We start from the raw sequence: 72,089 nt of genomic DNA, 5'->3' as shown, positions 1-72,089 counted from the left end.
AGTCGAGAACGGATATCGTATGATAAAGTTATGAATTTTTAACGGACTTTAACAGTTTAAGCCTATTAAAAATATAACTTTAAAAATAAAGTCAAAATTAGCCGACAGAATCTAAATAAAAGTTGTAGATCTCGTCGATAGCTATACGTGGATATAAAACCCGTCAAAACAGATCTCATATGAGCAAGTTATGAATTTTCTAAGAAAATATGAAATTTCGCGTGCAGCCGCACGCACAGAAAAGATGCACGACACGTATTTGACATCCACCCAAATCTTGACACGTGGCACCACTCAGAGAACGACATGTCAGCACCCCGACCATTTGCGTTGCGCGACCCGATAGAGTGTATGACAACCCGAAAATTTCTACCTTGTAAGTCAATCCAATCAACCAAAAGTCAGACTCATTTATATTGCCTTTTAGCCTTGTTAAGCGTCATTCTAATGAGTTCTAAGCCTAGTACATTCAAGAATTGGGTGTTAGGAAGTATCTACTAGAGCTCATTGTATAGCATTCAAGCCGCAAAACTCCATCACAAGGAGTTTACGGCCGCAAACTAGTGTTTACGACCGTAAACTCTTGTTTAGCCGTGAACTCTACTCCTTAAGTATGATTTTCCTTCATTTTTCATCACTTCTCACATCTTCAAGTCAAGAACACTCATTTCTCTCTCAAGTATCATCAAGAACACTTCCATTTCTCTTCACATTTGTAAGTGATTCTTTCATTTATTAGTTGATATCCTTCTTGATCTAGTAAAACCCTATGATTTCATCCATGAATTCATCTCTTTTGGGGGTTAGATCTTCAAATCACCAAGAACACACACTAGTTCTTGGGCGGTAAACACCCCTTCAAGCTTCCAAATCATAAGTATCCTTTCCATATACTTGTTATCCATTAGAAGCACATGATTAACATCCAAGAATCAACCATTTTAGCATGAACATCAAGAGTTTACGGCCGTAAACTCTTCATATGGCCGTAAACCCTTCATGTCATGGCCGTGAACTCCCTTTAGTCAATCATATGTGATTGTAACACTTCATTTCAAGTGTTTCCTAGTCCCTAAGGTTGTTTCCCTTCATATTAGTGGTGTTAAACACTAATAATATACATATATGAATCGATATATGTCAATTAGGACTCGTTTGTGCCTCGGGACTTCATTCGTGGAACTTCTCATCCTTACGCGAATCTTCAATTGAATCACCCACATAAGGTGAGTTCATACCCCTATAATCAATCTTTTAAATGTTATTAAACACTTTTAGGGGGGGGGGGGAATACAAGTTGAACACAATGATATTGTGTAAATATTTACCTGTGATAACCATCACATTCAAGGACTTCTTATGCTCTTGTAAGAGATCAAATCTATTCAACAACTCTTTTAAAAAGATGTTAGTTTATTGTTTATAAAACTCCGTTTTAAGGTACATGTTTAACTCAGTAGATAATTGAGTCTTTTCTTCAAGTCGGTAACAGTTCAAGTAAACATACTAGTAAACTATAATAGGTATAGTTTAGGGGTTCAGTTCATACTATAACTAATACAGGGAGGAGCATACTATAACTAGTACAGGGAGGAGCATACTATAACTAGTACAGGGAGGAACATACTATAACTATAACAGAAGAACAAATCATGATTTACATACTTATACTATATATTTCCAGTAACCAAGGAAGGAAACATATCATTAACTCATTGTTCTACACAAAAGATGATAATAAACATGGTATAAGGATATATATATATATATATATATATATATATATATATATATATATATATATATATATATATATATATATATATATATATATATATATATATATATATGGTGCATCTACCAAGTGCTAGGATTTATATATATGGGGTACATCTACAAAGTACCGGAGTTATATATGGGGTACATCTATAAAGTACCGGATTTATTTAAAAAGGGTAGATCTACAAAGTACCGGAAAATAATAAATAAAACATGTTAATATATACAAAACTCACAACAATATCGACTGAGGCGTTAAGAGTGCATGATTTCATTACTTCTAGTAGTCATCCTAACAATAGAACAACGCCACATAACTTACTCGTAACATGAACATTCAGTTAGAAGGGGGGCTATAATGCTAACTTTATGATTCCTTGGTAGATACATCAGGGATATGTAGTAATCGGATCTGACAGGCAGTAGGATGTGTGCTTTTCGCTTCATTTCCTGTTCCTTGTTTGGTTGTGGGTTTAGAGCAGATTCACCCTGTCTACTATCTATTCGATCTTAGCTATAATATATATATATATATATATATATATATATATATATATATATATATATATATATATCCCGTATACACCAAGTAATCATAAGGAGTATCAGGTATGGGTCAGGTCGTAGCATACAAATTCATTATACCGTTTTCTAGTACAAAAACATACTTTTCAGATGGAACATTTACTAGACTAAACTAGAAACTTATCAGTAAAAGGGTTTAATTCATTTTATTAAACCAGTATAACTTAAAAGACCTTTAGTGGTTAATTCTATAATACCTTAGTTTATACATCAGTGTTATATATAATTAATATCCGATGGGTAGTTGGATGTGTGCTTTCCGCCTTACTTCCTGTTCCTTGTTTGGTTGTGGACTTAGGGCAGATTCATACAATTAACTATCCGTTCGATATTAGATTATATATAGCTAGTATAAACTAAGTGATTACAGAAGGAACTATTGTGGTTACCATTTTTACTAAAGGAAATATATGATTTTCTTAAAGAATGTTTTCTTCAAATATAAAGAACTATTACAGTTAACTCCGTAAGTAACAAATGAATACGCCAGGGTTATATACACTGAAGATCTAACAAACAATGGAATGTGTGACTTCCGCCCCATTCCATGTTCCTTGTTTGGTTGTGGGCTTAGGGCAGATTCACACAATCGATTGTCTGTTTACTCTAAATTGTATATAACTTGTATCCATTTAGTACTCATAGAAGGAATTGTAGAGTCATTTTTACTTTCATTCATCATATCAGAAAATAAAGGATTTTCTGGAGGAACAGGCGAACTTTTCTAAAAAGAACTTACAACTTACTTTACATCACTAAAATACTTATGAACTCACCAGCTTAAATGTTGATCTACTCTTTCAAAATAACTTGTATTCTCTAGAGACTAGTAGACAGGTACGCGCGCTGGGATTTAGAAGATAGAGCATAGTAGCTTCATGTCTTGTTTTGTTATTTACTTTTGAAGTCAATCTTTTGTGAATCACATACCTTGTAAACACCTTAATATTAATACAATGGTTGTTTGTTACTTTGATTACTATGATGCATGTGTTGTGATACTAAACATGACGTCCTCCGCCCCCGAACGTTCCCGCCATTCCGGTTTGGGGGTGTGACAGATTGGTATCAGAGCATTGTTTATAGTGAACTAAGTATATCAGCCTATAAAATATATACAACTATAAATGCAATGGGGTCGAAGTGCTCTGACTAAAAGTATATTTTAAAAATATAACAATGCTTTATAAAAGTATACATACATGCTTATACATATATACGTACTAGAACAAGTATCACAAGAAGAACAGAACATAAGTATTTAAAGGTTGAAAACTGCGGTCAAACCTGGACAGTTATGTAATCATATCTTGGATAAATATAGCCTGATCAACTATATTCATTTGAGATATAATCGGCATGTGTTTGGGAGTGATGTGGTGTTGCAACAGTCTTAAAACTTACCTAACTCTATACACAAGGTATTTCTAGATCATAACATAAAGTTAAAATACTATAGGAGTATTTTATGATACTATAAGACAACAACAAGTTTAAAACATACCAAGTTCATTACATTAAAATACTATAGGAGTATTTTAGGCACTATAAATAACTTATGTGAGAATTTAAAAGACCCTTGCGGGTAGGTCTATAATTCTGGAGTGTGTACTTCCAAGGTTTTATATAATTGAGATTTTATAGACTTAGAATTTGTGATCTATGCTCTACTTCCTGTTCCTTGTTTGGTTGTGGTTTTAGAGTAGGATCACTTATTCGAAGGTCTATTTAATCTTAAATTATATACAACTTGTATACATTGCGCAATTATAGGAGGACCCGGTAAGGATCACCCCACGATGTTTCACTTAATCTCATAGATTCATTAGACACTCCCATTCTCGCACGACAAACCCAGATAGATGTAACCACTCCATCATAGCAGTCAGCAGAGGAGTCGTGGAGGAACAATAAGAGGTTCATAAAGAGTTTTCCAATAAGGAATCAGCCGAGGAAACCAAAACGTCTTATGTGTTAGGATTATTCCTTTTTCATGCAACCAGTAATAGTTATTCAATCCCCAGGAATTCATTCGAGGATAGCTACTTCTGATTCATAAAGTTTATTCTATATAGACTCCCATTATGAATTGTTTTTCAGAACCCTATGAAAGTCAGAACCAGATACACTAGGAAACAAGGATAACTTAGTTTAAATATCACTCGTACAATACCTACTTCTACTTACTATCATGGACATATCTCAGAAATGTTGACGAAAACATTGAGAGTAGTCCAGCAAAGCGTGAAATTGTTTAATACATTTAAGTTGATGGAATACAACTAGCAACGACCATCATTACTCACAAGATCATTCTTTTCCATGCAACAGGATCATGTCTTCACACGGAGGAAACCAACCAACATGCAAGGTGTCTATTCTGCAGATAGACTCCGCTACTTTTCAGGCTGCGGTCACAGCTGTTGTGACAACCGTCATGGCACAGTTCAATGTTAATAACGCCAGCGGAAGCGGTGCCAGTTATGCTAATCGTAGTAACAATCAAGGGATCCAACGAGTGTCTGTTGACAAGGACACCCCAGACCACAAACCTAAGAACAAGAAAAGAAAGTTCTGGGATAAAAAGGGGAAAAAGTCGTCTCAAGGTTCTACCAAGAGACGACAGCCTGTGGCTACCCCTGCGGTCACAACAGTAGTCACAACATCTGGCACTTCATCTGCCACTACAACCCCCGTCAAACGATATGCTGGAAATCTTCCAAGGTGCGACAAATGCACCTACCATCACAACGGAGCTTGCCTAGAGATGCAGTGTACGAATTGCAGTAGGAAGGGGCACACTTCCCGATTCTGCAGGGCGCCGGCACGGCCAATCTCCCAAGTAAAACAGGTTTGTTTCAAGTGCGGCGAATCTGGACACTTCAGGAAGGAATGTCCAACGGAGAGAAATAACGAAGGAGTTCGCTTCTGTAGAACTCCGACTCAGCACATCACTTCAACCACCGATGCTGGTATAGTTCAGGTATGTCATGCATGTGGTGAAATGGGACATGCCAAGAGAGACTGCCCAACAGAGAGGTGACGGAGGAGAAGGAGGAATCTAACGACAAGACATAAGGGAGCAACGAGGAACCCCACTTTTGAAATTTTTGGTATGTCTCCTAAATAAAATTACTTAAAGATTTAATTTATATTTATATAAGATTAAAACTTGGGGAAATTTAAAAGTAATTATAAAAATAATTAACTCGTCTGAACAAGTCACATCATTCATAAAAGAACTAAAGATCCGTTCAGGTAAGCTATGATGGCTTAATATTTACATCAGGGTTGTGCATAGTTGGGATTTTGCAGACTAAGAGTGAGTGATTCCGCCTTACTTCTTGTTCCTTGTTTGGTGTGGACCAGGGGCAGATTCACACATCCGACCGTCTTACTAATCTTAATTATATACGACTTGTATACACGAGGTGATGATAGATGGACCAGGTATGAATCTTATCATGAGCGCCAGGTCAGGGTTGCCCAGGTCTACGAGTGAGTATTCTTCCATTCAGAGGAGCACAAACCCAGGAGTACTGCTAGGAAAGCTAATTTAGGGCGAAATTCCATCTAACGAGGGGATCATGTGACAACCCGAAAATTTCTACCTTGTAAGTCAATCCAATCAACCAAAAGTCAGACTCGTTTCTATTTCCTTTTAGCCTTGTTAAGGGTCATTCTAATGAGTTCTAAGCCTAGTACATTCAAGAATTGGGTGTTAGGAAGTATCTACTAGAGTTCATTATATAGCATTCAAGCCGGAAAACTCCATCATAAGGAGTTTACGGCCGCAAACTAGAGTTTACGGCCATAAACTCTTGTTTACCCATGAACTCTACTCCTTAAGTATGATTTTCCTTCATTTTTCTTCACTTCTCACATCTTCAAGTCAAGAACACTCATTTCTCTCTCAAGTATCATCAAGAACACTTCCATTTCTCTTCACATTTGTAAGTGATTTTTTCATTTATTAGTTGATATCCTTCTTGATCTAGTAAAACCCTATGATTTCATCCGTGAATTCATCTCTTTTTGGGGTTACATCTTCAAATCACCAAGAACACCAAGAACACACACTAGTTCTTTGGGCCGTAAACACCCCTTCAAGCTTCCAAATCGTAAGTATCCTTTCCATATACTTGTTATCCATTAGAAGCACATGATTAGCATCCAAGAATCAACCATTTTAGCATGAACATCAAGAGTTTACGGCCGTAAACTCTTCATATGGCCGTAAACCCTTCATGTCATGGCCGTGAACACCCCTTTGGCCGTAAACACACCTTTGTGTGGCCGTGAACTCCCTTTAGTCAATCACATGTGATTGTAACACTTCATTTCAAGTGTTTCCTAGTCCCTAAGGTTGTTTCCCTTCATATTAGTGGTGTTAAACACTAATAATATACATATATGAATCGATGTATGTCAATTAGGACTCGTTTGTGCCTCGGGACTTTATTCGTGAAACTTCTCATCCTTACGCGAATCTTCAATTGAATCACCCACATAAGGTGAGTTCATACCCCTATAATCAATCTTTTAAATGTTTTTAAACGCTTTTAGGGGGGGGAATACAAGTTAAACACAATGATATTGTGTAAATATTTACCTGTGATAACCATCACATTCAAGGATTTCTTATGCTCTTGTAAGAGATCAAATCTATTCAACAACTCTTTTAAAAAGATGTTATTTTATTGTTTATAAAACTCCGTTTTAAGGTACATGTTTAACTCAGTAGATAATTGAGTCTTTTCTTCAAGTCAGTAACAGTTCAAGTAAACATACTAGTAAACTATAATGGGTATAGTTTAGGGGTTCAGTTCATACTATAACTAATACAGGGAGGAGCATACTATAACTAGTACAGGGAGGAGCATACTATAACTAGTAAAGGGAGGAACATACTATAACTATAACAGAAGAACAAATCATGATTTACATACTTATACTATATATTTCCAGTAACCTAGGAAGGAAACATATCATTAACTCATTTTTCTAAACAAAAGATGATAATAAACATGGTATAAGGTTATATATATATATATATATATATATATATATATATATATATATATATATATATATATATATATATGGTGCATCTACAAAGTGTCAGGATTTATATATATTGGGTACATCTACAAAGTACCGGAGTTATATATGGGGTACATCTACAAAGTACCGGATTTATTTAAAAAAGGTACATCTACAAAGTACCGGAAAATAATAAATAAAACATGTTAATATATACAAAACTCACAACAGTATCGACTGAGGCGTTAAGAGTGCATGATTTCATTACTTCTAGTAGTCGTCCTAACAATAGAACAACGCCACATAACTTACTCGTAACATGAACATTCAGTTAGAAGGGGGCCTATAATGCTAACTTTATGATTCCTCGGTAGATACATCAGGGATATGTATTGATCGGATCTGATAGGCAGTAGGATGTGTGCTTTCCGCTTCATTTCATGTTCCTTGTTTGGTTGTGGGCTTAGAGCAGTTTCACCCAGTCTACTATCTATTCGATCTTAGCTATATATATATCACGTATACACCAAGTAATCATAAGGAGTATCAGGTATGGGTCAAGTCGTAGCATACAAATTCATTATACCGTTTTCTAGTACAAAAACATACTTTTCAGATGGAACATTTAGTAGACTAAACTAGAAACTTATCAGTAAAAGGATTTAATTCATTTTATTAAACCAGTATAACTTAAAAGACCTTTAGTGGTTAATTCTATAATACCTTAGTTTATACATCAGGGTTATATATAATTAATATCTGATGGGTAGTTGGATGTGTGCTTTCCGCCTTACTTCATGTTCCTTGTTTGGTTGTGGACTTAGGTCAGATTCATACAATTAACTATCCGTTCGATATTAGATTATATATAGCTAGTATAAACTAAGTGATTACAGAAGGAACTATTGTGGTTACCATTTTTACTAAAGGAAATATATGATTTTCTTAAAGAATGTTTTCTTCAAATATAAAGAACTATTACAGTTAACTCCGTAAGTAACAAATGAATACGCCAGGGTTATATACACTGAAGATCTAACAAACAATGGAATGTGTGACTTCTGCCTCATTCCATGTTCCTTGTTTGGTTGTGGGTTTAAGGCAGATTCACACAATCGATTGTTTGTTTACTCTAAATTGTATATAACTTGTATCCATTTAGTACTCATAGAAGGAATTGTAGAGTCATTTTTACTTTCATTCATCATATCAGAAAATAAAGGATTTTCTGGAGGAACAGACGAACTTTTCTAAAAAGAACTTACAACTTACTTTACATCACTAAAATACTTATGAACTCACCAGCTTAAATGTTGATCTACTCTTTCAAAATAACTTGTATTCTCAGGAGACTAGTAGACAGGTACGCGCGCTGGGATTCAGAAGATGGAGCATAGTAGCTTCATGTCTTGTTTTGTTATTTACTTTTGAAGTCAATCTTTTGTGAATCACATACCTTGTAAACACCTTAATATTAATACAATGGTTGTTTGTTACTTTGATTACTATGATGCATGTGTTGTGATACTAAACATAACGTCCTCCGCCCCCGAATGTTTCCGCCGTTCCGGTTTGGGGGTGTGACAGAGTGTGTGGCACACATATCTTTTTTCGATTATAAGTACCCGCCTCTGTATATGCTCCTCATATCCCACCCCTATAGCTCAATCCCTCGAGTTCTTTATGCATTAGATCCAAATTTCCTTATTTTCTAGTATACCGGTGAATCCCTACGACCCCTGAGTGCCCGACAAGTAGTAGCCTTCGAGTAGAAGCTATGTCCGTGCAATTTTCGAACTTTTGTCTAGGGAATCTCTGTAAGTTAAATTACACTCTATATTATTTTAGTGTAATTTATATTCAAATTCATAGTTGTTGTTATGAATTTATAAATAATATTTGTCAGTAAATCCAACATCATATTACCCATTGATCTACTTACAGGGATGATGTCTAGGCTGGATTTAGTGAGGTGTTTAAAGTGAGATTGTCAAATAGTATATTATGTATACCAAACGGTCCCTACCTCCGATATGATCCTACCTGGTTGTTCCTTACTTGATAGATCTGGTTGTAGACATTGGGATTAGTGGGGAATCTAGACTATCATTAGTCGCCAGAAATATTAGACTAAAACTTATTGACATTCATATCTAGGTCACGTTAGAGGATAAGTCAAGGAGTTTGGCAAAGCGCTGCCGAATTTTCCAGTCACCTACCTAAGTCAGGTGAGTACAATCTTAACCTAGTTCCAATTAAGATTGAAAGCCTCTTGAAAATGACGCGGCCGTTTAGATCGAATGAAGTACAATCTTAACCTACATTCGTATCCAGGTCACGAAGCCTGTTAGATCGAATGAAGTACAATCTTAACCTACATTCGTATCCAGGTCACGAAGCCTGTTAGATCGAATGAAGTACAATCTTAACCTAGTTCCAATTAAGAGTGAGGGGGAATGTAAACAGAAGAGTCGTCCGATAGTTTCAAATATATAATAGATAATGTATTAGTTGTATTTATCTCTTATTCTGTTGTATCAAATCCTATTCTATAGGATCTAGAGAACGTAGCTAATATATATATATATATATATATATATATATATATATATATATATATATATACATAAGAGAGATTCAAGTCAAAATATTGTTTTCAACTAATACTAGGCTAAGTATATAAATAGGTTAGGTAAACATACAACATAAATATGTATAATAATAAATATGTCTAACAACATCGTCTCATCAAATTTTCTTTTTAGAAAAATCAAAATAAATTTGTTTTGATTAATTTAGCAAGTAATCTTGTCATCTTGTGTTTACAAGAGAAAATACCATAGCTCATTGCTGGCATATAGTCTAATTCGCAATTATGTTTTTAGTTTAAGTGATTTTAATATATATGAAAATAAATCAATTTAATCTAACTCAATTCACAAATTTATTTTGGAATTATAAAGACTAATCAAGATGACTTTTTCCTACACAACTAGCAAGTAGCAATCAATAATCATCAAAATCTATTGTGATTACAATTTCTTTGTTGGCGCACAGTTGGATTCAATTTCATATCTATCTTATCAATTTGAATTTTCAACAAAATAATAGTAAATAGAATAATTCATACATCTTGCATTTCTAATAGTCGCAAAAGTCGTTTACTTGGCCACATTTTGCATCAACAACCATTATTTGTGGTCTCTTTGTAGGCATATACTCTCATATATTTGTTGGCACATAGTCATATATTCATGATTATCTAGTTTTTGTATATTTATTAAAATGAACAGCAAGTTGAAATATCATATTTTGGATTTTAGAAATATGATGTATGAAGTTTGTTATAATTTAACTAAACGTTTAAAAAAAACATCATGCATTTATCCGAAATATTTATTATTGCTGTTTTCAACTAAATAACATCTTTTTGTATGAAATCTTTTCTTTACTTTTTTTTTTTTTTAGATTTTAGTAAAAATTGAAGAATATTCTTAGAATTTTTTTTGAGCCGTCAATATAAATATATAATCTACCCCTAAACTAACATGTAATTACACATATGTCCACGACGAGACTTGAACTTTCAACCTCAAGGAAATAGAGTATCATCTGATATCGTTAGGCTAGAAGCCCTTTGGTAATATTCTTAGAATTACGGATGTGTTCTTTGTATTTCCTATATATTTTCTTAGAAGTATGGACTCTGATTTTTTTTCTTTCCAAAATCATTTTTAGTCCAGAATATCATGTTTGAATTATAAATTTTTTATTCTGAAATGCAATTGCTAGACATTGAAGACATTTAAGCAAAATTAAAAAAAGGTTGAATCGTTTACAATAATTCTAAAAAATTATGCGGTAATTTTTGTTAGAAAAAAACGTGTTTCGATTGCTTAGAATACTGAGAGTCGTGATTGTACTTTCAGATTAAAGTATTTCGATGACGCAATCGAAATTTTCAATCAAATAAAATTCAGTAGAATTCAACAAAAAAGAATAAGAGAATTTATAATCTTGTTGTGTACCAGATTCATATGACCAATAAGATAGGAAATAACCATTTTATCTGAAAATTGTCAAAATTGTCATATGACAGTTTCGTAACCATCACTAAACCAAACCAGGTTCATAATTAGGGTTAAAAAATGGTTCAAAATCAAAAGAGTAAATTACATGAATGGTCCCTATGGTTTAGGGTAATTTGCGCGTTTGGTCCCTAACTTATTTTTTTAACTCGAAAGGTCCCTACTGTTTGTTTTTGTTACGTGCTTGGTCTCTGTCTTACCTAAAAAGACTATTTGGCCCTTGACTTTTTAATTTATTTAAATAAATACAACCCCAACCCCACCCTCTCACCTTACCTTACCTACCCCACCATTTTTCTCTCTTTAAATAATAGTCTTTTTTGGTAATACAGGACCAAGCGCGTAACAAAAAAAACAATAGGGACCACGCACGTAACAAAAACAAACAATAGGGACCAATCGCGTAACAAAAACAAACAGTAGGGATCTTCCGAGTTATAAAAATAAGTTAGGGACCAAGTGCGCAAATTACCCCAAACCATAGGGACAATTCGTGTAATTTACTCAAATCAAAAATTTGAATTTTCATGCATTTTCTATAAAACAATATTAACCCAGATAACATGCATTTTCAAAAATCGGGCTCTGTCCCTTGGACCCTGCTAGGGTTTGCCACCCCTCGGACCCCACTATAAGGGGCGCTGCCCCCGGACCCCTGTGGTTCAGGGCTTCGCCCCAAAATAACAATTTAACTTAAATATTAATAAACTCAAACAAGTGTGGATTCCACACCATCCCTTACTTGTTTAAATTTATTAAGATCACATTAGTCAACAAGTTAATTCATTATACTTAAATAACATTGATAACAATAAAATTATCAACGGTTTTTTATGGCTATTCTTAAAATTACATACTAAACGTTTTTTTAAGTATTTATAAGTTTTGTGTTCTTTTGGATAAGATGTGATGGTATTACCATCTAAATTTTATAGTTTTCTAATTATATACAAGAAAAATGTGATAAAGGATATACTTTATTTATTTAAATTCCTAAGGTTGTATGGAGTGTAGCGGGTAAGACGCACGGGAAACGAACCTGCACCTCGGAACACTACACCGAGGGTGCGTGAAGGGGGTGAGGGGAATGCTCCCTGCATTCTCTCTCCTGCTCTGATTGGTTAGACTTTTTTTTATTTTTTTGTTTTTTAATATTTATTAAATTATATACCTACAAAAAAAATATATCACAATTCATAATTTTTAATTTCTTACAAAATGAGTACAATATTTGTATAAAATATATTTTTTTAAAAAATTAAAAATTAAAATATAGTGAAAGGTAGTGAAAGATGACTATTTTCTGTATTTTGTTAAGGGAAAGAAGAATAGGGGAAAAACTGACATGATACTCAATAAATGAAAGATGTTTCCTATACACACCATCGGGTCTAATTTTGTGTTTTAACACACCAAATGGTGATAGTCCCCTTGTTGGCATGTGGATAACTACTTTATTTTGTTCTAACAATAAGCTATCTTTAAAGTTGAAATATATAAGATTTGAATTTCGAATCTTTCACTCGATGGTACTTCAAACATTATTCTATTAATTTTAATATTCAAAGACATTTATAAATTAACTTAGGGCATTGTTTAGTAAAATTAGACAGAAGTTAAAAGTTATAACTTTATTTGTATATGGGTTTTCGATATAATTAATATGCATCTTTTAAAATATGTAAAATTACATAAAACGATAAAAAACCATGTGTAACGAACCGAATTTCAAAAGAAAATTTTCATTTTTAATTTGCCAAACTATATATCATCAATCATGTAATCCCAATACAATTGTTTTCAAAACTCATGTCAATTACAATTTTATTTCAAAATGTCAGAGTGTCCCATAAAAATGCCCGAGTGAGAGTGCATGTCGCGCCATCATGCATTGCCCTTGCCCTTGCCCTTGGGCTCAGATGTACCTGAAACAAATCCACAAATTTTAAGTTAATGCTTAGTGAGTTCCCCAGAGCATACCCACACACAAACCACATAACACATATCATATTAGCTATAACAGCTACTCATATCATATAAGCCATGCATACAACATATAGGGATGTCGTGGGCTCGTCCCCAGGGTCATACTCCAGGATGCCATGGGCTCCCCACATGGTCTTACACCTAAGTGTCATGGGCTCTCCCATGGTCTTTGATAGGAAAGCCATGGGCTATCCACATGGTCTTACATCCAAGTGTCATGGGCTCTCCCATGGTCTTCCATACAAACATACCAACTAAACCACTAGTATACTTCCTAGCTTATACCAACTAACATGCCACGTAATACAATCTCAGTTAGGATACCACATATCATAAAATGGGTCGGCCTTGGTGCCTTAGACCCATTGGTATGGTGAGGAGACTCACCTTTGTCTGCTGAATCTGAAAGTTGCTCTCCTAACAGTCTGTAACCACCTGTGTTGAACAATAATAACATTACTCAAGGTTAGGACTGAACACAATCCAATTGAAGAGTCCAAACCCCAAGTCCTTTTACAAAGGCCCAAAAGTCTTCCTTTGCTATTGGGCCCAAAGTCTATGTCTAATTATCATTAATGGGCCTCATGACCCAATAAAGCCCAATCATAGAAACCATGACCCAAAACAGATAAGTTGGCCTACCAATCCAAAACATGACCATGCCCAATGACTAATCAAGGCCCAAAAGCTTACAAGCCCAAAACAAGTCCAAGTCCTTCTGATGTGCGTACGCCTTGCGTACCACCCTGGTACGCACAGCGTAGTGGGTCCCTGGTCCGTACGTGCTGCATACACTGAGTTACGCCCAACGTACTAATAGATTAAGCACTTTCTTCCATTAAGTGCTTAATACTCAATTTTCTAACGTCCAATAATCAGATATGAGCTCATTATTACGTCCTAGGGCATAAAGTTGGAAACTTTATGCCTTTGCATGTCCCATATGTTCCCAACAACCCATTAAGACCATTCCAAGGGTCTTAATCTATGCATGACGTCAAAACACCCATCAATACTTCATTTTTATGCTATGAATGAACCAAAGGACTTCAGATCTAACCATTCCAGCCTCTGGAGTTGCTCAACTCTCAAGAGGAGGTCCAAAACCAACTAAAGGGACAAAATAGAAAACCCTAGCTAGATCTAATGAATAAGATGCAAGATCAAAGCTTTATACCTCCAGAAGCTCCTCAATGTGAACTAGATGCAGATTCTTGAAGCCCAAAACCACTCCAAGCTTGCTTTAGCAACTCCTCCTTCTTAAATGGACACTAAAATGGCCACAAATGCACTCATTAAGCTCAAAACACACTCTCAAATGATTCTAGGGTTTTTAGGGACGTTTGAAGGTGAGGGAGGCTAGTTAGGGTGGAGCTCAAATGAGATAAGGATGCTTATATAGGTCTTAAGTCCAGAAATTAGGGTTTGCACACCCATCACGTACGCCCCGAGTACTTTTGGTACGCCCAGCATACGTGCTGGCCCTCCGCGTTCAATTATTCGTGGTACGCTAAGTGTAACACCCCGTTTATTTATTTAATAAATAAATAAACTAATGAACGAATAGTAGCCCTAAAATTTATAATTATATAGCAAGGTGTTGGTTTTGGGAAGCCTAATGCCATAAGTTGGATTACTCGAGGGTCAAAGTATGAGTTTCAGGATTTATTATGTAAAGATTTTTTAGAAGACAAGGGGTGCTTGGTATCATTCGGATTTAATTTGAAAAGGTTTTATAGGGGATGGGTCATTTGGTAACATAAGGACTTCAATTAGAAAGAATTTGGAAGGTTGAGGGCTAAATGGTAAATTCGGGACTCGAGTTGAAAGCAATTTTGTAAAGGAGGGGCCTTTGGTAACATTTGGACTTGAATTGTTAAAAAATATTGAATGCAGGGGGCTGTTGTGTAATTTTTTACCTAAGCTGAAATAAATCTAGGAGGGAGGGACTGAAAGTGAAAATCGGCAGAAGTTTGATTAGAAACGAGTTAAGACCCGTCACCCTCTCCATGTTTCTTCATTTGAGCCGCATCCTCTAAACCCTAACCCTAAAATGACCTTGCAGGCGCCACCTTTGTTTCTCTACCCCTCTAGCCGTCACTACCGCCTGCATTGAAGTCGTAATCACCGAGTCAATACCACCATCACTGTTGCTGACGTAAGAGGACACCGGCGAGTCTATGTCGTGGCTGTGAGAAGTCGGTGGAGCAGAACTCGTAGCCGCTTCTTGGCCATTGGGCGCCGCCGCCACTGAGCCGCTATCGGAGACGTGAGTGCAGCTCGCAAGACCACTGGAGGCCGTCGAATGGAACCTGTTCGCTGTTGGGTGGTCGTAAGCGATCGGGAATCTCTGGTTAAGGCTATCTACCATCGTTCTTTCTTCTCATTCGCTCTTCTCGATGAATAGAAGTCAGGAGCATGGATTTCTACCACCAGTGGCCCTGTGGCCGTCGTTCCTGTTTGTTCCAACCTCCTCAGCCACCTAGTCGGTGGTTGGGAGCTGTTGTCTCTTCTGCCGCCACCAGCCACCATACGGAGGTGGCTGTGTGCGTTATTTGCAGTGTGTATGACTATATTTTGGAAAGTTAACGTTGTGTAAATAATTGCTTAGCCAGGAAACGGAAGAAACCCATCACCGCCACCTGCTGCCGCCACCTGCTGCCGCCGCTCCGCCATTGTTAACCACCATCTCGGGTGGCTGTGGGCTTTCGGGTGAGTTTGGATGGATATTTGGAGTGCCTTGGGGGTTGTATTGGCCAAAGATCATAACCGCCACCACCGTGAGGTGGTGACTACCACCATGCGCCACCGTCGGCCACCGTTAGGTGGTTGTGTGTGTGTGATTAGCTTAGTGGGTGTGTGGATTAATTGATAATTTTATTGTAAGATGTAATTAGGAATTGAAATAATAAAAGAAATTGAAAACCACCACCTTAGGGTGGTGGCTGCTGCCTCCTGCCGCCACCGGTCGCCGTGTCGGGTGGCGGTGTGTCTTGTTGGATCGTGACTCGTTGGATGTTTGGATAATGGGCCAATAAGACCTTAATGGGCCCAATGAAGCCCTAATGGACCTAAAAGCCCAAACATGTGACTAATGGGCTTAGTGAAACCCTAATAGGTCTAATGAACCCTAATTGAGAAAAAGACCTAGCTATTGGGCCTATTGGGGCTAATATGGGTTGAAAACCCTAATTAGGGTTTGGAAAACCCTAATGCCATGAAACCCTAATTTGGGGAATTAATCGGGACACACGAGAATTATTTGATAACTTGGAATATTAAATAATAATCATTGGCAAAAATTAATCTAAGCAATATTTGACTTAATGGATTAAGTCCTTAGTGGATTAAGTCCTTAATGGGTTAAGTAGGAAACTTAACCCTAATCATCATTTTATGTGAAACCCTAATTTCACTTGGGTTAGTAATGGGACATCCAAGATTAAGCAAATAGACTAGAATAATTAATGGGCTTTGAGGTAAGGCCCATATAAGGAGTTGGGCCCAATTTGGAAAATTGGGCTATAGATGGGCCATAGTTTGGGCCTTTATGATTATGAGATATTGGGCCATTAGAATACCAAATGTTGGACTAGACTTTTTGGTTGGGCCTTTGAATAAGACATGTAAAGGCTTGGGCCCAATTTGGAAAATTGGGCCATATGTTGGGCTTTGAGCCATAGTGGGACTTTTGGGCCTTTGGATTGGGCCTCGGGCTTGAATCAAGCCAAGTTAGGGGTAGAGTAGTCTTTTACCCCCAAGCATGGACTTATAGTAATGTATTGGAACCCAATTATTAATTGGGTGTTATTTTGGTGTTGACAGTTCGGGAATCTGTCATCCAGCAGCTGGGGTTGAGTCTGCGGGATTTCAGCAGTGTGGGGTTGAGTCTACGGGACTTCATCAGTGTGAGGTGAGTTACTTTCCAGTAGAGGTGGGTCTACGACCATAATGTCGGCCCACCAGTAGGAGTTGTATGTTAGATGATTGTCTTTGTGATATTCATCTAGGTTTGCTACTACCTGATATGTTTATGTGCTAGCATGATATGTTATATGTGATAGTGGTAGTAGGGGGAGAATAGTCCCCAAGTTCGGTCGTTAGGACCGAAGGGTAGGTCAGGCACCACATAATTGCCTGACAGTATGCTTATGTTATGATATTATGTGGTAGTAGTAGGAGGTGAAATAGTCCTCGTATGTCGGTCATAAGGACCGACGGGTAAGTCAAGCACCCCAGAATGGCTTGACATGGGTAGTCAGGCACCCCAGAATTTCCTGGCAGTATATGTGTGTTATATGGTAGTGGTAGGGGGTGAAATAGTCCCCGGTAGTCGGGCGAAATAGACCGACGGGTAAGTCAAGCACCCCAGAATGGCTTGACCTGGGTAGTCAGGCACCCCAGAATTGTCTGACAGTATGTTATTGTATGGTGTGTGGTATGATGGGGGAACTCACTAAGCTTCGTGCTTACGGTTTACAGGTTTTGGTTTCAGGTACTCGTTTTCAAAGGAAAGGAGTCGGCTTGATCGCAACGCATCACACTATGGTTTTCCGCACATGAGATCTTTGGGATTATACTCTGATATTGTTTTATGATAACATGTTTTGATTATTTCTACTTTGGTTTTGGCATGCCATGATATTATGAATGTTTTATTATACTGTTGGTTTTATAATAACGTATTTAAAAATGAAATTTTTGGTCTGTATTTTTGGGACGTTACACTAAGCGTACTCATGAAGTACGCCCAGCGTACTTAAGGGTCTTAATATGCAATAGTTAATAACTTCAAGGGATTTTGTGGTAATACCTGAATTGGAGCGTTACAACTCTCCCCCACTTGGACTAGAATTCGTCCTTGAAGTCCGTAGACGCAAATAGATCGGGGTAATGCTCCCGCATCTCATCCTCCGGCTCCCATGTCCATTCGGAGCCCCTTTGGTGATGCCACTGCACCTTTACAATCTTCACTTCCTTGTTCCGTAGAGCCTTGGTCTTCCTATCCAAGATCACCTGAATGTCGTCCTGAGAAACGACCGCGGCCTCATCTGTGACACACTTCCGGAGCTCTGACACATGGAAAGTGATGTGAATCTGGCTAAGCTCATCCGACAGCTCCAAGCGATATGCTACCTTGCCCACCCGGGCCGTAATCCTGAAAGGGCCTATTATCGCGACCCTAACTTTCCCATCTTTCGAAACCTGATGACCCCCTTCCAGGGTGACACTTTCAATAGCACGGAATCCCCCACCTGGAACTTCAGATCCGATCGCCGCCGGTCAGCATTACTTTTCTGACGGCTCTGCGTGACTCGCAGCCAGTCGCGCACCTGCTGAATCAGCTTGGTAGTCTTGAGCACCACTTCAATGCTCCCCATGACTCGGTGTCCAACCTCGTCCCATCAAACCAGAGTCCTATATCTCCTTCCATACAACATCTTAAATGGAGGTCGGTCGATACTGACATGGTAACTGTTATTGTATGAAAACTCTGCCAGTGGGAGGTACGTATCCTAACTCCCTACAAAATCCAACACACATGCTCGCAGCATATCCTCCAGTTTCTGGATCGTCCTCTCGCTCTGGCCATCTGTCTGAGGGTGGTATGTTGTACTAAAATGCATCTGAGTGCCCAGTTCCTCGTGGAACTTCTTCCAGAACCTGCATGTAAACCGAACATCCCTGTCAAAGACTATCGATACTGGTACCCCGTGTCTAGCCACCACATCTCGCACATAAATATCCGCCAACTTCTCAGTGGATATACTCTCAGAGATCGGAATAAAATGGGCACTCTTCGTCAGACTGTATACGATCACCCATATGGCGTCCACACCCCTTGCCGTCCTCGGTAACTTCGTAATGAAGTCCATAGTGATATCTTCCCACTTCCACGTGGGAATGGGTAGCGGCTGAATCTTGTCATGAGGCCGTTGATGCTCAGCCTTGACCTTCCTGCAGGTCAAGCACTGCTCCACAAACCAGGCGATCTCCCGCTTCATGCAGGGCCACCAGTAACTCAGCCTCAAATTCCTATACATTTTTGTAGCCCCTGGATGTATAGAGAGTTTGGACTTGTGCGCCTCCTCCAATATCTTCTGCCTCACTCCTCCAGTCACCGGTACCCATACACGGCCACACTGTGTCGATACTGGTACCCCGTGTCTAGCCACCACATCTCGCACATAAATATCCGCCAACTTCTCAGTGGATATACTCTCAGAGATCGGAATAAAATGGGCACTCTTCGTCAGACTGTATACGATCACCCATATGGCGTCCACACCCCTTGCCGTCCTCGGTAACTTCGTAATGAAGTCCATAGTGATCTCTTCCCACTTCCACGTGGGAATGGGTAGCGGCTGAATCTTGTCATGAGGCCGTTGATGCTCAGCCTTGACCTTCCTGCAGGTCAAGCACTGCTCCACAAACCAGGCGATCTCCCGCTTCATGCAGGGCCACCAGTAACTCAGCCTCAAATTCCTATACATTTTTGTAGCCCCTGGATGTATAGAGAGTTTGGACTTGTGCGCCTCCTCCAATATCTTCTGCCTCACTCCTCCAGTCACCGGTACCCATACACGGCCACACTGTGTCAAAAGGCCACGACTATCCTTAACAAACAAAGGATACTGCCCCCGAATTCGCTCTATCTTCCAGTTCTCCTTCTTCACCCCCTCGACCTGAGCCTCCTTGATCATATCCAACAATGGAGAGATCACAGCCATCCTCAAACAAACGTTCCCAAGCGGGGAACCTGCCGCCTTGCGGCTTAAAGCATCGGCCACCACGTTGGCCTTCCCGGGATGGTATAAGATCTCACAATCATAGTCCTTCAGCACATCCAACCACCTCCTCTGTCGCATGTTGAGGTTCTGCTGATCCATTAAATACTTCAAACTCTTGTGATCAGTATAGCTGGTGCACCTCACTCCATACAAGTAGTGCCTCCAAATCTTGAGGGCAAACACCACTGCCCCCAATTCCAGGTCGTGAGTGGGGTAATTCGCCTCATGAGGCTTCAACTGCCTCGAGGCGTAAGCTAACACATGCCCCCTCTGGATCAGTAATTCACCTAACCCTAAAATCGATGCGTCATAGTACACCACCAAATCATCTAACCCCTCGGGTAGTACTAGAATCGGAGCCTCGCATAACCTTCGTCTCAAGGTCTCGAAAGCCAACTGCTGATCCGTACCCCATCGAAATGTCACATTCTTCTTGGTCAAGCGGGTCAAGGGAATAACAATCTTGGAGAAATCCTAGATGAATCTCCGATAATAGCCTGCTAGACCCAAGAAGCTACGGATCTCGGAAGCATTCTTCGGTACTTCCCACTGCATCACTGCCTCAACCTTAGCTGGATCAACCGAAATACCCTCCTGGTTGATGATGTGCCCCAAAAACTGTACCTCCCACAGCCAAAAATCACACTTGGAGAACTTGGCATATAGCCTCTCCGCCCTCAGGGTCTTCAATACCTCCCTCAGATGCTGCTCGTGCTGCTCTTTGGTCTTAGAGTAGATCCAACATCGGTCTATACACCCTGTTCATGAGATCCATGAACGCTGCTGGGGCATTAGTGAGCCCAAATGGCATCACCATAAACTCATAATGCCCATACCGAGTCCTGAAAGCTGTCTTCGGTATATCCTCATCCCGAATCCTCATCTGATGGTATCCCGACCGAAGATCAATCTTGGAAAACCAAGACGCACCCTGTAGCTGATCGAACAAATCATCAATCCTCGGTAGCGGATAAAGGTTCTTCGCCGTTAGTTTGTTCAGCTCTCGATAATCAATGCACATCCTGTGTGATCCATCCTTCTTTTTAACGAACAGGATCGGAGCTCCCCACGGGGAACTGCTCGGACGGATAAACCCCCAGTCTAGCAGCTCCTGAAGCTACGTAGATAGCTCCTGCATCTCGGGCGGTGCTACCGGTATTGTGCCTTCGCTATCGAAGCGGCACCCGACACCAAATCAATGCGAAACTCAACTTGTCTCTCCGGAGGCACTCCTGGTAACTCTTCGGGAAAAACATCCCGAAATTCCTGTACAACCGGCACACTGCCCACATTTATCGTGGTCTCAACCCTCGTATCTGAGATATAAGCTAGAAATCTCGTACATCCCTGCTGCAGAAATCTCCTTGCCCTCGCAGCCGAACAGAGGGTCGGCCCCTGCGAGGCCCTCTCACCATGTATAACCAGTTCTCCCCCACTTGGGTTTCAACCCTCACTAACTAGCGCTCACAATCGATCATGGCCCCATTGGCCCTCAACCAATCCATCCCAACAATCTTTTTCAGCCCTCGCAACGGTATTGGAACCAAGTCAACGCGAAACCTCTCTCCACGCACATTCAGGACATAGTCCTGATACACCCTCGCAGCACTCACAGTACGGTCGTCAGCAATCTCTACCTCAAGCGGGGAATCCAAAGTTCCCGACGCATCCCGAAACTTCTTGCTAAGTGCAAGAGACACGAACGATCGGGTAGCGCCTGAATCAAACAAAACATGAGACGGCATACCATTGACCAAAAAGGTCCCTATACATAAGCATAAAGCACATATAAGCAATACAAATAAATAGAGAGCAGAGAAGAATAAATACATACCGGCCACGACGTCTGGCTCTGCCCGAGCCTCCTCGGTAGTCAGCTGAAAGGCGCGGCTCCTCACCGCTGGAGCATCCGCCTTAGCAGGGCGGCCATCAATGATCCTCATTGTGGCGGGCGCGGGTGCCACCACTGCTCCTCCCCCTCTCTACAACTTCGGACAGTCGGCCCGTTTGTGGCCGGTGTGGTTACAGTGAAAACAAATCAAGCCCTTCTTGGGGAAATCCCTGATCACATGGCCCGATTGGCCACATGCATAGCATCCCGAGCCTGCCACCCTACAAGTCCCACTGTGCGGTTTACCGCACTTGGCACACCGGCCACGGCCCTGCTGGCCCCTGCTGGAAGTGTCTGAGGTCTTAGGCTTTTTAGCCTGAGCCACTTCTGCCTGTGCCTGCTCAGGCTTCCGCTTGGTGCGGAAGTCCAACTCTATTTCCCGCTCACGGGCCTTCTACACCATCTCATTCAGAGTTTTGCACCCTATAAAGCTCACAAAATCATGGATATCATCCCTCAGCATGGAATGATATCTCGTCCACCTCATATCCTCATCCGTAGCGTACTGTGGGATCAACAAATCTCGTTCCCGAAACTTGGCGGTGATCTTCGCCACAGTCTCAGTGGTCTGCTGAAGGTCATGAAACTTCCTCACAAGCCGTTGCACCTCAATAGGTGGTGCAAACTCCGCATCGAATCACCAAAAAAACTCGGCCCACGTCATCTCAGCCACACCGGCTGCTCCCACCTGACTGGTCACCTCTCCCCACCAATCTCGGGCTCTGTCTCTCAGCATACATGAAGCAAAACCCACATTTTCCGCATCAGGGCAAGAACTCGTGCGTTGGCCGTTCTCAATATCCGCCACCCAGCGTAGGCTAACAATGGGGTCCCTGACCCCGAAAAACTTCGGCGCTCCACACGCCTTGAACTCCTGAAACGAGGGAGTTCGGGCCCCGACCTGGCCCGCAGCAATCTCGGATCTGAATGACCTGAGCCTCTCCTCCATAATCTCCATCATCCCCTCCTTGACCGTCCCAAAGATCATTGCGGTAGCATCAAGGATGCCCTTCGTAACCTCGGCTGCAATGATCTCACGCAACCTCTCATCAATAGGCTCAGTACCGCTACCTGATCTGGATCCAGATCCCGATCTCGATCCTGATCCCCCTGTCCCGAATCGTGTCATCACCATGCTGAACTGAAATTTCATAAACCATAATAATTAGGACATCTATATAGGGGATCTTCCCACACCGGTCCTCCTTATAGCTGTCAGATCTAGCATTAGTTCGGGTACATGTCCTATGCTTTCAGTAGTACGGGCCCAATACTACCTTCCACACCTACCTGCACTTTTCCCCAAAGCTCTACCTGATAACTCCAATTCGCCTCAAAATAAACCATATCCCACAGAGTACCGCATATCTCAAATCCCAGGTTGTCCTAAGATTTGCTCTACCCACATCAAACAGATCAATCATAACAGGTTGCATTTATGCATGCAAATTATACACAGAAAAGGATCAAATAGACTTTCGAATAAGAGATTCTACCCTAGGACCACAACCAAACAAGAAACAGGAAATAAGGCCAAATCAATCATTCTTAGGCTATAACCTCCTAACCATATACAATCTTAAAAGCATACACATATCAAGTTCCATACGATTATCACAGCTCAAATATCAGTATAACATTGCTAACATATTGGGGAACTACTTACTTGGCTCGGCTGATCATGCGCGTTGCACTCTCTTATTTTCCAATCTCAAAAGTTTTTAACTTTTATTTTTGAAAACAATTCTTACCATTTCCATAGTTTGAGCCCTGACACACCCGAGAGTGTGCCCGAATCCCTCAAACCAAGGCTATGATACCAACTTGTAACGACCCAATTTTCAAAAGAAATTTTTCATTTTTAATTTGCCAAACTATATATCATCAATCATGTAATCCCAATACAATTGTTTTCAAAACTCATGTCAATTACAATTTTATTTCAAAATGTCAGAGTGTCCCATAAAAATGCCCTTGTGAGAGTGCACGCCGCACCATCATGCCTTGCCCTTGCCCTTTGGCTCAGATGTACCTGAAACAAATCCACAAATTGTAAGCTTATGCTTAGTGAGGTCCCCAGAGCATACCCACACACAAACCACATAACACATATCATATTAACTATAATAGCTACACGTATCACATAATCCATGCATACAACATATAGGGATGTCGTGAGCTCGTCCCCAGGGTCATACTCCAGGATGCCATGGGCTCCCCACATGGTCTTACACCTAAGTGTCATGGGCTCTCCCATGGTATTTGATAGGAAAGCCATAGGCTCTCCACATGGTCTTACATCCAAGTGTCATGGGCTCTCCCATGGTCTTCCATACAAACATACCACAAACAATTAGCATACTTCCTAGCTTATACCAACTAACATGCCACGTAATACAATCTAAACTAGGATACCACATATCATAAAAATGGGTCGGCCTTGGTGCCTTAGACCCATTGGTATGGTGAGGAGACTCACCTTTGTCTGCTGAATCTGAAAGTTGCTCTCCTAACAGTCCGTAACCACCCGTGCTGAACAATAATAACATTACTCAATGTTAGGACTGAACACAATCCAATTGAAGAGTCCAAACCCCAAGTCCTTTTACAATGGCCCAAAAGTCTTCCTTTGCTATTGGGCCCAAAGTCCATGTCTAATTATCATTAATGGGCCTCATGGCCCAATAAATCCCAATCATAGAAACCCTGGCCCAAAACAGATAAGTTGGCCTACCAATCCAAAACATGACCATGCCCAATGACTAATCAAGGCCCAAAAGCTTGTTGGATTAATGTCTAAGTCCATAACTATATTTGGTATGTACTTGACCCGACCCGGCATGGTCCATTTGGGTTGCACTTCACCGGCACAATTTATATGGATAGTCTTTTGAGAATAGTATATTTATGATTTATATTAATATATTATAAGTTCTAATATATTAATATGGAATCATATTATTTAATTAGTATTGATCAAGAATTAATTTAGAATTAATTAAGTGATCAAAAAGAACTAATTAAATATGGACTCTTATATATATGGAATGGGCCAAGTTCATTTAGGTTGGGCTAAGCTTTCATGGATGGTCCATGGAGCTTTTAACCCATGGATCCTATGTAAATGAAAGGTCATGGGTATTAGGGTTTACATGGATGTAACCCTAATCCTCCATAATATATAAAGGGGTCATTGGCTCACAAAATTGACACAAGTGTGTGAAAATAAGAGTGGGCCGATTTTAGTGTGCATACATATTCTCTCAAGTTCTTCCAAGGTGTTTTGGTGATTTGTGATTCCATTTGAGGCTTCCACACTATTGGGGCTAAGCTCTTAAAGCTTGAAGACATCAAGCTACATCAAAAGGTATGTCATCTAACTAGAACTTTGTAGTATAGGTGTTTCATAATATGCTAGTTAGGATGAAACCTTGGAATAGTTAATATTTGCATGTATAATAGAGAAAACATAGATCCAAGGTTTATAGGGTTGCATGTACACCATAGAAGTGTTAGAATGCTCAAAACCCAACAGTGGTATCAGAGCCATGGGTTGTTTTCTGTTATATTGATACACATGTTTTATTTTCAAGTTGAAAAAAAAGGAAAAAAAAAACATGACGTTTGTCAAATTTTAAGATAATTACTTGTTTTTGTGAAAAACTAATTATTTGTAAAATTTGAATCATTTGCTATATGAGTTGAATTAGGTCAAATTTAGTAAAAGATAAAATGATATGATTATTTTATTAGTTTTAAAAGTTTGATCTAAAGAGTTTTTTGAAACCTCCATAAGTTATGGATATGAAAAGTTTTTTAAAAAAATTGATTCAAAGTTTTTTATGGAGTTACAAAACTTGGTCCTAATGTTTTAAAGAATTCCATAACTTGTTCTTAAGTTATGGAACATGAAAAGTTTCATCATAAAACAAGTATTTAACTCAATAAGTTATGAAATCCAAAAGTTTTCAAGAGTTACAAAACTTGCCCTCAAGTTTTGGAATTTGGAAAAAGTTTTTTATGATAAAAAAAAAGAATTGAATTCTAAAACTCTTGGGTTTATAACTTAAACAATTAATTAAATGGTTTTAATTTTGAATTTAATAATTGGAATTATGATGTTTTTATTGAATAATTCAGTTAACTCTTATGGATTTTTTTTAAAAGATAATTAAAGTGTTTAATTAAAAGAGAATTAATAATTCCATAATGACATGGTTTAAATTTAATTAAATTAAGAGTATAGTTTAATTAATAGATTAAACCACCAAGTATTTTAAATGTCTAAAATACACCCTTATACTATTATAATATTAAAAGTTTAATATATTATATGTATAAGAGCAAGTCGTCTTACCATTAGTAGGCCTCATTCACGAAGCCGGTCTATAAGGGGGTATAAGGTTACTGCCTATAAAATGGCAGTTTAATGGGTGTCCACTCTCACCCACCGTTTCCTTGACTGGTGGAGGGTCGTTAGCCGAACAGGTAGGACAAGGACTATAATTCTCCCTTCATTATAAGTATAATGATAAATACTAAGTAACTAAACACTTATAAATTCCCAATCTTAGTTACTTAGGAAAATGTGAATAAGGTGTTAATCCATGAAATTACACTTTGCACTTTGTTTAAGCTGTTAGTGGAGCATGTGTGGTTAACCGGCACACTAACTTGGACTTAACAAGGTAGGCAAAGGGTAACTTAATGTTTAGCATAGTATCGTTGGAGCGTGTGTGGTTAACCGGCACATCGATTAAGGGGTAAATATTAAGGGTACCAAGTATATTTGCATGGTTACTTCACACCTTGTTTTGTGATCCTAGGCATCCCAGTCACAAAACCTGAAGGGCACACTCGAGATTGAAACATGCCATTGAAAAGTTCAATGAATCTCAAAAGAATCTAGGAGTTTCAAAACCAATTAAAACCTAATAATACATTTCGTTTATCTTGGTGGAAATTGGTGAATCGTCATTCACCTACCTTCAAATATTTTATAGCTTGGATTACGGCATCCCTCTTCCAAGTTATAAAATAGTTTGTTGGGTCCTAGCCTTAATATATCATGTTGGGTGTTATATTAAGGACTTAAATCAACTTTACGTGAATTTCTCCCATTATTGATGTCTGGTTTAGACAACAATGATCTTCCCAAACCAAGCTTTCCTAATGAATATGACTTCCCGAGTTTGGCTCATGGAAGTCATACTTCTCTTCCTCCACCTCCTCCAATTATTCTCCCTAACCCACAAGTTCAAGGTCACTCAAGCCCTAATGGCAAGCAAGGTCTATGTGTGATCACATCTTAGAGATGAAGTCACATATTGACAAGCCGGGAGAGTTGGGTGTCAAAGTCTTGAGAAAGTTGGATGTTCAATCACTTTCTAAGTCACATAGTGAGTTCCTTTGGGACTACTATGAAACAGACTATGACATGAACCTTAATGATCATATCTATTTGTTTGGTGCTGCTGAATCAGCAATGATTTGGAACGATAGTAAAGCAAATTTGATTAGAAGACCAACTACCCAAAAACTTTATGGACAGTGACAATGGTGACACTGGAAATCCAGAAAAAGCATTCTCTTCCCAATGGAAAGGGATTGGCCATAGTTAACCCGGTTGACCAAATGGTAAAGAGAAAGGCTAAGTCTGAGATAGTCCCATTACCAAAGGGTCCATATGTTTATTTTGCCAAAGGAAGGGGCATTGATTGCAAAGCTGCCAAATTTACCTAAGGATGTTAAAGTCAATAAGTTTGACTCTACATCAGGTAGAGCCCATTATCTAACTCTGTTAAGTTCTATTCTGAGATCCTCATTACATGATGTGACTGGGTCACATGTTGATGTTTTAAGAATCAAAGAATAGAGAGAAATCTTAAAGGAAGTATATGCTGATTCTGATCGCGAAGGTGGATTTCGATCGCATCAGAATTTTGAGCAGTTGCTTAAGAAGTTATGATATATTGCTAAGGAATAGATAACAACAATTTTCCATGTGGATTGTAAGGATAAGTTTTTCCGCAAAGTTTTAAAATAAAAGAAAATTGTTTAATTTTATTTATTTGAAGTATCCTTACAATGGCATTTGTGGAAAATTGTTGCTTATATGATTCCACTGACAGCAATATTGGAAAATGGATTTGATTCTTTCATTTGTGGTAGTGTCTAAATTTACCAAATTAGGAAAGTTACTCATCGCCCAAGTTTCAATTGGACCGAAACTTGGAATCATGCAAGTTGAATAGTATGATGAATGACAACTTTCAAGCATTGGAAAATCAAGACTAATTACTTGTTCACATGGATGTGTGAGTCAAGTGAAGGACTAAAGGGATCGAGTACACATTCTTGTGCACTGGTCATGTCCACAACAAAGCTCGTTAAGACTTTTTGATTTACTAAAGTTTAGTAAATATGGTTATACTTACAAGTTTAAGTATAATTCTGAAACATTGGAAAAGTCTCAATGTATGGCATAACGAATGGGAAGAATCAAATTAGGCAGAAAGATAAAAGTTTCTCAAATCTGAAAAGATGGGAGAGTACTTTAGTATCATGTTTGTGATCATCTAAATGATTTAGAAATCATATCACAATTAGTCCTCTAAAGGTCATCTTAATGCATTCCTATTACTAAGAAGAGGAGTCATGAATTGTTGAAATGGTTAGATCAGGAAGATGAGTCATACTTCGTTCCAAAACAATTCTTAGAGTCATACTCCAAGATTGTAACTTGAGTGACATATCTTAAAGAAAGGTTTAAAACACTTGTCAAATGTAAGAGTAAAACTGTCCTACTCTTGTACATTTGAAATTGGTAAGTTGTGATGTTTTGGATAAAACAAAGACCAACTAAGGCCAATTGTGTGAAGTGTTTGTCTTGATAAAGAATCCGTACTATCTCTTGAATATTTGGCAAGATAGTCTTATATGTCAAGAGGATAGTGGGAGTCTTAAAGATCCTAAAAAGAATTTCAAGAACTAATCAAGAATAAAACCTGAGGTTCTTCACTAGCACACGACTTGAGGTTTATAACCTATCGTGTTGACATATTCTGTGCCCATTCCAGTTAAAGTTGGCTTTGCATAGGAGTTCTGAAAGTTCTCAATTGGTTGCATAACAACTTGGAAGCAATGACAGGCCTTGTACTGCCAGGTGGCAAGAAGTTAAGATTGCATAAGTTCAGTCCACATGAGTTTGGATTTGTCATTATCCTTGTCTTGTGACTATGGTTTTGACGATTCACATGGATAAGAACACATACACCATAAAATCTAAGGGTCATAAGGTTTCTCTCTGATTCATGAAAATGATGGTGAGGAAACACTTCCACCAAGTAGATTTGAAGCAGATGGCAAAAGGTCTAAACAATTGAGACTATGATTACGGCATCCCTTTTCATAGTTCTGAAATTGTTTAGACACACATGCATGCTATCTAAGGAAAGGTGTATGATTTTGATAAAGTTTTATCAAAGCATCTCATATCAGAAATCTGAACTTTGGTAAGAAAGTCAATAAAGTATTGATTTCTAGAAGTCCAGCTGATTTCTGAGTACATGTCAAAGCTAGTAGGAGTATAAGTGTTATGCTAATAATCATCATGTTAGTGGGAGCATGATAATTATTGTTAGTGTTGCAAGTTAGCAATGTTAATTATAGAAAACAAAAGTTTCAATTCGTGAGGCTGCAGGGATTGAAAAAGTTGTTTTGCTATAATTAAGGGAGAGGATATACTTTATTTCAGTTCTAAAGGCTTAGATTGAGACCTTAATCATCTTTAGTCAAGAATATATATATGAATTTCATGTTGGATTGGTTCAACTTAAGGAAATTCTATATATTGCGTTCTCAAAATTCGATCATGATTACGGCATCCCTCTTCATAGTCAAATTTTGAAAACATGGCAAATAAAAATATTGTAGCAAAAGACTGGTCTAGAATCATGTCTTTATGTGAGACATTTGTTTTGGGTACAGGATCGATTGCATGTGCTATAATATTTGTCATTTCTAAATTTTCCAAATGCCCAGAGGCATTAAGAAGGGAAAAGGTCTAGAATTGGATATGACTAAAATGATTAAGCAATTGTCGAGGACAATCTGAGGTTTACCAAAGATTGGTTGCTCAGGGACAGTTGGAAGTATAGTGCTAATTTTGGAAGGACCATATTGACATATTCTGAAAAGAGGCATCTCTTATTCAGAAGTGATAGTCAAAATGAGAATATGGAGTTGTCTCCATAGGTGGAAGTTATCTGTGTAAGATTAAAAAACTTAATGCAAGAAGCATGTCCAAAGCAATGTACTTTGAATATGAGACTTAGTTTCCATGGAGTTGATCTCCATTGGAATACCTTATAATGACTGTTGACAAGTCTTTGTGACTTTGTACATATTCATTACAGGAGGGTCAGTGCATATAAGTTTAAAATCTAAACAGATTTCGATAAATGATAGGAATTTGAAATTCTCACATTTTTCGATAAGGATTTGGGAGTGTGAAATTAGAATCATTGAAATTATGTTCAATTGGTTTATTTCACAAAGTAAGGATCATAGACAAACATAGAGTGCATACTTGGTGTATGGCAAAGCTATTGTTTAAGAAAAACATAGTGTACATGCTTGGAGCATGGGACAACTAGTGTTTTTAATTCAAGTATAAAGTTGATAAAACCGAAACAATGAATAATGAGTAATCAGTATGGTGATAAATAAAAGTGTTTATTTATATTCATAGGGTTTGATACCATATTTGATTCATTTATTTTTGTGTTTCACTTTGCATGTTTTGACTTCCAGAATAACTAAGTCGCTCTTCCTGAATGATTAAGTTATTCAAACCATCCACAGTCGGTCATATGTTGGAAGTAGATATGAATCAAGACTGTCATGGGTTGGTTTGTAGAGGTCCAAGTTGGTGGACAAAGTGGTGCTACAACACTCATGAGTGCTCATAAGTTCTGAGTATTGGATTCAACCCGCGCTCATTTGAATCACTTCATGGATTTTATCACGAGTGATCATGAAACGATAATATCTTATATTCTTCAAACCTAGAGATATGAGTTGTTACTATGAGTTGGTTATACATTGATTGCACGAAAACGCATTTGGTAACTCGATGTTATAAAACGTGCCTTTGTGTATGATTCAACAAGTAGTAGAACAAGCCATATGAGTCGAAGTTTATCCATTCCTTTTACCTTCAGGATAAAAGCGATATCTGTGGGCCCCTCGATGATTTAGCGATGACACATGTGAGTGCTTGGCCAAGCCAGGACTGATTTGATTTGTTCAATCAGTCAGTCATCATAAATCGAAAATCGGGAAACAACAAATAGACAGAGAGAATGATTATAATCCATGTCTCAGTCCATATGATATCTAGAATGGAGGAATATATGATCCCTTATCTAATGGACAAGTCATTGACAAGGTCAGAGTTCGACAGCAGCTTTAAGAGCTACGATTGCCAGTTAGGTTTTGAAGTCATACTCAATAATAGTTTTAGACTTATCCAAGTGGGAGACTGTTGGATTAATGTCTAAGTCCATAACTATATTTGATATGTACTTGACCCGACCCGGCATGGTCCGTTTGGGTTGCACTTCACCGACACAATTTATATGGATAGTCTTTTGAGAATAGTATATTTATGATTTATATTAATATATTATAAGTTCTAATATATTAATATGGAATCATATTATTTAATTAGTATTGATCAAGAATTAATTTAGAATTAATTAAGTGATCAAAAAGAACTAATTAAATATGGACTCTTATATATATGGAATGGGCCAAGTTCATTTAGGTTGGGCTAAGCTTTCATGGATGGTCCATGGAGCTTTTAACCCATGGATCCTATGTAAATGAAAGGTCATGGGTATTAGGGTTTACATGGATGTAACCCTAATCCTCCATAATATATAAAGGGGTCCTTGGCTCACAAAATTGGCACAAGTGTGTGAAAATAAGAGTGAGCCGATTTTAGTGTGCATACATATTCTCTCAAGTTCTTCCAAGGTGTTTTGGTGATTTGTGATTCCATTTGAGGCTTCCACACTATTGGGGCTAAGCTCTTAAAGCTTGAAGACATCAAGCTACATCAAAAGGTATGTCATCTAACTAGAACTTTGTAGTATAGGTGCTTCATAATATGCTAGTTAGGATGAAACCTTGGAATAGTTAATATTTGCATGTATAATAGAGAAAACATAGATCCAAGGTTTATAGGGTTGCATGTACACCATAGGAGTGTTAGAATGCTCAAAACCCAACAAAGCTTACAAGCCCAAAACAAGTCCAAGTCCTTCTGCTGTGCGTACGCCTTGCGTATCACCCTGGTACGCGCAGCGTACTGGGTCCCTGGTCCGTACGCGCTGTGTACGCTGAGTTACGCCCAGCGTACTAACGAATTAAGCACTTTCTTCCATTAAGTGCTTAATACTTAATTTTCTAACGTCCAATAATCAGATCTGAGCTCATTATTACGTCCTAGGGCATAAAGTTGGCAACTTTATGCCTTTGCATGTCCCATATGTCCCAACAACCCATTAAGACCTTTCCAAGGGTCTTAATCCAAGCATGAGGTCAAAACACCCATCAAGACTTCTTTTTTATGCTATGAGTGGACCAAAGGACTTTAGATCTAACCATTCCAGCCTCTGGAGTTGCTCAACTCTCAAGAAGAGGTCCAAAACCAACTAAAGGGACAAAATAGAAAACCCTAGCTAGATCTAATGAATAAGATGGCAAGATCAAAGCTTTATACCTCCAGAAGCTCGTCAAGGTGAACTAGATGCAGATTCTTGAAGCCCAAAACCACTCCAAGCTTGCTTTAGCAACTCCTCCTTCTTGAGGACACTAAAATGGCCACAAATTCACTCTTTAAGCTCAAAACACACTCTCAAATGATTCTAGGGTTTTTATGGACGTTTGAAGGTGAGGAAGGCTGGTTGGGGTGGAGCTCAAATGACTTAAGGATGCTTATATAGGTCTCAAGTCCGGAAATTAGGGTTTGCACACCCGTCACGTACGGCCCGCGTACTTTTGGTACGCCCAACGTACGTGTTGGCCCTCCGCGTTCATTTATTCGTGGTACGCTAAGCGTACTCATGAAGTACGCCCAACGTACTCAAGGGGCTTAATATGCAATAGTTAATAACTTCAAGGGCTTTTTATGGTAATACCTGAATTGGAGCGTTACACCATGATTTGACCAATATTCAATAATGGTAATATAGTAAATTGATTATATATTTTTTTCGTAAACACAACTTAAACTAGCTTTGTAACACGTATGTTATCGTGTACGAGTTTTTATATTTTAATTTGAAATTTAAAAGGTTAAACTTTAGGAAAAAAACAAATACAAAAGTGTGACATCCCCATTTTCACGGCCAGAAAAGACCGATTTTTTTGTTTATGATTTATTTAAAAATCAGAGTATCCTTTTGAAGAAATGTGTTGCGGAATTTGTTCCCAGAAAAACATGATAAATACATTATCAAAGCATTTCCAAAGAAATGTATTTTTATTCATTTAAAAATATTTGGATGTCATCGTCAATACAGAAACATAAGCATAAACAGAACTTACATTCATTATCACTAGTGATTTATATCTCCTTAATCCCTCAATGTAATGTAACCTCATATCGACACCTGTGATACAAATAAACTGAGTGGGTCAGGTTGGGAAACCTGGTGAGTACATAGGGTTTTCAACCCACAATAATATAATTATTATGTTTAATCATCAAACAATTAACCCAATTACCCATACCCTTTATCTTCTTTACTCTTAAGGATTTACCCTAAGAATCAGCTATTCCTCGTTCATTCATTCCTAAGGATTATCCTAAGGAATAGGCACGAAGTCCATCGTTGCCAATGACACAACTGCCAATATTATCTATTAAGCACAACTGCCAATATATCGTTTAGGCACAGCTGCCCGAATTATGACATTCTCTATTAGGCGCAGCTGCCGATATTGTCCTTTGGGCGCAACTGCCAGGGTTATGATGCTCTTTATTAGGCACAGCTGCCGATACTATCCTTAGAGCGCAGCTGCTAGGATGTTTAGAGTAGATCAAAAACATCTACATATTGTGGCGCAACTGCCAATGCTCATCTATAAGGTACTAGGTCCATTGCTGCCAATGTTCACCTATAGGGCACTATGTCCATACTGCCAATGCTCATCTATAGGGTACTAGGTCCATTGCTGCCCATGTTTTACCCAACATATTTTGTACATATAAAATACATATACAGTTTAAATCATTTAAAACATGTATAAAATCGTTCATCCAGCATAGATAACAAGTATACATATAATATGCACACATAGCACGTAATTTATATAAAATACTTCATATCTATGTGTAAGATGAAAGTAACTATGCACTCACTTGTTAAAGTGATGATTCCAAACTCGGACAACACTTTGCTTCTTAACAATATAATTTCCTTCGACGAAACCTAGTATTATTACCACTAGATTTTAGTCTAATATTTACCGTGACTAATTATTAGTCTTATTATTATTATTATATAAGCGTTTAAACAATACTTTCCAACCACTATGTACAGACAGGGGCCAGACATAAAACACCGGAGGGCAGAACCATTTTGGCATATAACACTTCTGAAATCCACAACCCTATGCGGCCCTTTAAACCAGATTCCCCGTACCGCGAGTAGTTAAAAAGATATTATAACGACACTTATATAAGTCATAATAATAGCTCAAATATTTATTATAAGTTCATTATAACAATATTAATTTTAAATATAAGCTATATTAAAATAGGGTAAGCATAACTTACTTACAAGGGGGTTTTAGCTAGGAGTCGGGCTCTGCAGGGGCAGGACTTCGTCGCTGAATCTTTCTAAGAAAGATTCGTGCAACACTTCAGCGCTCACCTTACTATACTAAAACTACAGAAAGAGAAGTCGAATCACGAGGGACCGAAATGCTCGGGAGATAAGAAGAGAAAGACTCTTGAATCAAGATAATGGTGCAAGAAATATGAGAGCCCAAGCCTCTTATTTATAGTAATTGAATTTACAAAAACTACCATCCATAATTACTTAATGACCTTATAGTTATATAAACGACTAAACACCCCTTCATAATACTATTTTCAATAGATTTAACGATATTTATACTAAACTAATGTCGAAAGTACTCAACACTAGTCTTATAATAACCGCATCGTCGATATCTTTCTAGTGATATATACATTTGTATATATATGTGTACATATATATGATTTATACTTTATTTTAATACGTAAATATGCTATTATAATTTGTAACTCGTTCATACGAACTCTATTTTTGACGTTCTTTATATCCACGCGTTGGTATTTACGAGTACTACAACTTTCATTTAGACACCGTCAGCTAATTCTCATTCTATCTCAGATTTACAAAATTGTATCGAATTTATCGCGCTCGAATAGTAGGGACTAAGTTTCGTCCATATCTTTAACATACGAGCTCTACTCTCGACATTATTTATATCCACGCGTAGGTAAAAACAAGATCTAAAACTTTCATTTAGACTCCGTCGGCTAATTTTCGATCAATCTTAAATTTAACAGTAGGAGGAGATTATACTGTTAAATGTCCGCGTAAAATTCATAACTTCTACATACGGACTCCGTTTTCGTCTGTCTTTTTACCGTTGAGTTTCTATTAATGAGATATTCAACTCTTATTTAGGTCGCGTAGGCCAAAAACCGCTCAAACTAAAATTCGAGTTTCGGTCGTGCACTGTTATGCCAAATCTTAGAAAATTCATAACTTCCTCATACGAAGTCAGATTTGGGCGTTCTTTTTTTGTATGTTCTCGGTTTAACGTATACTACACATTTTGTTTAGATCACTAAGGTTAAAAAATCTTCTACCGTAAATTCACTATTTACGTCTCCCGGTGCCGTGCCGGTTTTGCAGTAAAACTTCGACGTGCCATAACTTCTTCGTTATAACTCGGATTTCAGCGTTCTTTATATGTACAGAACCCTTGTAACATATACTACAACTTGGTTAAGATTAATAATTCTAAATAATCTTCCATCAAAAACTCATTTTAGATGTTCATCGTCTCTAAATTGACTAGCCCGGATCTGCGGGCGTTACAAAAAGCCTAAAAATGAAGATTTTTAAAGTTTACATAAAAAACAAATCACAATCAAATTCTCAATGAAATTCCAAAAGGTATACTTACGGTTAATGTTTTAAAGACTCGTTTTTTAGTTGAATTGACATGATGTTCGGGTGTCGGTTTTACCGTCAGTTTATCCGGTCCGAACATTGGTCTACATCTAGCAGTGGTGTATGTCGATTTTCGAGTTGTGTACACGTCGGATAACCTGATAGGATCCCAGGAGACTCGCAACTCAAGCAAAATAGTAGAGAAAATTGCTTGAAGGAGAACGACATCCAGTACAAAGAGAGGAGACATTGGAAAAAAAGAAAAAAAAAGGAGTGTACGTATCAGGAGGGAATGATACGTATACTACTTGATATTATGTTTGGTAGTGAAAATATCCGTTAGATTTTCCGTTTATTCCATTGTTATAAATAATACAAAATGTGTATACAGTATTGACAATAAAGACCCTACATCATAAATGATATAAAACTAGATCATAAACTAATAAATTTGCTTGAAAATGAGCTGTTTTTTAACGAAATAAGTGAATGTCAACTATATAAGTCCAATATACCGGTTAAAACGAGTTTGTATCGGTTTTATCACATCGGTTCAACCAGGTTTTTGAAAAAAAAAATACTTTGTTCGATTTGGTCTATAAATTTGCATAGAATTTCTCTTGTTTTCAGTTCAACTGGTTTAAACTGGTTTTTAAAACATTGCTTAGAGCATCTTTGATGAAAATTATTATTATTATTTATTTATTTATTTAATAAGGATTCAATCTTAATGGAGTTAATAACTTATTTAATGTTTTTAACTAATTAATATATATATTGAATGATGAATATATGTTTTGTATATCTTATCCTTTGTAATCATATTTTATTTTACTTTTCATTATATTTTAGTTTTAAATATTTTAAATTTATTTACTAGTTAATTATTTTTATAAAACATTTTAATGAAAATTTATTTATGCAATATAAATTTATAACGATTATATAATATTTTTATTTTGTTTATAAATAGAATGTATTAATTTTTTCGTTTTTTATGTATGTAAAGTAAAAACATGATATACTTTTATTTCTTTTTTCGTTTATTTGTGGTATCAACGTCTATAAAATATGATGTATGTTTAAAAAATGATTAATTAAATTAAAGAGTATTATAAAATATTTTAAATAGATAAAATAAATTAGTTAAAATTAAAAAAAAAACTATTTAAAAAAAATCAACCATTGGAGATTGTTTAATTAAAAAAATTAAACTTAATGAAATAATAAAATAACAAAAATTTAAATCAGAATAGAGTTTTACTTGGAGATCTCTTATAATATTAATATCATTTTTTTTTTTAAATTTAAATGTTATAGAAAATCCTAATTATTAAGTGTTTGTATTATTTTTAATTCAACATGGGAAAATGTTGTAACAAAAGGTGACATAAGCCAGCCGACGTGGGGGCAAGTGTGAGCGCAGCTTCTACAAAAGGAAATTGTCAGCTAACTTTGTAAAACCAATCCTTCTAATTTTACATAATTACAAATCCCGTCCCTAAGTTAGAGTTAAAAAAATATCTCGACTTCAACTTCCATGGAAAATCATGAAGAAAACAGTATGCTCCACAGAATATAAATAACCATCCCTTTCTCCCATATTCTCTTCATTCAGGTGTCTTCTTTTGATTTATACCCATTCCCCACCATTCAAATAAATTATTGGGAAATCAATCATCTTTTGTCCTCCACCTTTTTGTTTTCATTTGAATCGACTGTACTAAACTCAGAATTGAACTGAAGCAAAGATCAGTACGATCAGTTTCAAAGACGAAAAGGATTCAGCGAACAATCAACGACTTTCCTTTCTCTTTATCAATCTTCGATCCCGGTAATTGAGCCCTGAATTTCGGATTTTGTCAAAACTGTTTGTAAATTAGTTTTTTGTATAATTTTATCTCCTTCGTTATTATTTTCATAGTTGATGGTTTGATCCTTGTGTGTTTGTTTATCTCAGAGTTTGCGCTGATTTGAGGGAAAAAAAAGCGGGAAAATGAGTGGAGCTGTGCTGGTGGCTGTTGCTGCCGCCGTCGGTAACTTAATTCAAGGATGGGATAACGCCACTATTGCCGGTAAGCCGCTTATAAATCATATTATTGCGATTTGAAATACCAGTGTGGTTTCATTTCATAGTTCATGTGTTAAAAATTGAAATCTAGATTTATCTTTCTGGATGATAATTGTTTATTGTTGTTGCAATGCGATTTAGGGGCTGTTTTATACATAAAGAAAGAGTTCAATTTGCAAAACGAACCAACGATCGAGGGTCTAATTGTGGCTATGTCGCTGATCGGTGCGACTTTAGTCACGACTTGCTCCGGTGCAATATCAGATTCGGTTGGCCGACGTCCGATGCTGATCATCTCTTCTGTTCTTTATTTCTTTGGTGGTCTTGTTATGTTATGGTCACCCAATGTTTATATCCTTTTATTGGGTAGACTATTAGATGGTTTTGGAATCGGATTAGCAGTTACTCTTGTTCCCGTTTACATATCGGAAACATCACCGCCGGAAATCAGAGGTTCACTCAACACTTTACCACAGTTCATGGGCTCCGGTGGAATGTTCCTTTCCTACTGTATGGTTTTCGGGATGTCGTTACAGGAGTCACCAAACTGGAGGTTGATGCTCGGCGTTCTTTCAATTCCATCCTTCCTTTATTTCATTTTCACGATTTTTTTCTTGCCGGAGTCTCCGAGATGGCTGGTTAGCAAAGGAAGAATGGTTGAAGCGAAGCAGGTTTTGCAGAGATTACGTGGTAGAGAAGATGTTGCAGGTGAGATGGCTTTACTGGTGGAAGGACTTGAAGTTGGGGGACAGACGACTATTGAAGAGTACATAATAGGCCCTGCACATAATCAACCCATCACAGAAGCTGATAAAATTAGGTTATTTGGTCACGATGAAGGGGTATCTTTGATTGCTCGACCTGTCACCGGAAAAAGTACGATCGGAATTGCTTCCCGTCAAGGAAGCGCTAGTAGCAACGGTGCCCCATTTGTCGACCCGCTTGTCTCCCTCTTTAGCAGTGTCCATGAGAAACTTCCGGATGCTGTTGGAAGCAAAGGAAGCATGCTTTTCCCTCACTTTGGAAGTATGTTCAGTGTTACAGGAAATCAAGAGAAACATGAAGATTGGGATGAAGAGAGTGTTGGTGGTAGAGAAGGCGATGATTATCAATCTGATGTTCCTGGAAACGACGACAATGATGATAATTTACAATCTCCGTTGATTTCCCGTCAAGCTACAAGTATGGAAAAAGACATGATTCATCCTGCTTCAAGTATTATAAGTATCAGAAACAACAGCGTTGTTCATATCGACGGAGAACAAGTGAATAGCACTGACATTGGCGGTGGTTGGCAGCTTGCCTGGAAGTGGCCGGAAAAAGATGTTGAAGACGGGAAGACGAAAGGAGGGTTCAAAAGAATCTATTTACACCAAGAGAATGGTGCCGGAGCTCACCGTGGGTCACACATTTCACTCGCAGGTGCCGATATGCCGGCGGATGGCGAGTCCTTTCAGGCCGCCGCCCTGGTGAGCCAGCCTGCACTATACTCTAAAGACCTCATGGACCAGAACCCGGTCGGACCGGCCATGCTTCACCCGGCTGAAGCTGCAACTAAAGGCCTAAACTGGTCTGATCTTTCTGAACCGGGAGTCAAGCATGCATTGTTTGTTGGAATCGGTCTTCAAATACTTCAACAGGTAATAAAAATCAAACGTCTAGCTCTAATTTTTCACCTTTTAATTAGGGTTCTCCAATTAAATCCAACTTGTTTTGTCAATTTCATGTTTAGTTCTCTGGCATCAGTGGAGTTCTTTACTACACGCCTCAGATCCTTGAAGAAGCAGGGGTTGGTGTTCTTTTATCAAATTGGGGGATTAGTTCAACTTCTTCATCTCTTCTCATTAGCAACATCTCAACTTTGTTGATGCTCCCTTGTATCGCTGTCGCCATGAGACTCATGGATATATCTGGAAGAAGGTAAATTACTCGCTCCAGATTACAAAATTAAGAAAATTAGAATGGTAGAATTGAGATATAAACGAACAGAAGATGATCCGTTTTGTGATATTGCAGGAGTCTGCTGTTGACGACTATTCCAGTATTGATTCTGAGTCTCATAATTTTGGTAATCGGAGGTTTGATAGACTTCGGGAGTGTTGCAAATGCAGCGATTTCGACTGCTGGTGTTGTGATCTATTTCTGTTGTTTCGTGATGGGATTTGGTCCAATTCCCAATATATTATGTTCAGAGATTTTTCCTACCAGAGTTCGTGGGATCTGTATAGCCATTTGTGCCCTCACTTTCTGGATCTGTGACATCATTGTGACATATTCTCTGCCATTGTTGCTTACTTCTGTTGGTTTGCCTGGTGTTTTTTCGATGTATGCTGTTGTGTGCATCATATCCTGGGTGTTTGTTTTCTTGAAAGTGCCGGAAACGAAGGGTATGCCATTGGAAGTGATCACAGAGTTCTTCTCAGTTGGTGCAAAACACAAAAATTGACTCGGGGGGTTTTGGTTTCAGAGTGTGTTTTTGTAATTTATTTCATACGGTTTTGTTTTGGTTTAAATTTTGTGAGATTTTGGAATCTTTTGTTTTATTTTTTACATATAATATGGGGTTGAATATTTGGGTGTTTAGTGGCCACTTTATCATATAGGTAAACATAAACATGTATGTACATTTTAAAGATGTGATGATCTCAAAAAAAAAAAAAAAAAAAAAAAAAGCACATGAAAGGAGAAATGATTTTCATTATCGAGTGCAAAACTCCCATTTGTAGGCCAAGGTCATTTTCGCAATTTGCATGTAATTCTTTAGTGCATAGAGAGTTATGTGTATTTGTGTATCATAGTATGCCCAATTTCGAAGTCCATATCCTATAGCCTTAAATTCTTGTTATTCATTGTATCCATTTGGTTAAATGATATCTATTTTTTCACGAGAAAATAATATTTTTTGTGGAATCAAAGCCAAAACACTAGCCATCTTTCTTTCCCGTTCTCTTCCCTTCTATTCCATCGACCCTTCCTCACGATTGACTTCCATCTCTCTTTTCCTTCTATTCCGTCGGCATCATGACTGCCAACATCAACCCTAAGCTAACCATCGAGAAACCTTATAGAATCACCAACATCAAAACATTCATTCCTCTCGGATATCTCAAGTTGACCACTAGTCTCCTCATATGGCTTCTTCCTCGTCTTTGACCGTTTTGAATACAGAGATCCAACCCTCAAACTGTGGTCCAAACCGGAATTATAGGGACAGACGCAATGGCCACGGGCGCAACCGGAACTATCACCACCAACAATCTTCCACAGAGTGAAAAGCAACAGCAGTCACCGTAGACGTCGCCATCCAGTGAACTGTCGTTCCAGACGCAACAATGAACGCAACAAGGTCGGGCTGCCAATAGCCAATCGTAGGCCTTATTGTGGGCCGCTTAGTCCCCATCCTATCTCATGTACCTTTCTTGAGCTGTCAAAAACAACCCCAACCTCCCCACTACCTACCCTTCCAATCACATCCGACCCAATAGTGCCATCTTACTTACTTGTCAATCCATCGACCATACTACTTTACATCGACCATCTATGTTGGCTACGTCTTCGATCACCGCCCAAACAACCTCACACTCATCATCGATGTTGGCTACATCTTCGGTCATAAACCATGATCTAACTCATTACATGCAAACTCATGCCAAACATGGCATTCCAAAAACCATGCACACACTCTCTCTCTCTCTCTCTCTCTCTCTCGTATATATACAAGTAATAAGGACCCATATTGGCAAAAGCCATGGATGAAGAGTTCATATCCTTATCTCCGATGACACTTGAATTCTTGTACCGAGACCCAATGGGATAAATATTATTTAATCGATGTGGCTCTTTAAACGCAAACTAATTCTTATGGTAATTTAACTGTACAAAACATAACTTCTCACAAAATAGAAAAAGCTAACACATCGGTATTGATTGTGATGAGACTTTTCAGCTTGGTTGTCAAACTAGAAACTATACCCACAGTCATCAACCTGGATATCTCTCGCCTATGACCCATCCATTAGCTCGACGTCACAAATGCATTCCTCCATGGTAATCTACATGAAATCGTCTTTATACACCGCCGCCAAGATTCGTGACATTCAGTTCAAATATCATTTATGTAACATGGGACGGTCTCTATACGGCCTCCAGGCGCCTAAAACGTGGTTTTAATGCTTTGCCACACTTTTCGTGATGTAACACCAGTCGAAATAGGTCAACAACAGTCGCATATGATTATAATATAATAAACTTACTTTGTAGTTCATGGCAAATTCTAATACAAATATGAACTTTCATACCTACCTTATGACATAAATCAAAGTACATGTCCATACGATTCCAAAAATATATAGAACGTCTAAATCTGACTTCGCATGAAGAAGTTATGATAAACTCTAACACTATAAATCTTTATATCAAGAGGAATTTAAAATAGACTTAGAATTAGCTATTGGAGTCTAAACGAAAGTTGTAGTACCCGAAAATACCTACGTGTGGATATAAAGAACGTCAAAAACGGAGCTCGTATGCAAAAGTTATGACCTTCCGAAGATGTAGCTGTCGAGAGCATGACACATGGCAGAAACCCTAATCTGTCAGGGCTCACGACGTGAGCATGTATTCTCACGACGTAAGGAGTCAAACGAACACTTTTCAAGGCTAGAATGCAGATGACAAGTCTACAAAGTGATAAGTTTAAAGCTCATGACGTGAGCATAGATTCTCATGACGTGAGGAGTCAAACGGACACCTTCCGAAGCTAGGAACGCAAATGACAAGTCTACGAGGTGATGCAGCCTGGCCTCACAACGTAACAATAATTTCTCACGATGTGAGAGTGTCTTAGGCAGCCTATAAATAGCAAGCTCGACCCTAACCATTCTTACACCAAACCTCTCTCATTTCTCTCGTTTGCTGAAGGCATTCCGCGTCCCGAGCCCGACGATCACGAACCGCTGACCGTTTCTAGTTATATTCTATAAAATCACGCTACTAGGATGAGTTTCACGGCCCCACTTTTTAATGTTTTCGGGGGAAAATTCATGCTAAATATTATATACAAGTTAATATTATGTTTATATGATAGTATCGTATAATCTATGATAATAACATACTAACAAGTTTGAGATTATACTAATGTAACCCCAGAGTTATACTCGGGAGTTATATATATTATGTGTGATATAGCCCCAGAGTTATATGTAACGCCCGTGTTTCTAGGCTAGGCATTAATATTGACATAATAGTATAGGTTAACCTTTGTAACTCGTTTAGAAGAAATGAAAATGAATTATGTGAATGTTATGTGAAAATTATGTGTTTTATGCTTAATTATTACGGTTTAATTAATTAAGAATAAAAATGAGCGTCGAAAATAAATATTAGATAAAGCCGATATTTATTAAGAAAGTTTTAGTGGTCGTGGCAAGGATTACGGATATATAAAGAATGCCGAAATCCGAGTTATAACGAAGAAGTTATGACCTGTCGAAGTTTCGCGACAAAACCGGCACGGTGCCGAATGACGTAAAAAGTGAATTTTTGATAAACTACTTTTTAGCCTTAGTGATCTAAACGAAAGTCGTAGTGTTCGTTAAACCGAGAGTAGGTATAAAAAGAACGCCCAAATCTGACTTCGTATGAGGAAGTTATGATTTTTCGAAGTTTCAGCTTAGCAGTAGATAGCTAAAAACTCGAATTTTAGATCTATTGATCTTTAGCCGATACAACCTAAACGAGAATCGAAGGTCTCGCCAATAATAGCACAACGGTAAAAAGACAGACGAAAACGGACGTCGGATGAAGAAGTTATGAATTTTTAACGGATTTCCTGTCCCGGTCTGTTAAAAATAATAATATGAAAATTAAATTCAAAATTAGCCGACGAAGTCTAAACGAAAGTTGTAGAACATAGTTTTATCTACGCGTGCATATAAAGAACGTCAAAAACGGAGCTCGTATGCGAAAGTTATGGATTTTAGAAGTTTTTGCACAAAAATCGAGAAATTTCGCATAGGTGGACTTCGACCACGTCACCCTCGCCCAAAACGTGCCACGTGTCCGAACTGCTGAGTCATCTGAGGCCACCTGTCGACGCGTGTCGCATTCTCTTCGGACCGAAGGCTCGGCCAATCAGAAGCTGCCTCGTACCCCTTTCTCGCGTGTCCAACCTTCGCAGGGAGTGCCACGTCCGAAGTCTCAGACTAGACCTCGGTCCAATCAGGAGCCTCCAGCGAGACCCTCGCATGCGCAACCCACGTGCGAGCCACCTGCGCGCCTTCGCTCTGCTGCTGCCGCGTGTCCTCGCTGCTGACTCATCTTCCTTAGCCGACTTCGGATCTCACCCTATAAATAGAAGGCATGCGAGCCTTCCCGGGTAATTTTGGGAAATTGCCCCTTTTCACCCATTTTTCAATATTTTCACCATTTTAACATCCCCCGAAGCCCCGATATCGATTATAGCACCCGGAACACGTCCTGGAGTGCCCGAGAAGCCCGAGAAATTTATTTTTTCGGTTTCGAAGCCCGACCCTTGCAGAGCCCGGTTTCTCAATAAAACTCCCGGTTTTATTAGAAACGATCGTTTTAGGAAACGAAGTGCTGCCCGATTATCGTTAAATCAGGTGGGTGTGTAGTTACTTTCACCTTACACATAGATATGAAGTATTTTATATAAAATGCGTGCTGTGTGAATATATATTGTTTGTTTATTTGAGATGGATGTTGAAGGAATGATTTATACAGGTTTTTAAATAATTTTAAACTGTATATGTATTTTTATCTACAAAAATGTTGGGTAAAACATGGGTAGATGAAATAGTGGGTGTGTGATGAAAGGTGAGTTGGATAAATGAGATGATCAGTGATATAGATCATGAGTTGAGGGTGAGTGGTGAAATGAGATCATGAGTTGAGAGTGAGTGGTGAAATATGAGAGAATCACTTACCCAAACGTGGCCCCCGTCATTCAACAGAGTATGGATGACAACCATGGACTATTCTAGATGATCTGTCGAACACTAGCAGGCTCGCAACCTGTAAGTGTGTGAACTATATATTCATCAGCTGTACTCTAAAAACCCATTGACATGTATTGCGGGGGGGATTCCCGTGGGAAATACTGTCGATAAATAAGAGCTATGGACTTAGCACATGGCGACGATGTGACTTCGTGCCTATTTGACATAAATTGTTGAGGGAAAGCAATGTTGTCACCCCGATGTTTGTCTTAATTGACATAAATTACAGAGGAAAGCAATGTTGTCACCCTATTGGTTGTCTTATTTGACATAAATTGAAGAGGAAAGCAATGTTGTCACCCTATTGGTTGTCTTATTTGACATAAATTGCTGAGGAAAGCAATGTTGTCACCTTATTGGTTGTTTTATGTTAGGTTGTCTTGTTTGACATAAATTGCTGAGGAAAGCAGTGTTGTCACCCCGATGGTTGCCTTATTTGACATAAATTGCTGAGGAACCCCCGAAGCAATGTTGTCACCCCTAGTGAAAATCCTTAGGCTAGGTCCCTTGTGATAGTTGTTTTAGGGACGTAAAGTGACGATAATGGGAATGGGTAATTAGGGTTATTTTTGGTTGATGAAATTAATAAATTTATTGTTGATTGAGAACTTAATAAGTTTATTATTTATTGTGGGTTGAAAACCCTATATGCTCACCAGGCTTCCAAGCCTGACCCACTCAGCTTTTTATATTACAGGTAGTGGACCCCGAGCATAGTCGGATGATGATGAGTGATTTTTGGATTATAGGCCAGTAATTGTAAATAACCGTTGTAAGGCTTATAATGTCTTGTTTATGCTTTTGATCTGTATTAGAATATGACATCCCGAGGTTTTGATATAAAAGGAAATTATATATTTCTTAAAAAAAGGTTTTGATAAACTTTTATCATGTTTTGTTTTGGGAACAAATTCCGCAACATCTTTTAAAAGGATTACTCTGATTTTATTTTAAAAAGCATAAAATAAATCGGTCTTTTCTGGCCGAGAAATTAGGGGATGTCACAGTTGGTATCAGAGCATTAGTTTAAGCGAACTAATAAATTGTAGGATTTCTAGACTTAAACTTAGAATGCTAAGTGATGATTGTGAGATAAATGTCTACCATATTTTAGACACGAGCACTAGTTTATTTTAGGAAAGATGCCTAAAATGCTTTTATGTGCTAAATGCTATATGTTTGCCATATATGCCATTATTTGTTCGGATCTATGGTCTGTTGCTGATCGGACCTGGAAACCTTATGTGTGTAGGATTCTAAGCGTATGATTACGAGATTAGAACTAACATGTAAACGTTTCGAAATGATAAGGAGATTTATACGTCTATCGTAAATAAAGCTTTCCTATCTTAAGTTCTCGCCCAGTACACCGAACGTTTGTTTGGGTGTACAAAACGTTATGGTGAAGACTCGTAGAGAATTGAGTAGATAGAGGAAATGAAAAGCTTATGATAGTGAATGATACCTATAAGAAGATATCGTAAGAGTGGTATCTTGCCTTTAGAATATGTTTGATAAAATAACGGAACGTTTAGAGGGGTACGGTACGTCTGAAGTACACCTTCGATTGGCAGGATGATGGAATGATTGGTGTAATTCTTGAAGTTGTCCCATCGTCTGGAATTTCCATCACCAACCAAGTTGAAGTAGAATTGATGATTGAGGATACGCATGGAAGAAGTCCTAGTAGAGTCTAGGAAAATTTTATGATTAATTGGACACATTCGTATGTGTTAAACTGTTTTGTGATTTTAGGACTTGGGGACTACAAGACAGTACTTGGGACGAGTATGAGTAGGTGTGAATAGTAGTAGATATCTATACTACTGGAAACACATAACTCACACTTGGATTAGGGAAAGTCACAAGGTTACCAAGGAACTAGTAATTGATTCCGTCTTATTCTAGTCTGTCGTTACCATCGTTTCGGTAATGACTAAGAAGATGATTGTTATTCCGACCCTAGTGGTCATATCAAATTGAGTCTGACTACGATGAGTTTGTTACGTGGTTCAGAGAACCAAGTTCGATGTAGCAGTTGACTTAAGCCAAATTGAAGTAAAGGATGATCAAAGCGATCAATAGAAGTATCGCACTCATTGTTAAAGAAGTTGGTAGTTAGAAATGATACATGTTGAACTGTGATTGTATCACATTAGAACATGAAGGAAGGTATAGTTTGTTCCGAAATTTGTCCCTAGGAGATCTGAGTCTAAGTAGTGCATTATAAGATGAGAGATCATTAGAACATGACCCATCGGTCTGTTACAATAAATGAAGGAAAGTACTTATTCTAAGAAGAAGAATGAGTCCTCAATAAGGATTTATTTTGTAACATGAAGGTTACAATTGAAAGTCCTACGGAGATCTGAAGCTTTTTAGGATTAGCTGGATATTACCGAAGGTTTATCCAAGGCTTTTCTTCGATCGCGACTCCATTGACAGCTTTGACTCACAAAGGAGCTGTTTATACTTGGAATGAGAAGCATAAGGAAGATTTTGAGAAGTTAAAGAAGAAGTTGTGTGAAGCACCGATTCTTTCGTTACCTGAAGGAGTTGATGACTTCATAGTTTATAGTGATGCCTCTGGAGTTAGGTTAGGTTATGTTCTGACCCAAAGGGATAAAGTGATAGTGTATGCATCGATGCAATTGAAGGAGCATGAAAAGAACTACCCCATTCATGATCTGGAGTTGGCATCAGTAGTATTCGCCTTAAAGATATGGAGGCACTATCTTTATGGCATTAAATGCAAACTTTTCACTGATCATAAGAGTCTTCAATATCTCTTTAATCAGAAGGAATTTAACATGAGGCAACGACGCTGGCTAGAGTTACTCAAGGACTACGACTGTGAGATACTTTACCACCCTGGTAAAGCAAATGTTGTTGCTGATGCTCTCAGTCGGAAGGTAAATCTTGAAAAGAAAAGGCTAAGAGCATTGAGAATTGAAGTTGTCTCGACAATTGTGGAAGGTATAGAGAAAGCTCAAGAGGAAGCTTTATAGAAAAATGACCGAAAGGAAGGACGTTTGGATAAAACATTGGTGTTTGATACAAACGGTCAAGGATTGAAGGTATTCAAAGGTAGGATATGGGTACCTAAGACGGGAGGAGTAAGAGATCTTCTGATGGAAGAAGCTCACAAGACCATGTACTCGACTCATCCCGGCAGTACAAAAATGTATAAGGATCTAAAACCCTATTACTGGTGGCCGACGATGAAGCTCGATGTTGCTAAGTATGTGGCCGAGTGTGTAACTTGTGCTAGGGTTAAGGCACAACATCAGAAACCGTATGGGAGTTTAGAACCTTTACCTACACCTATGGGTAAATGGGAAGATATCACTATGGATTTTGTGACTAAACTGCCCAGAACAAGGAACGGTCACGACGTGATTTGGGTGGTCGTTGATCGCTTCACTAAGAGTGCGCATTTCATAGCAGCCAACGAGAAATGGTCTATGGATAAACTTGCGAATTCTTACGTGAAGGAAATTGTGAGGCTTCACGCTGTCTCATTAACGATTGTATCCGATCGTGACAGCCGTTTTACCTCAAGGTTTTGGAGGAGTTTACAAGAAGAATTGGGTACCAAGTTGTGTTTGAGTACAACTTACCATCCACAAACCGATGGTCAGAGCGAACGAATAATTCAAACATGGGAGGATATGTTGAGAGCATGTACCCTGGAATTCCAAGGTAACTGGGATGAACACTTACCTCTAGTAGAATTTTCCTATAATGATAGTTTCCACTCGAACATTTAGATGACACCTTATCACGCTTTGTATGGAGAAAAGTGTCGAACGCCGTCATGTTGGCTGGAAGCTGGGGAAAAGCAGTTTGTGGGACTTGAAATAGTCCATCAGACTGCTGAAAAGTTGAAAGTGATTAGGGAAAGGATGTTAGCAGCTCAAGATCGTCAAAAGAGCTATGCTGACAAGAAAAGACAACCGATATCATTCGAAGTTGGAGATTCGGTTTTACTTAAAGTCTCGCCGTGGAAGGGACTTATAAGATTTGGTAGAAGGGGAAAGTTGAGTCCAAGGTTTATTGGACCATTTAAAGTTCTTCAGAGGATCGGGAATCAAGCTTACAAGCTAGAATTACCGGAAGAACTGGAGGGTATTCATAATACCTTTCATGTGTGTTATTTGAGAAAGTTCACAGGAGATGTGCCCGACATAATTCCCATTTCTGAATTAAGGTTGGATGAAAACAAGAGATTGATTGAAGAACCTGAGGCAATCGTTGACCGTAAGACTAAGAAATTGTGACGCAAAATGGTCTATTTAGTGCTTGTGCGTTGGAAACATACGAATGGGCCAAATCTCACCTGGGAAACGGAGAGTGACATGATGAGTCGCTACCCGTATTTGTTTGCTGATGTGTGATTCCGGGGACGGAATCATTCTAAGGGGGAGAGAATTGTAACGCCCGTGTTTCTAGGCTAGGCATTAATATTGACATGATAGTCTAGGTTAACCTTTGTAACTCATTTAGAAGAAATGAAAATGAATTATGTGAATATTATGTGCAAATTATGTGTTTTATGCTTAATTATTACGGTTTAATTAATTAAGAATAAAAATGAGCGTCGAAAATAAATATTAGATAAAGCCGATATTTATTAAGAAAGTTGTAGTGGTCGTGACAAGGATTACGGATATATAAAGAATGCCGAAATCCGAGTTATAATGAAGAAGTTATGACATGTCGAAGTTTCGCGACAAAACCGGCATGGTGCCGAATGACGTAAAAAGTGAGTTTTTGGTAAACTACTTTTTAGCCTTAGTGATCTAAACGAAAGTCGTAGTGTTCGTTAAACCGAGAGTAGGTATAAAAAGAACGCCCAAATCTGACTTCGTATGAGGAAGTTATGATTTTCGAAGTTTCAGCTTAGCAGTAAGACAACTAAAAACTCGAATTTTAGATCGAGTGATTTTTAGCCGATACGACCTAAACGAGAATCGAAAGTCTCGTCAATAGTAGCACAACGTTAAAAAGACAGACGAAAACGGACGTCGGATGAAGAAGTTATGAATTTTTAACGGATTTCCTGTCCCGGTCTGTTAAAAATAATAATATAAAAATTAAAGTCAAAATTAGCCGACGAAGTCTAAACGAAAGTTGTAGAACATAGTTTTACCTACGCGTGCATATAAAGAACGTCAAAACGGAGCTCGTATGCGAAATTTATGGATTTTAGAAGTTTTTGCACAAAAATCGGAAATTTCGCATAGGTGGACTTCGGCCACGTCACCCTCGCCCAAAACGTGCCACGTGTCCGAACTGCTGAGTCATCCGAGGCCACCTGTCGACGCGTGTCGCATTCTCTTCGGACCGAAGACTCGGCTATGAGAAGCTGCCCCGTACCCCTTTCTCGCGTGTCCGACCTTCGCAGGGAGTACCACGTCCGAAGTCTCGGACTAGACCTCGGTCCAATCAGGAGCCTCCAGCGAGACCCTCGCATGCGCAACCCACGTGCAAGCCACCTGCGCACCTTCGCTCTGCTGCTGCCGCGTGTCCTCGCTGCTGACTCATCTTCCTTAGCCGACTTCGGATCTCACCCTATAAATAGAAGGCATGCGAGCCTTCCCGGGTAATTTTGGGAAATTGCCCCTTTTCACCCATTTTTCAATATTTTCACCATTTTAACATCCCCCGAAGCCCCGATATCGATTATAGCACCCGGAACACGTCCTGGAGTGCCCGAGAAGCCCGGGAAATTTATTTTTTCGGTTTCGAAGCCCGACCCTTGCAGAGCCCGGTTTCTCAATAAAACTTCCGGTTTTATTAGAAACGATCGTTTTAAGAAACGAAGTGCTGCCCGATTATCGTTAAATCAGGTGGGTGTGTAGTTACTTTCACCTTACACATAGATATGAAGTATTTTATATAAAATACGTGTTGTGTGAATATATATTGTTTGTTTATTTTAGATGGATGTTGAAGGAATGATTTATACAGGTTTTTAAATAATTTTAAACTGTATATGTATTTTTATCTACAAAAATGTTGGGTAAAACATGGGTAGATGAAATAGTGGGTGTGTGATGAAAGGTGAGTTGGATAAATGAGATGATCAGTGATATAGATCATGAGTTGAGGGTGAGTGGTGAAATGAGATCATGAGTTGAGAGTGAGTGGTGAAATATGAGAGAATCACTTACCCAAACGTGGCCCCCGTCATTCAACAGAGTATGGATGACAACCATGGACTATTCTAGATGATCTGTCGAACACTAGCAGGCTCGCAACCTGTAAGTGTGTGAACTATATGTTCATCAGTTGTACTCTAAAAACCCATTGACATGTATTGCGGGGGGGATTCCCGTGGGAAATACTGTCGATAAATAAGAGCTATGGACTTAGCACATGGCGACGATGTGACTTCGTGCCTATTTGACATAAATTGTTGAGGGAAAGCAATGTTGTCACCCCGATGTTTGTCTTAATTGACATAAATTGCAGAGGAAAGCAATGTTGTCACCCTATTGGTTGTCTTATTTGACATAAATTGCAGAGGAAAGCAATGTTGTCACCCTATTGGTTGTCTTATTTGACATAAATTGCTGAGGAAAGCAATGTTGTCACCTTATTGGTTGTTTTGTGTTTGTTTGTCTTGTTTGACATAAATTGCTGAGGAAAGCAGTGTTGTCACCCCGATGGTTGCCTTATTTGACATAAATTGCTGCGGAACCCCCGAAGCAATGTTGTCACCCCTAGTGAAAATCCTTAGGCTAGGTCCCTTGTGATAGTTGTTTTAGGGACGTAAAGTGACGATAATGGGAATGGGTAATTAGGGTTATTTTTGGTTGATGAAATTAATAAATTTATTGTTGATTGAGAACTTAATAAGTTTATTATTTATTGTGGGTTGAAAACCCTATATGCTCACCAGGCTTCCAAGCCTGACCCACTCAGCTTTTTATATTACAGGTAGTGGACCCCGAGCATAGTCGGATGATGATGAGTGATTTTTGGATTATAGGCCAGTAATTGTAAATAACCGTTGTAAGGCTTATAATGTCTTGTTTATGCTTTTGATCTGTATCAGAATATGACATCCCGAGGTTTTGATATAAAAGGAAATTATATATTTCTTAAAGAAAGGTTTTGATAAAATTTTATCATGTTTTGTTTTGGGAACAAATTCTGCAACATCTTTTAAAAGGATTACTCTGATTTTATTTTAAAAAACATAAAATAAATCGGTCTTTTCTGGCCGAGAAATTAGGGGATGTCACATTATACTCGGGAGTTCTGTATATACTTGTTAAGTATGTTGCTATTATTAGGTTTATGTTAGATAAAACTTGGTTTTACTTCAAGTTATAGTTGTTGTACTGCCTAAGTATTATGAAATTAGGAGTAATGTTTAAAAGCATAGTCTAGTAAGTTAGGGTTTTAGACTCAAATATGCTTTCACTATTAGAACCATAGGAGGTCGACAAAGTCTACATGAGCTATTTTATTCATCAACTAAGATTGGAAATCTTAGTGGAAATCCTCTGACTGTAACCGTTAATCCCGTGTGAGCGAGGAAGTTGTGTGTATAGATTTATGCAGGTTAACACCCCACCCGTGGTTGCTAGCTACAACCCACGGTTTTACGGGTGACGAACTTGCCCATTTTTCCAACAAGGAAGTTGTGTATAGATCTATGTGGGTTGACACCCCCACTCGTGGTTGCTAGCTACAACCCAACGGTTTTCGGGTGACAAACTTGCCTAATTTATTTTATTCCGACGTCGATGAAGCGTGCAGAAATCTATTATTAAGGTGCGACAGTTATAGCACCATTCAGAGGTAGTGACGCCGTATTAGCAGCGATTACGGACTCATGGTAGCACAATTTTAGAAGCATTATACTTTGTCGATATACAAGTATGAATGTTAAGTATAAGTTTCCCAAACCCTTATACTCTAGGTACAAGAAACTTGTAGGTATACTACTTGTTCATTAAGTAGACAATTATACCTAGCACACACACTCGTATAGAATTGAAATAAGATTTATACGTAGCGGTTTTTACTCGTATAGAATTGAAATAAGATTTATACGTAGTAACCTTCGTTTGTATGGGATTACAAACACTTATATGCATAGTATATGAAACTTATAGGTATACTACTAAGTAAACCATTATACCTAGGATATATATATACTATATGTTAGAAACAAGTATGAGTCCGAATGATATTTTCAAACTATGTTCTATACTTTTCGAACTTGGAAAAAGTACTATTTTTACTCTGAGTCAAAACCTGTGGATTCACCAACTTTATGCTGACGTATTTTCAAAATGCATGTGTTTTTAGGAACTTGATAAGCTGGAATAATAATATAACTTTCTATTATCAATAAAGGTATGTAGTTTATAATAACTCTTTTATAATGTTTAATATATGTTATATAACTGTGATACAAGGAATGACGTTACACCGCCCGGTGTTTCCGCCGCCGGCTGGGGGTGTGATACGTGAGTACTGTTTTTTCACAGCCCCTCAGACTCATATCTTTTTGTTTATTGCAATATTTATTCTACTGCCTACTTGCTACTGTACGTCAATGACATTATCCTTACAACATCCTCCACCACAATTCTCCACCAGATCATTGCCTCACTTGACAAAGAGTTCTCCATGATTGGCCTTGGTGCTTTGAACTACTTTATTGGGATTTCTGCTACTTGTTTAACTACAACCTCATTTATGAGCCAATCTTAATATACTACTGATATCCTTGAGTGTGTCGGTATGTTTAACTGCAAACCATGTAGAACCCATGCCGATACATAATCTAAACTAGCCAGATCATAGAACCCATGCCGATACATAATCTAAACTAGACAGATCATGTCCCTGATCCCACTAAGTACTCCAACTATTTTCGCTTAGTTAGTTTTGCAGAGATGACTATGTTGTGTGGGTATTGTTGTATATATGTGTGAAAAAAAGAGAAACTTATTGATATTTTTGTTTTACCACACACATTCTCTCTTTTGGTCTTTCCAAAAAAAAAATTATTTAAACTCTGAAGTTAAAACCGAGAAAACATAATTATCAAATGATCAATGCCCACGGACAATTATGCGTTGTGCAGAGAATCAAATACTTGTACCGTACAACCTCCTTAAGCATCCGGGAGCAGTCTTCCACTACAGTACAGACATGGGATGACCCGGATGTTGAAATTTCATGGGTAAAGTTATGCAAGAAGGTTCGACTATCCAGAAGAACAGATAAGAATTAAGTCAGAATTCTTGATCCCTCTTGCGAACAGAGATCGAAGGCTTCAGTTCCATTTCTAGTCTGAAGCTTTTGAGTCACAAAAACGCAGCCCTACGGACGAAAAAAGAAAAAGAAAAATGGCGAGATGGTCTTGCGATTTCAGATACCTTCTCATCCTCGTTGTAATCGGATTCATATATACCCAGGTTCGACGTAATTTCAACACATTTTTTAGGCAAATCGATTGAATTCCATCCATCTAGGTCTAGTTAATCGCTATCCTCAGTTGCTCATATTCTATGTTATGCATCTTTCCTGTTTAATTCCTGATTGGTGAGTAACTATTTAACTTTGGCTTATTTTACTTTCTTTTTCATCAGGTGAAGCTTTTTGCCACACAATCTGAGTACGCCGAGGCACTTGAAACTGCAGTACGTATATTGACCTTACATAGTGTATATTTGTTCTATTTTCCTAGTTATATATTCTCTATTGCTTGAAGATATCAACATTTTAGAGCCTATGTAGTTGATAATTTATTCATCTAAACAATGTAATCATATTGATCTACTCAATTTCATCCTTCGTATCTGTTTTACCCTAGAAAACTTATTAGTTGTTGACTTGTTTCTTGGCACTATTGATTTTGTGTGCTGTCTATCCTAAAAATTTCTATTGTGCAAGTATTTAGTGAACATCTGGATCATAACAGGTGGAAGCAGAAAATCATTGCAGGAATCAGATGCGGTTACTAATTGATCAGATAAGCATGAATCAGGAAAATATTGTGGTTTTGGAAGGTAATTGATCTCATTTGATTAATGCATCCTGCTGTTTCTTCTTGTTTTTTCCATTATGATTTCATGGTTGTTTTTGTTTCTTTCATCAAGAAGAGACTGTTTTCTTTAATGTGACATTCTAAATTTATTTATTTATTTTTTTCAGAAAAAGTAAAACGTCAAGAACAGGAGTGTGAACATCTGAGGGCACTTGTTCAAGATCTTGAAAGTAAGCTTATTCCATGGATAACTTAGTAGAAATACCACATTTATCTTTATGGATGAAAACGTGTTACCAGTCTGATCTTATACTTATCAATTTCCAGAAAAAGGTGTCAGAAGTTTAACACGGGAAGAACAGGTTTGTATAAGAATAATAAAACCAACTTTATAATTCTAATCTCCTGTCTATCAATTTTTATTTATAATAAAGTATGTACATCATCATTCCAGGCACCAGTGGCAGCTGTTGTAATTATGGCATGCAATCGTGCTGATTATCTAGAAAGAACTATCAAATCTATCTTAAAGTATGTTTTTCTTCCATAAATGTTTTCTTATCTTAAATTTTTCCATAACTCAATTAAGCTTCTGTCGACTAATTATTCAACCATTCTTCATGATTATCAGATATCATAGTTTTGTCGCATTAAAGTTTCCTATTTTTGTATCCCAGGTACGCATGATTTTCATAATTTTCTTAATCTTTAAAGGAAAATTGCCAGAAATAGCAATGTACTTTACTCTTTTTACCAATATACGTTTTATTTACTTTTTATTCATAATAGATATGTAGTTACATTTCTTTACCCATAAAAGCAGCTTACTTACATTTTTATACTGATAAGGGCAATTTGTAACTCATAACACATAATAGCAACATATGAACAATTTTGTGCTCATAATAGCAGCGTACTTACATTTTTTAACCAATATTGGCCATATTTAAGAGATAAAGTACATGCACAATATTGGTAGCAAAATGTAAGTATATGTTGCTATTATAGAGTTCATAGCCCATAGTACGTCGTTATTTTTGTACAATTTTCATATCTTTAAATATTATAATTTTCAGGATGGGTCAAATTCTGATGTTAGAGCAAAGGCACTCAGTTATGATCAACTGACCTACATACAGGTAATGTCATCATATATGTTAATATGTTATTGCTTGAGCAATGAATGATAATATGTTTCAGTTTTGATCTTCATTTCAAAGCTTCATATCGATTTTGGTCCCTTAAGACTTGAAATACAGACCAGAAATGAAAAATATTTTGATATTGGACTACTTATGTAAATTACTCAGTGGCTTATGTGCTCCAATATATTGAATTGAAGTCTCTCTGTAAAATATGTTACAGCACTTGGATTATGAACCTGTACGTACTGAAAGGCCTGGGGAGTTAATTGCGTATTACAAGATCGCACGTAAGCTATAAATTAAATTTATAAGTTTCATTTAATCTTTACTTTATGCATTTCCACCGTATTTTCAGGTCATTACAAGTGGGCAATGGATCAACTGTTTTACAAACATAAGTTTAATCGTGTCATCATACTTGAAGGTATGAATTTTGAAGCATATCACTTTTGTTTTTTGTTATTTAGAATTAGAAAGAACACTATGAGTTTAGAGTAGACATTCATTGGATGCAGACGATATGGAGATTGCTCCTGATTTTTTTGATTACTTTGAGGCTGGAGCTGGCCTCCTGGATAAAGATAAGTAAGTGGCCATTTCTTTATAAATACTATGTCCATATTGTTAATGAAGGGTAAAATGGTCATTTAGTTTCGTTCAAACGGTTTATCCAGTTGAAAAGATAAAGAAATTTGTGTACACAACACTTTATCGAGACAGACATCATTACTCATTCAGTCACTTTATAGGTCAATCATGGCCATCTCATCATGGAATGACAACGGGCAAAAACAATTTGTGCATGATCCTTGTAATTCTAATCTTCTTTTTTTTTTTTTTTTTCTCAATTATCCTAATAGAAAACCATTTGTTTTTAATCTTGTTAAATAATTAAATTTGCAGATATGCTATATCGGTCAGATTTTTTCCCTGGTCTTGGATGGATGCTAGCTAAACCTACATGGGATGAGCTTTCTCCAAAGTGGCCAAAAGCATATCCTTTTTGGCGAGTTTATATTTTGTGGTTCAAACTTTTAAGTTTTAAATATAATTTTCTTTGACAAAAGATTACTTACTGGGATGACTGGCTAAGATTACAAGAAAATCACAAAGGGAGACAATTCATTCGTCCAGAAGTATGCAGGACTTACAATTTTGGGGAGCATGTAGGTATCTTCTATATCAACTTTTCATTTCATCTTTTGTTTAATCATACATAAAAATAATGCAATAGATTGATTACTTACTTGTTTCTATATGTTTTCAGGGTTCTAGTTTGGGACAGTTCTTCCAACAATATCTTAAACCTATTAAACTCAATGATGTCAAAGTTGATTGGAAATCAATGAACTTAAGCTACCTAATGGAGGTAAGCATTTCAATTAAAACTAATTTAATAAGTCAACAGCTAATTAATTAACTAACCATTTTCATTGTTTTTGTAGGATAAATTTGTGAAGCATTTTGCAGACATGGTGAAAAATGCAAAACCTCTTTATGGAAGTGATCTTGTTTTGAAGACAAATAATGTAGATGGAGATGTGCGTATAAAATATAAAGATCAATCACATTTTGAAAAGATCGCTCAACAATTCGGCATTTTTGAAGAGTGGAAGGTATAAAAAAAATCAGATAAAGGACAATATAGTCATTTTACTTGGAACAATGACTAAAAAATGTTACAAAAACCTCCAGTAAGAACTAAATTTGCAAAAAAGATACTTTGGGGGATCAAAAGTATAAAAAGAGATAAACTCAGGGACCAAAGTTGCAGTTTATTCAAATAACAACCTATGTTTTTTACTTTATTCAGGATGGCATACCAAGAACAGCGTATAAAGGAGTTGTTGTTTTTCGGCACCAAACATTAAAGCGAGTATTTCTTGTGGGGCCAGATTCCCTTCACCAATTAGGGATCCAAAATCTTGTTTAAATCAAATCTTCTCTCAAAGTCAAAGGTACAGCAAAAATATTTTTTAGGACGAAATTGTTGTTCTTGATTACTATATATAGAAAGATGTATCGGTAAATATTAGAACAGTTGAGGTAACATTTTGATGAAAAAAAAGTAAACTAGAGAAGTTTCCACTTTCCAGATTTAACTAAGGAATAGAAAGATGGCCTTGTGCAACAAGAGACGTGATACAATCATCAAACATTTCTTGAATCGACTTGAACTTAAACCCTAAACTGGTTATCTTTGTCGTGCTAAACTCATAATATGGTCGATCATGCTGCTCAAACCTGCAAATTAGCTTTCAATTAGTTATAGTAAGTAAGTTATAGCAAATTAATTTTCAATACCGTTTTGGAATTGGTAGTGTTGGATAACGTGATGACAGAATCGAAACAAGTTCATCATTGTTGATTACAGTTGAGCTGCATAAATATCGTCCTTGAGCTTTTTCATGTTCATAAACTAGAATATGACAAAGAGCAACATCATCTATATGAACATATCCCATCCTTCCATGCCATTTAAACCTCTCTGTTTCCCCTGTTCATCAAAATACGTATACGTGTATGTATTTAGGAATAAAATAAAACACATGGTTATGGTTTTAGTAGTTAGGGTTATTAGAGAAGAGAAGTTACCTTTAAGCAATCCGAGGATATCTGATGCTGTAGAACATAAAGTAGGAGGTAAACTTGGTCCAACAAGAAACGAGGGAAGAAGAGTCACGAGATTGATCCCGTTTTCATTGCAAAACTCCCACGCTGCTTTTTCCGCCATGGTTTTCGAAAGTACATACCAGATCTGATACTTCTCACAGATTTCAACGGAACTCCAAGAGGACTCATCCACGGGTTTTTCAGGGTCAAATTTGTCTTTTACTCTTACTGTAGAAGATGATGAGGTGAACACGACTCGTCTCAGTGACGGATTCTTCTTACATGAACGTAAGACGTTCAGTGTCCCATCAACAGCCGGCTTTAAAATCTCCTCCTGAAAAACAACATTCAGATTGAAGAAGCAAAACACTTCATCATGCTTAAAACTGAAAGCAGAAGCGTACGTATGTAACATACCCTAGGGTTTGTAATATGTCCGAGAACAGGGGAAGCTGTGTGGAAGACGCCTTCACATCCCATGATTGCATCATCGAAGCTTCCTTCTTCTGTTAGCTCTGCCTTCACTAAGCGGAGTCTCTCCTTTGCTCCTTCTAGTTTCCATAGGTGAGCTAGTTTGGCTTCATTTGCTGCGAATTTAATTTTAATTAAAAAAGAAAGAAAAAAAAAGGGTTAGTAGGATGTTATATAAGGAGGAAGAGATTGAAGATGGTGAGACACAGACTGGGGTCTCTAACAGTGCCAACGACATGATAACCAGATGAGAGGAGTCGCTTGATGAGCCAGGATGCTAGGAAACCGGATGCACCAGTTACACAGACCTTGCGATGAGTCATTACTTTTTTTGGAGGCATAATGCTTTGATTTTTCGAAATATATTGTGCGTGTCTGAAACGTTTTCAAAAGATGGTATGGAGAAGGTATGTCACGTAATGCTTGTGAGGTTTAGTTTTCTTTGAGAAATAGGACAGATGTTGGTTTCAAAGCATCAAATGCAATGCTGCAATGCAAATCAGTTGACCAACAATAGATAAAACAAAATTCAAGGTCTTTTACTTTTGATAGAAGAAACTAAACGATTGGAGAAATTAAATATCCTCGTACTTTTTCTTCTTAATTATCTTATTACCCATGTGAAATGGTGACAAGTGTCATATTTGGATAAAATTGATAATTTTTTAAGACACATGTCATCATTTTACATGGGTAGAAAGATAAGTAGTGCATACGAGCCTCCATGGCGCACCGGCTAACCCCACGTTGCAAACATGCCCTGGAGTCACTGCAGACGAGCCTCCATGGCCATAGAGGTTAAGTAGTGTCAGGATTTGAACATGAGTCAATAGGTTATCCAACATATCTTCCACATACTACATTACTAATATTATTCCACAGTCTTTACTTTCTCCTTTGTTACCCCTTTCTCATTTGACCAATTCATACAGACTTCAACATCATAGCATATCATCGAGCTCACCCTGAGATACCTCTAATCGATACCACATCCATAAATTGATCTACATTTCAAGTTGAGATTAGTCTTCCACTCTTTAGCTTTGACATATCATCACAATGATACACCCTCAATTACATAGGTAAAAGTTTAAAACATAAGTGTCTATACATCTTACATATGTATGTGTACATTCGTAAAAGCCACACTAAGCCTACGCATTAAATCATTCAAGAATTACACTACAATATTGATATTCATAATAAAATGTAAATTTAATATAGCAACATAAAACATGTGCGTATTTATCTTATATATGTATATCTACATCTACATTTAAAAAAGAAACCATATTAAGACTACCCATTAAAATTTAGAGTTTAGAGTAAACTGAATATGCTTTCTAAATATGCCCATAAAAACTTGTTCTGGAGTGCAAAAATAGTCAATGTGCTTTGTAAATAAGTGCTGTAATTTTTTTTATTTTTTTATTTTTTTGGCGAAAAACATCCTTACGGCATTATGCCCCTAAAAACGCGTTTATAGTTTTTTTAGGGAAAAAAATGAAAGGAAAAGAAAGGAGTGTAAAGGAAAAACTTACTTATTATGTGATGATGTTTGTTGGATGTACTTTAAAAGTTGTAGACTTGTAGTCATAGTAAAACCATATTTTGGTTATCAAAAAAAGAAACTAACAAATAAGTTGACAAAAAAGGTATTTTTGTGTAAAAATGAATTAGGTTAAAAATCAATGGATATGCTTAAATTTTGACTTGAGCGAATCAGACACTGATTTTTAAATTAAAAGTTGGCATACCTTTTTAAATTAAAAATTGACATACTTATGATCTGGACAAGATTTTTAATGGGTTGAAAGCATCATTTTGTCAATTTTGAATATTGGCATATTTGACACGTCAAAAGTCAACTATGGAAGCATATTTTATTCAACTTTCGTGAATATATACAATTTTTGTTATCAGATCTACACATTTACTTAAAACATGTTGATTTTTTCATATAATAACAAATTATGGACAAATTTTTAAAAAATATCATTTATTTTTATTTCCTTCCAATTTAAGAACATAAGTTTGCTTCCCTTTCAATTCTTTTTACCGGAGAAGACAACTAGTTATTTATTTATTTATTTATTGTGCTCTCTTCTTTTCCTTCTCTTTATTAATTTCCATTTCCTCGACGTTCCCTTAATTTTAAAACTCTCTTTATTTCCATTTCCTCCACATTCCTTTAATTTTAAAACTCGAAAACACTGCGTAATTGTCAATTGTCATTGATCTATCTTTAATGTCATATTTTTCCATAGTCCGTTGAAAGGGTTGATTGGAAATGTATATAGTTTACCCGGTGATTTGTTTACGCTATTATTCCTGCAGCATATGCTAGCTAGCTATCTTTCCATGGGATATATATAAAGAAGACAAAATTATAAGGATGGTCCATGTGGTATATGTCATTTTGGGCCAAACATGTTTGATGTTTGGATTAGTACCAATGCTCCAAAAGTTTTCATTTCGTTGCAAGTTTGATCCATTTTGGTTTAATTTTTTATAAAATGACAATTTTGCTATTTGTATTTTTTTTTCTCTTTTTTCAGTTTTTTATTACAGAATAAAAAAAAAGAAAAGAAAAAAGAAATTACTCTCTCTCTCTCTCACACACACACTCTCTCTCTCCCCCCTCTCTCTCTCTCACTCCCTCTCTCATTTCTTGCTTACCATCGGCCAAAGAAGAAGAAATCGGCGGTTGTTGCTAGCCTCCCTTCGGTCAGGTAGCACCACCCCAAACATCCGCTTCGATTGTTGATGCCCTCCCTTTGAACCTCGACAACTGACAACGAGAGAAAGGAGATCGAGATCTGAAGTTACGGTTTCTTGGCGGCTAGGGTTTTCAGATGGGACATTTCACGACTGGAAATAGAGGGGGAGACACCATCGAAAACCCTAAAATGCTACCAACATCATCGCCACCGTGCTTATTCATCATCAAACCCTAAAATGCTACCAACATCATCATAGTGAACCACCGTTCTCGTCGGTGCCTTCAACCATCTCCAACATTATCGTTGTGTCCCTTTTGCTGGTCATTATCATCATCAAGCACCATCGAAAAATCCCACCATCTTCAGCTTCAATGGCGACTTTATGGTTCTTCAAATATGAGAATTTTTTACATGATAAAAAGAGAGAAAATAAGGGGAAATGGAAATGAGAGGACCTGGGTGGGGTCTAGGGTGAAGATTAATTCAATGATTGTTATGGATGATGATTCCTAAAATGGATTGAGATTTTTGAATTTTGCTTCTGATAATTGATGGAGGTGAAGATAATTTGGACTGATGTTGGTATTTGATTTGTAAAGATGATGATAGAATAAAGTTTTGGTGTAGAGAGAGAGGGAGAGAGAATTTCTTTTTTTTTCTGTAATAAAAAAATTGGAAAAAAGAAAATATAAATGGCAAAATCGTCATTTTATAAAAAATTAAACCAAAATAGATCAAACTCGCAACAAAATGAAAACCTTTAGATCACGAATAATAGTCAAATCTTTTTGACCTAAAGTGGCAATTTTCACCTAACCACATGGACCATTCATGCAATTTTGTCTATTAAGAATATAAGTCTATGTATATATTCTTATTTCAAGATTATTTAACGTGGTTGCTTACTAAATATAGAATGCTGTTTTTTTAAGAAGTAATAAAAATTGTTGGAAGGTGGTGGCCGGAGATATGTGGAAGGAACATGACATGATTTTCGGTGGATATGTGGTGGATACCGGATAGGGTGGGGTGTGTTGTGTGTTAGACGGTCTTCTAATTTAATAAGATATAAATTTAAAAAAAATGTTTAAAATATATATAAGAAAAAAGTATTCTAAACAAACCCACAACAAAACCATAATGATATATTTTGGAAAAAAAAATCTCTTTATATCCAAAAAATGTTACGGTTACTCTAAATTTCATTAATATATATATATATATATATATATATATATATATATATATATATATATATATATAAGGGTTCAATTGAGAAAAAAAAGGTTGAGAATGGGTGAATCATTCTCAGTCAATCATTTAATTAGCATCTTAACATAAAATACACGGTGACAAACATGTAAATATGATATGATATCCTTCAATCACAGATACGTAACTGTGGATAATTTGATAACAATTCAAATTCATTACTACTCGATCGTTCATCATCCAAATTTCTTCTCCAACCTTCAACGATCATCCAAATTTCTTCAATTAAATCCTCGATCAACATCATCCAGTGTTAATCAATCATCCATCTTCGTTAAAAACACGTTCATCAACGTCATTCATCAGTAGACAAAAAAAATTTGTTTTTGGTTCTTTCAATCCAACCTTCAATTATGCTTGAATACGAGCATATCTTCAACATCTACGATTAATTATACTCCCACTGTCATTAGATCAACATCATCGATAATCAACAACAGTTTCACTTCATATCATTCATTCAACATCGATCATCAAACAAAACTTCGAAATTAAGGTTAGAAAAACATCAAATCATTTTTTTTGAAAAATTCATATAATTCTCTATCAATCTACTATTTTGTAAGTTTTAAATAGTCAAAGTACCATGTTTTTAGCATTTTTAAAAGAGCTTACTTGTATGCACTTCAACCGTTTGATGAAATGCATAAACTAAATTACCACGTTATATTCACATATGAATATGTTTTCGCACCTTAATCAGTATATGATTATTAAAACACAAAACAAATATACAATTTTATATGTTATTCATATGTGAATAACATATAAAAATTATATATATTTGTGAATATACCTTGTAATATTCATATGTTAATATACTGTGTAATATTCCTATGTGAATAAACTGTGTAATATTCACATATGACTATACCATCTAATATTCATAAGTGAATATATCATCTAATACTTACTATGTAATATTCACAAGTGAATGCATCGTTTAATATTTAAATATGAATACACTGTATCATATTCACAAGTGTATATACTATATATTATTCGTATGTGAATATACTGTGTAATATTCATGAATGAATATACCATGCAATATTTAGATGTGACTAGAATGTGTAATATTCACAAGTAAATATATCATATAATATTCACATGTGAATCTACCATATAATATTCATATGTGAACATACTATGTAATATTCATTTGTGAATATACCATGTAATATCATATGTAAATATACAATATAAACAACATATATCATATAATATTCACATATGATTATACATTCATGTATGAATATACCATGTGATAATTAGAATGTGATAAATCGCTATTATTATGAACTAAAAGTATATTTTTAACATTTTTTATGTGTATTCACATGTTTTTCAGGTATCGTTATAACTCAATAAAAGAATAACATTTCAATCAATGGTTTGTTCATATCCTGGTGGTTGACGATTGGTTGACGTAATTGAGAAGATATCATTGACGAAGACAATATGTTTTTATATTCACGTGTAAATGTTATACAATTTAATATATTCTTCATTTTGATCGTGTTAAATTCAAATACAAATGATATTCATTAACCAATACAATGTTGTTTGTCTTAGTATAATGTTGATTTTACATGTAAAATAATATTGTTACAATATACAAAAAAACTATTCACAAACCAATTCTTATAGTGTATTATTTATTTTTATATATAAAGGTTGTATTCACAAAATAAATAAATATACATGTATAGTTTATTCACATAAATAAAAATAACAGATTACAATGATGTTTTTACTAGTGGGATGGAAGTTAGTAAGATCATCAATAAATAAGTCGTAATGATTTCTAAACTTTATTCATATATGAATAAATAGCATGTCATGATGATGTCATCACTAGTAGGAATGAAAATTTAGTGACATCATCAAAACAATTTGCCGCAATGAAGTTTAGTCTCGAAATTGGACGAAATTCGCATATTTGATGTACAATGGTGCGATTTACAAAACTCACAGCTTCGCCGTGACGTACGGTGTTTTTCGGCCATTCGGGACTGTTTAGGGCCTCAAAATGACGTTTTTCTATTTTTTATAATTTTCCGAAAAAAAGTTATCATTTATTCACAAATGAATATAACATTAATAAAAATATATATGCTTATATAATTATTTTATTAACCTAAAAAGATTAGTTGTATGTGAATAAATATATATTCTTATTAAATACTTTTTTTATCTTTAATTTTATATATTTTGTAGTCCTCGGTTTTATTGACAGTTTTATTCATTTGTGAATAATACATATATATTCACATTTGATTATTACATATATATTCATTTGTAAATATTACATATGTTCACATGCGGATATAATTCTTATATGTTATTCACATATGAATTACAAACTTGCTTAGGACCTCAAAACAATGTTTTTTTTTCGAAAAAAATACATTATCATTTATGAATATTACCTGTATTCATTTATGAATATTACATGTATTCGCATGTGAAAATAATTTTTATATGTTATTCACATATGAATTACATAGTTGCTATGTATTTTTAAAAGACATACACTGATTCTCGTGTAAAGGCATATTCACTTGTGAATATTACGTGATATATTTAGTTTATGCATTTCATCGAACAGTTGGCGTGCAAATAAATTAACTTATATAATTATGGTAAAAAATTAACAATTGAAGCCAATAATTACAACACAAATCAAATCCTATCAAAATTGATCAATAATCAGTAGGTTTAGATCAAAAATTGTGAAAATTTTTATGAAAAACGAAGTTTTTCAAGCCTAAAAAGCGATTTAAAAAAAAATCTTCAAATATATGGTTATGTTGATGCACTTTCGATTGCTATCTGTTTTATTATATTGGTGAAGGTTCGATTGATGAAGTTTCGATGACTGGTGATCGCAAAATGATGTGACATCGATAAATATGGATTATGTTTATCGATTTTGCTTGACATCAATGAAACTGGACAAGACTGAATCACGACTTACACTTAATAGTACGAATAAATGTTTTTGATGATGAATCACAACATTTTGATGAAATAACGAAGATATTTGATGAAGAATTGATGTTTTATGAAGTGTCGATGTTTTTTGATGATGAACAGGTGACGTTGATGTTTTTTTTATGAAGAACATATGACGTTGATGAAGAATAGATGATGTTGATGGTGAAGATATGATGTTGATGAAGAACAGAGGAACGATCCAGATGAATGAATAACAGATGGTGTTGATGAAGAACGAATGAACGATTCAGAAAAACAGCGTGTCTTTAATGACTTAATCTAAATGTGTTTTACATATATACAAATGATTGACTGAGAATGATTCCCCCATTCTCAACCTTTTATTTTTTCTCAATTGAACTTACCTCTATATATATATATATATATATATATATATATATATATATATATATATATATATATATATATATATATAGGTTATAATGTGGATGATAAGTATTGTGTGGATGTAGGAATGAATGTGGACCAAGAGTTTAAAATACATATTCTAATAGAATACATATTCTAATTGAATACAAATTCTCACAGAATACATATTCTGATTGAATGAACAATTTGAAGAAAAACAAAATTTTGAACCATGAGTTGAAGAATAACAACATTCATTTTGACAAACAACAATACACGTTCTTTAATGACTTACAACAAACATGAAAAATATAAATATATTCTTAAAGAATAAAACTAAATTTAATTCATTCTCTAACTAACGTCACTCATTCTTAAGAAAAAGATATATGCAATTCTGGAAAGTACAAAAACTGATATAAAATTTAAGAATGCATTCTGCCAGATTTCTCCTTGAAGAAAGAATGGTGTTGTATTTGTAAGGTGGACCCTTTTATTCTGAAAGAATGTTGTTGTTTTTGTAAGGTGGACCATTCTATTCCGAAAGAATGATGTTGCTTTTGTAAAATGAACATTGATATTCTGAAAGAATGATGTTGCTTTTGTAAGGTGGACCAATTCTCTTTACAAGAGCCTACAATAACAATGGTGAATAAGCCAATAAGAAACTATTTAAAGATATTACAATCAAAACGCATATGAAAAAAAAACCTGAAACAAAAACACAAACAGGTGGTGTGCAACACAGTGACACACCCATTTTATAAATTTCTTTGTGGGGTTCAAGTTTTATTTTATAATCAAACAACTAAACCAAGCTACCTAGATCATCCCTTGATCATTGAAAATACTACCCAAAACACCACATTGCCGATAGCTTGGAGTAGCAAGCAAACCAATAAAATTGAGCAAAAGAAACTACTGTAGACAAAAAAAAATCAAAATTAGGTTAAAGATGTTAATTCCACTATCCCATTCACGATTTGCATAACTAAGTTTTAAAAAATCATGGACCTAACAATGTAAAACAAAGGGAGATACTCATTGGAACAGTTCACCAGAGTGGCAAAATTGGAGGAAGGAGAGAGAAGAGAAGAAGAGAACATAGTAAATACCTCCCTATATTCAGTAAACAGAGCTGCAAGAAAAAGAAAAACTTGAAGAACATAAGTGTGATCCCCTACTTATTAACATTTAATAAATCTTAAATGATTGAACAAAACCGGAGTAAATCAACTATAGAGGGTAATTAGAAACATCCCAGTGATCAATATCAATTTAGAACAACTCTAACAAATAACTCTAACTAATCAAGCATAGAAAAATTTGGGATTTAGCTGTATAATCCTAGAGACACCATATGTAACATTGATTATAATAAAGCATAGTAGCACTTAAATTTTTTTGCATTTTAACAGATACATACAGTAACAGAAAAGAAGAATCCATAAACATGAGACATACACTTTGTTTACAAATCCAAAGGACATACTTACCAAACCAGAGCTTCATCTATTTCATTGCATCGACTTCATCGGCAGATGGAGGCACAGGTTTGGTGGCGGCAGGGATAGGGGCATAACCGTTCTTGTTATGGGTGACGTCATCCTCATCGTCGACGTCGTACTCTTCCTCATCGGAATCGGAGCCGAAATCCAAGCGTCTGCTAGAACATACCGACCAGATTACCTCCTGTAGTGAACCCAATGAACATATTACTATATTGGTCAAAACTGATTTAGATCGCCGGAGATAGGATGGATGGTTTCAAATAATACGGACGAAGCTCTGATGGGGTCGGTCGATGGAAGCGGGAGGGATACGGCCGAAGGTTTGATAGGGTTTTAAATAGAGTAATTTGCCTAAATTAAAGGGTAGATGATTTAATTAAATATTTATTAAAATTAAATAATACTTGGCCCATATTAATCCTTACATCCACACAATATTTGTTCATCCACATTTGAATATATATATATATATATATATATATATATATATATATATATATATATATATATATATATATAAAAGCCCCTTTATGAACACTTTTTTTTTGTCAATGTCTGGATTAATTTCTTGAACACGTGTTACAGAAGCCAAGGTTGTAGTAATAGGCTTGAATGGTACGTGTTTGCCTCTCCATCTTTACCATTTTCTCCTCCAATGGGATTGTTCCACCATGTGCGGTCCCTTTACTCAACCGGGGTTACTTTAGGGCGGTGGTATACTATCCCTTCTCTATCTTATTTTTTTTTTCTTCGGATGTTTCCACCAATTTGCCTTCTGCTTTTTCCATTGCTTTCGCTAGACACATTTCCGGTTTTCTCTTTAGCGGCTTGGTTTCTCTATTTCTTGGCCGGGTACAAGCCGGTGTTGGCTGATTTCATTGCATGTTTTCCATGTGTTTCACTGTTCTTTGTCTAGGTATGGTTTCTATTTGAGGTTTATTGCGATTTTAATATGGTCTGTGTAATTTTCTTTTCTGATGTTTATTAATATAGAAACATAAATATATGAAATAATTACATCACATTCACTACAAAATTTTTGTAACCTCTTACCCTATCTAATTTATATTACATGATATTAAAATCTAACAGAAAAAACGATATTATATCACTAATAATAATAATAATAATAATATATTTTTATGTAATGTGATCAATTATTACCTTCTTCTTAATCTCAGGGATCATATATAAGGCTCCAGTCAACCGCAAGATGAGCTTGAAAGTAGGTGAAGTTCGACGTGATTGTGAACGTAGAAACAATGCCAATTAAGTCGCTCGTGGTTTGTCATCCATAACACATCATCATAAATATGTTTGTGTATAGTATACATACATATATTATATATATATGAAATCGTTAAAATGAAAAACAGTACTAAAAATAAAGGGAGTTACACGTAATTTAACAGTCATGTTTAAATTCAATATCAATCGAAAACCTAAAATTAATCTTTTACAAACAAAGAATAATGTAACTGGAAACCAAAAAAATTACGTTTATATTGAGATAACCCAAACTATAACATCATACGCAACAGTTTTAATTAATTTAATTATTAGTTATAATGATTAATGAATTGACTTGAGGTACATTTTATGATTTTTACTCAAAGTAGTCTGATGAAAACATTTATTAACTAAAATCAAATAAAATATATTAAATTATAAAAAAAAAAGTTATTCAAAATATATATTAATACAGTTAATCTCTTAAATTATTTGATTAAAAAATTAAACATTAGTATTGTACTGTAATATGATTTCTGTAATTTGTCATCATAGTTTACACATTATTTTTCTAAATAAAAAGAAAATATATGTTTGTGGGTCAAGAGACCTGTAGTATAAAAAATCTTTCTGTTTTTAAAAAATTTAATAAACTATGAAAGTTTATTATTTTTTTTTATTATTTAGTATATTATAGAAGACTAGAGTATTATTTTTTTTTATTATTTTTCTGTACACAACAACTTTTTGCCGTATACAACATTTTTTTGTAGAACGACAATTTTACCTTTTTCTCTATTTTAACAAACTTTACAATCTACCCCCTCTAGTCTAAAACCCTTCCAAATATTCAATCACAGAAACAAGGAAACTAGTATTCGCTTCCCGCTATCGATCATTGTTTACCTTCCATCTCCGGTTTGCTTCACCCCATCGCCGCCTCATCCATTGCCGTCGTCAACTGCTCCACCTCTGTCGGCGGCTTGCTCCACAATTACTAGTTTGTGATTTTATATTACGATTCTATTTCTTTGATTTATGGTTTTATATTCATTTATGATATTGTGATTTTATATTCAATTCTTGTTTACACCACTGTCGTCGCTGCTATTATGATTATCAATTTAATTCTATTTTGTGATTTGCGATTGAAAAAGATCAAACCAACCATTTGTTGCTCGCGATTGAAAAAAATCAATTGTTTGCATCACTGATCACTGCATTGCCGTCACTTCTATTATTATTATTATTATGCATCAGTGCTTATATATTTATAATAGCAAATACTCTATACCTTAATTTCATCCTTACTCGTCCAAAAAATAATGAATGCTATATCCTTACTTTTTCTACTAATTTCATCAAATACCCTACTATTTGTCTTGATGTCTTACTTTCTGTAACACTAAAATTCAATGTTAATCAACAATATAAATATAAAGTTTAATCTATCAACTTATCATACTAATGTTTATGTTGTTAGTTAACTTTATTGGACTACATTTTCCAATTTTTCACTAATTATCTTTTACTGATTTATGAATTTGTTTGCAATTATGTAACAGATGAGTTCAATGGAATCAACTAATTTGATGCCACCAAGTGAAAAAAATTAGTTAACTACTTCGAAATTTGATTCGTGTGATGATTTATTGAAGAGTGTTCTAGAATTTTATTATTCTAAAGGCTACGGGATATCTATTCGTGGTTCAAGAAAGACAAGCACGTGATTTTGCAATGTGATAGGGGTGGTTTATATCGAGATATACGAGGTATTTCAGGTAAACGAAAAAAAATTACCGGATCTCGTTTGATCATAAGATAAAATATTGACAATGAGCTACTTTTCCGTTGGATTTAATCCATCCGCAATGGAGGATTGACACACCATCGATAAATTTGCAAAACGATTTGCATGATGAAGGTACTGGTAGACTCGATGAGTTGCTTAATGAATTGCGATCAAGATACAAAAGGTGGCCCTTAAACAAGAAAGAACATGCACTTTCGGTTATTACTAAACTTGTGGACTAGTCCGATGCTGTTTTTGACCCCGTGATTCAACGACCAAAAGGAAGACCTCCAAAATCAAAAAAGAAAAGAGGAATAACATCCACGACACGAGATCCTTCAAGATTTGAGTTGGTGGAATCAACACAAAAACGCAACGAGATGGACAATAGAAACAACATATTTGATTTAAACGTATATCCATTAGATACGTTTGATTTAGACGGTCAT

General features: G+C 36.6%; 2 protein-coding genes, 1 long non-coding RNA gene and 1 pseudogene across 5 annotated transcripts; 2 read left to right on the top strand and 2 right to left on the bottom strand.

Annotated features, from left to right (window-relative positions):
* The first annotated feature begins 37,982 nt into the window (after positions 1 to 37,982).
* LOC145166290 (monosaccharide-sensing protein 2-like) lies at positions 37,983 to 41,048 on the top strand. Its single transcript, XM_079085229.1, has 5 exons — positions 37,983 to 38,240; positions 38,367 to 38,481; positions 38,619 to 40,117; positions 40,210 to 40,397; positions 40,494 to 41,048. The coding sequence occupies exons 2-5, from the start codon at positions 38,403 to 38,405 to the stop codon at positions 40,921 to 40,923; spliced, it is 2,196 nt and encodes a 731-aa protein (XP_078941355.1). The 5' UTR covers positions 37,983 to 38,240; positions 38,367 to 38,402; the 3' UTR covers positions 40,924 to 41,048.
* A 13,508-nt stretch (positions 41,049 to 54,556) lies between these two features.
* On the top strand, positions 54,557 to 58,761 carry CGL1 (alpha-1,3-mannosyl-glycoprotein beta-1,2-N-acetylglucosaminyltransferase). Of its 2 annotated transcripts, XM_079085227.1 has the most exons (17): positions 54,582 to 54,942; positions 55,117 to 55,167; positions 55,449 to 55,536; positions 55,682 to 55,744; positions 55,842 to 55,876; positions 55,969 to 56,045; positions 56,146 to 56,191; positions 56,591 to 56,653; positions 56,880 to 56,946; positions 57,015 to 57,083; positions 57,175 to 57,244; positions 57,409 to 57,470; positions 57,563 to 57,653; positions 57,732 to 57,825; positions 57,927 to 58,028; positions 58,105 to 58,275; positions 58,473 to 58,761. In XM_079085227.1, the coding sequence occupies exons 1-17, from the start codon at positions 54,874 to 54,876 to the stop codon at positions 58,590 to 58,592; spliced, it is 1,338 nt and encodes a 445-aa protein (XP_078941353.1). In that variant the 5' UTR covers positions 54,582 to 54,873; the 3' UTR covers positions 58,593 to 58,761. The 2 variants fall into 2 exon arrangements, with proteins under 2 accessions (XP_078941354.1, XP_078941353.1); XM_079085228.1 differs by lacking the exons at positions 58,105 to 58,275; positions 58,473 to 58,761 and having other exon boundaries at positions 54,557 to 54,942; positions 57,732 to 57,829.
* On the bottom strand, positions 58,762 to 60,094 carry LOC145166288 (tetraketide alpha-pyrone reductase 1-like; annotated as a pseudogene). Its single transcript, XR_013740469.1, has 4 exons — positions 59,955 to 60,094; positions 59,255 to 59,859; positions 58,964 to 59,156; positions 58,762 to 58,903 (listed from the first exon to the last, which is right to left on the bottom strand). The product of XR_013740469.1 is annotated as a tetraketide alpha-pyrone reductase 1-like (transcript).
* A 7,250-nt stretch (positions 60,095 to 67,344) lies between these two features.
* LOC145166286 (uncharacterized) lies at positions 67,345 to 70,317 on the bottom strand. The gene is made up of 3 exons (XR_013740468.1): positions 69,783 to 70,317; positions 68,604 to 68,799; positions 67,345 to 67,741 (listed from the first exon to the last, which is right to left on the bottom strand). It is a non-coding gene; the product is annotated as an uncharacterized LOC145166286 (long non-coding RNA).
* Positions 70,318 to 72,089: the final 1,772 nt, after the last annotated feature.

This window comes from Lactuca virosa, chromosome 3 (genome assembly GCF_052849685.1).
Source record: "Lactuca virosa cultivar CGN04683 chromosome 3, Lactuca_virosa_CGN04683_v6, whole genome shotgun sequence".
Lineage (NCBI taxonomy): Eukaryota > Viridiplantae > Streptophyta > Magnoliopsida > Asterales > Asteraceae > Lactuca > Lactuca virosa.
The sequence above is the reverse complement of the archived record's forward strand: the minus strand, read 5'-3'. Positions and strand labels throughout refer to the sequence as shown.

Bases quoted from the DNA above. Each gene is read 5' to 3' on its own strand.
- LOC145166290 (XM_079085229.1), top strand. From the start codon at position 38,403: ATGAGTGGAGCTGTGCTGGTGGCTGTTGCTGCCGCCGTCGGTAACTTA. The intron at 40,118-40,209 runs GTAATAAAAATC...TTTCATGTTTAG, and splicing joins GTCTTCAAATACTTCAACAG to TTCTCTGGCATCAGTGGAGT. The intron at 40,398-40,493 runs GTAAATTACTCG...GTGATATTGCAG, and splicing joins ATGGATATATCTGGAAGAAG to GAGTCTGCTGTTGACGACTA.
- CGL1 (XM_079085227.1), top strand. From the start codon at position 54,874: ATGGCGAGATGGTCTTGCGATTTCAGATACCTTCTCATCCTCGTTGTA. The intron at 55,537-55,681 runs GTAATTGATCTC...TATTTTTTTCAG, and splicing joins AAATATTGTGGTTTTGGAAG to AAAAAGTAAAACGTCAAGAA. The intron at 57,471-57,562 runs GTAATTCTAATC...TTAAATTTGCAG, and splicing joins ACAATTTGTGCATGATCCTT to ATATGCTATATCGGTCAGAT.